General features: G+C 38.4%; 2 protein-coding genes across 3 annotated transcripts; one reads left to right on the forward strand and one right to left on the reverse strand.

Moving 5' to 3' along the window:
* Positions 1–1,883: 1,883 nt before the first annotated feature.
* Positions 1,884–8,988, reverse strand: LOC132860601 (tripartite motif-containing protein 16-like). The gene is made up of 7 exons (XM_060891838.1): positions 8,744–8,988; positions 7,238–7,821; positions 6,290–6,385; positions 3,964–4,197; positions 3,717–3,876; positions 3,172–3,237; positions 1,884–2,943 (listed from the first exon to the last, which is right to left on the reverse strand). The coding sequence occupies exons 1-7, from the start codon at positions 8,838–8,840 to the stop codon at positions 2,072–2,074; spliced, it is 2,109 nt and encodes a 702-aa protein (XP_060747821.1). The 5' UTR covers positions 8,841–8,988; the 3' UTR covers positions 1,884–2,071.
* On the forward strand, positions 8,881–52,265 carry rnf213a (ring finger protein 213a). Of its 2 annotated transcripts, none has more exons than XM_060891836.1 (67): positions 8,881–9,012; positions 12,842–12,960; positions 13,108–13,289; positions 13,386–14,378; positions 14,485–14,651; positions 14,766–14,936; positions 15,026–15,228; positions 15,466–15,755; positions 15,858–16,120; positions 16,886–17,101; positions 17,939–18,131; positions 18,292–18,347; positions 18,551–18,722; positions 21,309–21,476; positions 21,572–21,670; positions 21,748–21,870; positions 23,221–23,404; positions 23,498–23,671; positions 23,897–24,049; positions 24,135–24,751; positions 24,866–25,025; positions 26,174–26,391; positions 26,480–26,617; positions 28,005–28,169; positions 28,970–30,245; positions 30,335–30,513; positions 30,597–30,752; positions 30,842–34,444; positions 35,141–35,265; positions 35,353–35,448; positions 35,561–35,682; positions 36,269–36,391; positions 36,492–36,556; positions 36,667–36,820; positions 36,904–37,039; positions 37,441–37,632; positions 37,753–37,883; positions 38,650–38,807; positions 40,039–40,248; positions 40,388–40,569; positions 40,649–40,769; positions 40,871–40,971; positions 41,082–41,264; positions 41,393–41,559; positions 41,651–41,756; positions 41,845–41,959; positions 42,078–42,285; positions 42,502–42,698; positions 42,817–42,939; positions 43,041–43,151; positions 43,685–43,927; positions 44,027–44,102; positions 44,316–44,350; positions 44,449–44,549; positions 45,538–45,694; positions 45,901–46,075; positions 46,167–46,261; positions 46,530–46,781; positions 46,914–47,046; positions 47,146–47,229; positions 47,352–47,532; positions 50,187–50,388; positions 50,483–50,560; positions 50,906–51,103; positions 51,233–51,322; positions 51,499–51,677; positions 51,796–52,265. In XM_060891836.1, exons 2-67 carry the CDS (start codon positions 12,843–12,845, stop codon positions 51,947–51,949), a joined length of 15,996 nt encoding a protein of 5,331 aa, XP_060747819.1. In that variant the 5' UTR covers positions 8,881–9,012; position 12,842; the 3' UTR covers positions 51,950–52,265. The 2 variants fall into 2 exon arrangements, with proteins under 2 accessions (XP_060747819.1, XP_060747820.1); XM_060891837.1 differs by having other exon boundaries at positions 42,523–42,698.
* The last annotated feature ends 19,824 nt before the right edge of the window (positions 52,266–72,089 follow it).

Consider the following 72,089-nt stretch of genomic DNA (forward strand, 5'->3'; position numbering starts at 1 on the left):
GTACTTGTTCAGTCTCTTGTCATTTCTAGACTGGATTACTGCAACGCACTGCTGGCAGGTCTACCTATGAACGCAGTCCATCCTCTGCAAATGATCCAAAATGCAGCTGCCCGGCTTGTCTTCAACCTGCCAAAGTTCTCGCATACCACCCCGTTGCTGCGATCCCTCCACTGGCTTCCGGTAGCTGCACGCATCAGATTCAAAACACTGATGCTATCCTACAAAGCCAAAAATGGACCAGCTCCCTCTTACCTCAAAGCCCTCATCACTCCTCACACTGCACCCAGCACCCTCCGATCTACCACCACTGCTCGACTGGTTCCACCATCTCTCAGGGTAAGAGGTAAGCATAATACAAGACTCTTCTCACCAAGGTAGTGGAATGAACTTCCCCTAGAGGTCCGGACAGCTGAATCACTGGCTATTTTTAAGCGGCGGTTGAAGACCTACTTATTCAGGAAACACTTCAACTAGCGCTTCTTTCCTTATCTTTTGCATTAAAAAAAAAAAAAGAAAAACACAAACTTTGACACTTTTTCATTGTAACTCTGAACAAATGTTTTAAACTCATGGTATGTAACCTAGTGAGCCAGCATTAATGATTCACTGTTAGAGATTTAAGCACAATAGTATGTACGTCGCTCTGGATAAGGGAAATGCTCCCAAATGCTGTAAATGTAAATGAACTGTCCCAAATTATACCTGATGTCCCAGTATCCATGCATTTGCTCTACATCTCTTTCCACAGCTGGATAAAGCATCATATTCTACAATAGATACATGATTTGTTTAAGATCAAATATGGTACTGCTAACATGGTACCATAATACCATGGTACTGCTAACAAACGTTCTGTTTGTGAAAAGTGGTGTACTTTAATGCATTTCCTAATATTTAAAATTATAGGAAAAATGGCAAACTGATGTCAGGCCTAGTCAGAAGAAGAAGGAAGTGGGAAATCCTAAGCTAAATCACAAGTTCAAGCAGGCAAATACATATACACACATGCATGAACGGAGCAGATGTTGATGATGTACTTGCATGTAGTATGTCCAGCTGTTTGGGAAGATTCTGGATGTAAGAGTTCTTACTATTCAGTACCATCATCAAGGTCACTTAAAACTATTAATCCATAATAACCTGTGTCCACAGTTTTGCCTCATGATGTTTTACAGGTGATGAGCTTCAATTTGTCCTGTAGAGGCTTTGGGTTTATGTGCTTATTTTCTTCAGAGGAAGCCACGATGGAGACAAGAAATGGAGACAGTATTTACTTGTTAGTGGCACCTATACTGTATGAGGATGGGTTCCCTTCTGAGTCTGGTTCCTCTCAAGGTTTCTTCCTCATATCATCTCAGGGAGTTTTTCCTTGACACAGTTACCACAGGCTTGTGAAAGTGACAGAAAGTGACGTGACATACGGCTAAGTATGGTGACTCATACTCAGAATTCGTTCTCTGCATTTAACAAATCGAAAGTGCGTGCACGCACACACACACACACACACACACACACACACACACACACACACAGAGAGAGCAGTGGGTGCCCGGGGTTTATTAGGGATTATTGTTTATTAGGGATAAATGTTAGACATAAATAGTAATTTAACTTTAAACTTTACGATTTTTATTTTGTTTCTATGCTTCTGTAAAGCTGGCTTGAGACAATTTCACTTGTTAAAAGCACCATACAAAATAAATTGAATTGAACTCATGTTTTCATCATTATGTTTTGGTGAACATAACACCAATTAAAACCTGTTATCCATAAGAATGGATGTTTACCAGTTAATCGAATAGTAGATATGCATCTGAAAAGAATATCAGCACACTGTACAGTAGTGAGACATGTCATTCCAGCCAAAGAGGCAAAGTAAGGGCTTGTTTTAAATATTTTATTTGAGAACCAATTTTTGCATCATGTTATCAGTTTATTCTATTAACAATTACAGAAGTTTTTTCCTCCCACATCTGTTGAGCAGCTACCATATAAGTGAATGTGTACTATAGATATGTTGTCACTACAGAAATAATAATGCATAAGAAATATATTTTCCATGCAGCTCGCACTACTGTAATGTTTTGAGTCCTTTGATTATAGTCATTGTACTATCTGGATCTCTTAACCATATGGCAGGACAGACAGGAGCAGAAAATAGGGCCTGAAATCTGCAGCAGAACTGAACCTTAAAGTCAGAAACTGAGAAAAATGATAGCTGCCCTCGGTCACAGTCCAACAACACACCGATCTTCCCAGGAGGCTTCTCAGAAATCAGGTTCATCTCCTTGTTATAGGAGGCAAAAAATCCAGTGCCGAAATGTTTTGGGATATTTTTGTCCTCCTGCCCAGTTGTTGAAGTGCATTTGTTCTCTGTCAATTCTGAGACACACTCCTCTTTTTCTGTTACTTCTTCTGCCAGTGCTTGAGTTACTTCTGTTTTGTGCTTGTCCTGAAGATGAACGCCCTTGGCCATATCGTTTTTAAGATATGCTTCGAGTTTGCTTTTCTTTGATTCCGGATTGGGCATCTTGATCTTCACAGCACCTTCCTTAGTCAGTGACTTTGGTAGCATTAATTCCTCATCTTTTACTTCAGTATTGTTAGTCAACTTGTCAGTATCCTTGTTATCCCCTTTGTTCTGCCACCTGACACACCAGGAGCTGCTGTCTTGACCCAGACTCTGGTAACGGTCCTGACTGATCTTGTATGTCACACCCACAGCCCAGCTGCTGCCTTCGTCCTCTGGTGGCTGAACCTCCCAGTAATGCTGCCCCCTGCTGAACTCTTGAGAGCACAGAACCCTGAAGCCTATCTCTTTGTTGGCCAGGTAGTCTTTCCAGGTAAGTAGCCCACTGTGCTCCACAGTGACAGCCAGGCCATCCTCAGAGAGAAGCACTGAGGCACTAGCCGTGACTGGATCAAAGGTCACTCCACTGGAATCTATATGCCACGAAAGATGGAATAACAATCATTTAAATTATATGATAGATATTACCCACTGAAATGGGCAACATTTATTTACAAACATTTTAGTAACCCTCAGAATGAAACAAACAATCAATCTGGCACGTTTGGTGTTTACAATCGACAGTGTACAAAGTGAAAAGTTCACAAAAGTGTACAGTGAACTTTTCCAGTCACTAAAAATCAAACACAATCCACACGTACATTTCAAAAGGTTACCACGTCGTTTGCTGTGGCCGCTGACAATTCTGAAGTCACCTGATGTCAAATCTGTAATAATAAAAAAAGAATACAATCTGTGATCCCACTAAGCAATGTAAATAGTACAGTACTATCTAGACCGGGGGTGTCACTCTAATTAGAGGAATGGGTTTATATTCAATCACCAAGAATCTTTACATCTTTATATTTGTGCAATTATGTAATCAGCCAACAATGTGGCAGCAGTTCACTGTAAAAAAATCATGCAGTTACGGACCTTTGGGTAATGTTCACATAATACTGAAAAAATTTGAAAAAAGTGATTTTAACCATCCCTGTTTTTAGAGAATTACCTGTAATTAGCATATTTTGACAGTTATTTTATATTATGCATGTTTAATGGCCCATTTTTCCCCCTAGTGGTATAACAGAGACTTTTTTTATAACAAAGATTTTTTATCTCCAATGTTCAGAATTGCAAATTCCACCGTAAAAAGCTGCATGCTTAAACTAAGTTAGAATTGATCAGAACCCAACAGACGCCTTGCCTTTGTCTCGTGTTTCCTCTCTTCTTTGCAGCATGTCGCTGAGCTGAGATTCCAGATTACTGTTAAGTTTCTGAAGATCCAATATCATCTTCTCCACAGCTTGGCCATCCAGCTGAACATCCTGCAGTTGACCAGCCCCTGGAGGTAGTACTGGTAGAGGCTATAAGAAAGGCAAAACAGTCATTTGAAACAGATCTTTTGATTATTTTGAGCTTCTTTTTAACAAAAAATATAGTTACACACTAACCTGAAGAAAGTTGAAGTAGGAGTCATTGCATCTGCACTCATCAAGCTTATTCATTATCTGAGATATGGAAAGCATACGATTATCCATCTGTTCTTCCTGTTGTTTTATATTTTGGAGAGCTCTCGTCTTCTCTGCTTCTATAAAGGATATTGCTCTGTTCTGGGCAAGGTTAATAGTGTTCAGTAGTGCTTTAAAGCAGAGCTGCACATCTTCAATCATCTTTGCTGCAGCATCCTGTGGATACCAAACAAACTGTATTGAAAAAATGTAAATGAAATTAATCAAATAAGAGCAAGTTTTAAGTCAAGCTGCACAGTTACTAGGACAGATTAAGACCAGACCCACACCCTTTCGATATGGCTTCAGTGCCTTGCATAAGTATTCCCATTGACTTTATCCACATTTTGTAGTATTAGAACCTGGATTTAATGATGAACATTTGATTTAAACAATGTCTAACAATTGAAGGTGCAAAATACTTTATTTATTGTAATACAAATATCTGTACAAAATGTTCAAAAAAGTTCAAGGGGGTGAACAGTGTAAATAAAATCTCTCAATGCTGAGTAAAGCTGTTATCGCAAACAGACATGCTTTTCTGGTTTCTGACATTGTATCTCATAGAATAGAATTGCCATTAATACAGTACATTCTTACAATATACACTAATTCTTTAACCCTGAGTCCTAATAAGTATGTGTTGATAAAATGAGGACTATGATACATGTTTTTGTGTTTGCCCTGTAAAGTGTTTGCCCTGTAGTTAATCAACCCATTTCAATTGGTAGTTGAGTTTAATCAGAGTAAACACAACCAGGGGTGACTCTAAACATCACTTAAATAGTGCCTTTCCAGTAATACCATGACATAGGCTAAAAGGTCTTAACAAACAGCATGCTAACCTAAAATAAAAAAATTCTGGATGTGATGTGAAGGAAAGTTACTGAAATGTATTAGTCTTTATACAGTGAACTATAATAAAAGCCATTTTGTCTTAATAGAGAAAACTGGAAACTGTGGTAATTCCCAGAAGTTATCAGCCTACCAGAATTCCCCCCAAAATGCATCAACTGCTATTCTGAAAGTCTCAAGAACCCAGAAGGCCATCGGGGAACTGCAGGCCTTGCTTTTACATTTACAAGGACACAATTATTGATTCCTCCATTAGAAAGAGCCTGGGCAAAAATGGAAAAAATATAAAGCTGCAGGGAAAAATCTGGTGACCAAATGGAACAGCGTCTTGTATCATTAGATAATTAGCCAAGACTTTTGGGGTAATGCTCCTTGGAGTGGTGAGTCTCTTTCTGGAAGAGAAACATACTAATTGGAAGATGGGGTGAACATTACATCGAATATTCACCAGAGTGAGTAAGTGATTGAGTGAATTGCTAAAAAGAAAAAGTTAAAATGGGAAAAAATAAAGCATTTTTGTGTTGTTCGAAGCCTGCCTTCTTCTTTATTATTTTTGGTCATTAGTCTGTGATCTGAAGCTCAAGCTAACTTGATTAAGTAGAATGATTACAATCCAAAGCACATGAACAATTCTGAATCTCTGAAAGGTTAAAAAAAACAAAACATTTATGTAAGTGGCTTAGGCAAAGTTCTGAATCCCATTGAGATGTTGCGGCAGGACCATAGAAGTAATTTTGCAAAGATGAGTAGGCCAAGATTTCTTGAAGCTGTTTCTTCAATCAAATATAACACTACCAGTTAAGTTTCCAGTCAGGTCAATTCCTTTCATATGGGTGTATTTGCTTGCAATTAGTGAAATGATGTAATTTAAAGTATGATCTTTGTGTTTTCTCATGTTTTCATTCCTATATTACATTTTATATTTAGACCTGAAAGCAGAAATATGAAAAAATACAGTAAACCTGGAAAAAAAATTATTTCAAGCATTTAAAGCAGTTCTATAGGTTATATAATACCTGTGGCTCTTGTATGTCATTTTAAGACACCAGATGTGCTCAGACTACACTAAATAGAGAAATGATAATAACATCATTTTAAAGTGAATTATATTTTTCTATGTTGGACTTGTCTGTATGAACTATTGTTGGTTTTCCTTTCCACCACGTTTTGAGTTTTTTTCTAGTAGTATAAGCCTTTATCACATACCTTTAACACCACATTGTTATTATTGGCTTCATTGGCTGAATTTTGGTGTAATAAAAGAAAAAAAACAGAAAACTCTGTAGGGTTGTGGTCTGAATTCTGAATCTGAGAGCCCTGATTTATTAAATGGAAGACCTCTAAAATAAACTTTGCTTATTGTCTTAAATGTTGCAACTCTATGAAAAAGGGTCTGTTTACCCAGTAATCTTACCAGTACACCATCTGACATAATATCCAATGCTTCCAAGTGTTCATTAGTGGCATCCTTTCTGTCCTGAGCTTCTGTTGCAACTGGCTCGATTGCAGCCTAAGTGGATGAGTAATAACAGCAAGCATGTTATAATGAACACATAAATCATAGTTTTGAATGAAGCTGAAGTTTCATAGCAGCTATACAAAGTGACAAGTGCTGCATGCAAAGCAAAAGAATTCAAATGTATGAAATTATGAAAATTATTAAGCTTTTTAATGTGAATTCCCTTTCATTTCACTCTTAAATGCAATTTTCTCATAGTTTTTATTTTTGTTTGTACTTGACTAAAGAGATTTAGCTTAAAATATACACCTAGTAAATCATCCTAAAACATGTAAACATTGTAGTAACCTAAATTAATCCACTCTGATCCTGACAGGTAGTCAGTAAGGATTCTGTAAATGCATTGCACACACATATTTGTATAGAGAAGAATAACCTCTTAATACACAAAATAACATTCTACACATGCTGTATCTCCATCATTGAGCATTTGAAGGCTTTGGTACAGAGGAATCTATAATGAACTCAGATGCTGAGCTAATTTATAAGTTGCTAGGGAACTCCTGTTTACACAGCTCTAATTGACTGTATATGACTGTAGTAAGGACATTATTTATAATCCAACTCTCCAGTGTTTATAATTTATAATCACACTCTCAGATGTCACCCAAGTGAGGATGGGTTTTCTTTTGACTCCGGTTCCTCTCAGGGTTTCTTCCTCAGACCAAGGAAGGGAGTTTTTCCTTGCCACACTTGCCACAGGCTTGCTCATTACAGATACAGTAAATAGGGATAAATTCAAATAAATGTACATAAGCACTTTATGTTCACAAAGACAATGTCCATTGTTAAAAGTGCTATATAAATACAATTGAATTGAATGCTCCTGTTATTTCAGCTCACCTTCCAGTCTGTCCTCATTACTTCCACGGAGCGGGTGTTACACTTCCGATGCTTTGCTGTACACTGCCAACAGATGGCAGCCCCGTGGTTCAAGCAGAAAACCTCAAGCAATTTGCCATGCTTATTACACAGCAGATCTGTGATGTCTGAAACTGGTGAGCACAGGCAGTGTTTAGCTAGCACCTGACTATTCAAATGGGGTGTTACGTGCACACTGCAAAAGCTCGCCAGGCATGTCACACAGGTCTTGACTGCTGACAGCTGTCTTCCCTCCTCACAGATGTCACAGTTGACCATTTTTTCACTTGGACTCGAGACATCCTCAGACTGTGGCCACACCTTCTCAACATGCTCCATTATAGCACTAAGGATAGTGTTGGTCTTTAGAACTGGCTTTGAGGCGAACGAAATGCGGCAGTGGGGGCAAAAAAAGCGAATTTTAAAGTGTTTGCTAATGCAGTCCATACAAAAGTTGTGCCCACATGGTGTCGTCACAGGATTACTGAGGAGCGTCTGGCAGATGGAGCAAAGTAGCTCATCTTCTGGGAGAAGTAGTGGGATAAGGGACGACTTGGCGGCCATCTCTTGGCGGCCAAGAAAGATAGGTCATGTGGTCACTGGAGTTGAGATATAATAGTTGCGAAACATTTTCCAACAGTACAACTGATAAAGTCCCTTTGTAGTTCCAATGCATTTAAGAGATAAGACAACTCCTGCCACATAAATAACTAGGTACAGTTTAAACCTGGTAAATGAAATAGAAATAGAAATATGGAATCTAGTAATGAAACAGGGAATTAATAAACTTATGATTCTTCTCAGTAGACTAGAAACTCATTCAGCATGTGTCCCTGTCTCAGAAAAGGACAGATGACAAACTACATGTAAACAGAATAGGATTCATGACAAACTACATTTATTACACAGATTTCCTGGAGTCTGCTTGGGCAATGGGATGCGATTGTTCCTCTGTTCTCGATTGTCCTAAAAATTAAGACTATTTAATAACAACGACAACGAAAATAACTTCTTTGACTGTTACAACGACTATTTTTCTTCTTCTTTTGCTTTAACCTGATGAATAATACCAGCATTTCTCTTTGTGTTTATTCAAACCGCATATTGCATTTTAATTTGAAATTTAGGTAGAAAAATAGCACTTTTTTTTTCTTTACGTATAAAAGACTGAAGCAGGAACCAAATTGAATCCATAATAGATTTTCAGAGCCTGTAAATTTATTTATGACACTGAAATATGAAACATCTTTAATCTTTAACCAAACACAATTCTCCTTTCTTCACTTAAACCTAAAGATGTTATTTAGGGAAAAAAAACAAACCCTTGTATCTATCATGCTAATGAATTACTTGGTTTGTCCTTGATTTGAATGAACCTTCAATGTACTAAGTAAGCATCAGATATTAAACTCATCTAAATCTCCCTTGATCCCTTAAAAAAAAAAAAGACAGGAAGCAGGAGAGGAGAGAACAAGGGGATTTTACTACCTTGTGTACTTGTATATCTCCACGGTGCTGTATAAACTCCAGCGTGTTTATCATGAAGTCCACGTCCTGAACTCCTGACATCACGCCCATTTCCCATGAAACGAAACTTCAGCCGTGCTGTAATTTTATTTGCTCTAAAACGAAAGCTCTTTTTTTTCCCTTTGCGATGTGAATCAGCAGATCACGCAGCAAACGCTTGCACTGAACCGACTCAGCGTGACACTCTTTAACCTGGCTATGATACTAAATACAGTGATACACCTGTAGAGGTAAGGAACTGTTCTTTCTTATGAACATCTTACTGCGTGCTCGTGTTTATTTATTTATTTTATTTTATTTATTTATTTATTTATTTACGGGAAGTAGTTCGCTGATGTAGTTAGCACGATGATAGCTAACGTAAACATGGAAGGTAACATGGAAGCAAGTAGTTTTTTTTGTTGCGTTCTATTTACTTATTTTTAATCGTACGTTATCGTGAAATAGCGTTAGCTAGCAAGAAAGCTATACGTACTTACTAGCTAGCTAATAGGAGGAGTAAAAAGTGCTAGCTAGCTTGCTGGATGTCATGACATTTGTTTATATGTGCGCGCGCGAGTTAAACTCAGCAATACTACTGTAGTTTGGTCTAAATTGTTAACTAACTATACACTTTACACCGACAAGTGAAGGAAGACATGTTATTAAATTATAACACAATATGCATGTCCAGTTGTAGATGTGTTGCTTTGCACAACGTGTGTGAGGTAAACACATTGTTATATGATGCAATGGTAAGATGTTTTGTTCCAGGAAAAAAGCCCAGTGAGTGAAGGCATGACTGTTGTTATTGTACCTAAAACTAAAATGGCCACTCAGTGTTTGCTTATTAGTACCATTTGTTAGTTTCTTGTGAAGACCTTCTGAAGAAGCAAAACAATGAACTCATACAGAACAAACAAAGAATACAGCAAACATGATTACAAAGGAGTTTGAGATCAGTAGAAAGGGAGTCAATAGAAAGTACATACAGTGCTACTTGGGTTGTAAATAAAGCTTAGTAAGTAAATGAACCTACAGATCATGTTGAAATAAGTATTGGTTCTTGAATGTGATAATGTGTGAGGACATGGGTCACTGTTTGTTATGTATGTATGTGTATATAGTGCAATCCTGGTTTTGGGAAATGTGCAACTGTTTCAGATGTTAATTATATTAATATTTTAATATCTTATGCAGCTGATTAGTGCTGTCACATTTGTGTTAAAATGTCTTTGCTTTTCTCTGTGGTAAAAGATGTCGAACTGATGCAACCTCATTTATACCTTAGTATGTAGTTTAAGTCAATAAAAAAGATGCTAGAAACAAATATTACTACTACTTATTATTATTATTATTATTATTTCTTGAATCTAGCCACAGGGTTGCAAGGCAGTGACTTCTGTGCTGGTCCCAAGATGGGATAAATAGGGTAGGAAGGGCATCTGGCATAAAATGTGCCAAATTTAAACATGCGAATGGTCACCGGGAATTTTGCCCTGAGAATGTTAATAAAGAAGCACAGAGATGGTAGGAAGGAGCTGCACTGCATCTTTGTGGATTTATAGAAAGTTTTTGACAGGGTGCTGAGAGAAGAGCTATGGTCCTGTGTGAGGATGCCAGCTGTGAGTAGCTGAGAAGTACTGAGAAGGTGGAGGTGGGGCTACATCAAGGATCAGCTTTGAGTCCCGTCTTGTTTGCTAAGGTGATGGGCAAGTTGATAGATGAAGTCAGACAGGAATCGCTGTGGACAATGGTGTTTCCTCTGGAAATCTGAATCAGAATGAGAATCAGAAAGAGATTTATTGCCAAGTATGTTTTCACATGCGAGAAAGCTGGTGATCCACTGTAGGTCTGTAGTCATTAAGTCCGGTAATTTTGGGTTTTGGGTTTCTTTTGGGTTTCTTCGCTGATTCTACGTCGCGATCCGCTCTAAAGAGCTGAAAGCCCGGGAGACTTAACGCGCTGTCCGGAATGGTGTTGTTCAGCCAGGTTTCCGTGAAGCAGAGAGCAGCAGAGTTCGAAAAATCCTTATTTGTCTGGGTGATCAGAAGGAGTTTGTCCGTTTTGTTGGATAGAGAGCGGAGATTCGCCAGATGGATGCTAGGCAGCGGTGTTCTTAAACCGCACTGTCTGAGTTTCACGAGTGCGCCGGCGCGCTTCCCCCATCTGTGCGTCCTGAAGCGTTTAAACAGCGCAGCCGCTCCGCCAACTACAATATTCAGCAAAACGTCGGAATACTCAAAAACCGGTAAAAGATCTTGTGGTGTGTACTGCCGAATGTTCAGCAGTTCATCCCTGGTGAAACTGATCGGATTTCCTTGACACAGAACAGGAAAAATTAACAAAAACAGAGCAAACACTGAGGAGCTAAGCACTGAGGCCACATATCTTGAAAGAAGAGGAATGAAAGTCAGTCGTAGTCAGTCGCAGTCGAAAGTCAGTCGAAAGTCTTTTCACGTTCATACACGTGAAAGACGTGTATGAACGAGAGGGAGGGAAGTAGAACAATGAGGATACAGGATGTTGGAGATGGAGCTGCCAGGTAAGAGGTCAAGAGAAAGGCCAAAGAGGAAGTATATGGATGTGTAAAAAGAGGATATAAAGCTAATAGGTGCGAGAGTAGAGGATGCCTAGGATACAGTTTGGTGGAAACATATGATTCGCTATGGCAACCCTTAACGGGAAAAGCCGAAAGTAGAAGAAGATTAATAATATTTCTTGGCACAAATGAATACTTTTGGCCTATATATAATTAATGTATAGTAATGTAATGTAAATTAATGAATATATATATATACTGTATATATCTCTATATATCTAATATTTTAAGACAAAATGCTAGCTTAGAATTTTTCTGTAAAGAGCCAGTAATTCTGGAAGGCACTATTAAAGGTAGGGTCTCCGATGTTTGAAAGCCAATGTTGACATAAAATCACCAAAACAAATACGCCCCTAACCCAAATGGGTCCCACCCCTGTATTGATAGCTCTGCCCACACATACATACGCAACCCAGGCAACTAATGGAAAGAAATGTGTCTATCATAGCTGAAGGGAAGAACAATACGATTGCAGATAAACAAACAAGCAAAAATGACATAAGCATAATCATGCAAAGGTCGGCATATATTAGTTCTGTGAAACAAAGCAAAACCAACGTTACTCACCTATCGAGAAGGAAAAAAGCGACCTTGGCGTCTTAAGTAAAGTTGGCCGCATATTCTCAGATTCGAGTTTCCCGAGTCAATAACTCCTGAGCTAAACGCTGTTACTAGCAATATGCGGTTGTAGCTGCCTCTCTACATTACTATGACAGAAAAGAGGTGTTATTTGTGTAGGAACAGCGTTTAGTTCAGGAGTTATTGACTCGGGAAACTCAAATCTGTGAATATGCGCCAACTTCCTGCTTCCAGTTCTCTCCAGCGCTGGAAAGCTGATCCTATATTAACACGGGTCCTACTTCTTGCCTTATCATTAGCCTTTCTTCGCTTTCTTTCTTTGTTTTTATCCTCCACGTCAATGTTAAAACCGCTTTCTGCCAATGTCACACATGCGCACTGAACACTCTCCGCCCATATTGACAAGACCCGCCTCTTTCTGCTCATTGGCAACACATTTGTTTTGATTTTTGTTTAGTTTGTCATCCCGACTCAGTTTTCTGAAGCATTTCTCAAACATCGGAGACCCCACCTTTAATATTGTTATACTTTTTATCATGGTGATCTTTGCCTGATGTGCCAAGGTATGATGGCCTGAAAATGCTGTTTAAAAAAGATTTCATAATCTATAGATTTTTTCAAAAGAAAAAACCAAAAACAAACAAACCTCTGCTGAAACCTCTGTATTCTTTTGACCAAAGACCAATTCTGTGCTTAACAGTATGATGCAACCATAATCTTTAGATGGTTGACACTTAAAAGTAAAAAAAAGGCAGTAACTTTAATATGCTATAAGAGACATTTTGCTGGCATGTTTATCTTAATGTTATTAATTCTACCAATATACACCATTAATGTATGAATAATGCATGGAATGTAACCCTGATAATTAAATTTGAGACATTTTTTTTTGTTTTCAGGATGAAGTGTTCAAAGTGTAATCATGTTGCTGTGGAGGAGACTGCAAAGTTCTGCAGTCAGTGTGCGAACCCACTTACAGCAAAATCAGAGACAAATCTAACCGAGGAATCCCAAAGAGGTTATACAAATACATCTGTTTCTCTTTTGACAAATAGTACTTGTGAAATTGTGTATTTCTTGCAATGGAGTGAGCAAAAGTGTTATAGAAATGCTGCAGTTAAATCTGGGCAGTTGTTTTATAAGGCTTTCTTTATCCTTTTATCAGGTATTTTATCAAACAAAATGCCAGAAGAGTCTACACGGTCTGAAGTCATTCCACAGGCAGCTGATGCAGAAATGACAACAGAAGCAAAATCAGACTCCTTAGTCTTGCCTCAGCCTCAGTCTCCTCTAACAGCTGGGTCTCCTAAAAGGCCAAACGACAACAGCCCAAAGGTCAAAAAAAAGGTACTTCTCTACCTCATAGTTTTAGGTATTTGATGTTAGACCAAATATATTCGGAGCAGCTGTCTCAAATGCAATCTCATCATATGTTGTTTACAGAAAAAAAAGAAGAAGAAGAAAAGGAGAGTTGTGGAGAAAGTTGGAGGTCCTTTGTCTTTGACCTCTGATCTCTCTGACATCTCCCTGACCGATAAAGACATGGCAAAGACACAGGAGGAAGCTATGTCTTCCGACAGCGAGGAATCAGTGTGTCCTATGGATGAGACTCCTGACATGGCTGAAAGTCAGACTAGCGTGTCTCCTGGATCATCTCTCATCAACCCAGCAGAAGAAATGACTGGCGATCCCATGATGCTTAAGGGGCCTGCTTTACCTGAGGCAAATGCTAATAAAACCCTGGCATCAGGACAACAAGGCGATAAAGCTTGTCTTGAACCAGGAGAATTGCAAGACCAAAAATCACAGTGTGACCAAGAGTCCACTCAGCTGGGCAGTGATAGCTCAATTCCAGCAGAACCTGAAGCACTGAAACAAGAACAGCAGGGTGACCAAACGAAACCCAAGCATGAAGTTCAGAAGGATGCATTTAAGGCACAAAATCAGAAAGATGAACCTAGCAGCATGACAAGCAAGACAATCGAATCTACGAAGTCACAGAGCCAGAAAGATGAATCTAAGAAATCACAGAGCCAGAAAGATGAATCTAAGAAATCACAGAGCCAGAAAGATGAATCTAAGAAATCACAGAGCCAGAAAGATGAATCTAAGAAATCACAGAGCCAGAAAGATGAATCTAAGAAATCACAAAGCCAGAAAGATGAATCTAAGAAATCACAAAGCCAGAAAGATGAATCTAAGAAATCACAAAGCCAGAAAGATGAATCTAAGAAATCACAAAGCCAGAAAGACACATCTAATAAGACACAAAGCCAGAAAGATGTTTCTAGCATGACACAGTCCATGCTGGATCAGAATGCCAATGTTGATCAATCTGCAAATCCCGATGCTGAGCCAGGCACACAGAAAACAAGGAGTGTAAACCAGGAAGAAAAGAAATCTGCAATGGTGTTTGGACCACAGAGCAAACCTGAGGTAAAGCTCAGAGACACCGTAGAATATGCTAGTACATTTAACGTAATGAATTGTTTAAAATGTACTGTGATAAATCACATTGAAAAACTGTTCTTTTCATGCTCAGGTAAAAATTCAAAGCTCCAGTGTTGATCCCCAGTCAACGGAAGATCATCAGTCTCAGCAGTCTGCTCATGGGAAAGGAGATGCTTTGAGTGACCAGAAAAGTCTGCAGTCTAAGAAAAAAAACAAAAGAGACGGAAGTGATACAAGGAAAGAGATTCCACCAGAGAGGTATTTGGAATGTTATGGTCTTATGAAAGGCTTATTGTTTTCATGTAGGCAGAGTAGATTGTAATCTGTATTCTTTTTGCTAATTTACTAATACTCACTTCTGATGAATTCCAGAATTCCCACTTCAACTCAGCAGCTTTCCTCAAAGGAGAGACTCACCATTTACTTTCATGCTGTCTTGTCAAAGGATTTTAAATTTGACCCCAATGAAGATCGCATATTTATAAGGGCTGGCCCTCAGATTAGTGACTGGAACAAAGACCTATTGGAGCTGACTGTGACACAGTAAGACTGATCTGTTTGCTAATGTCTTGGTTTTGTGTTCATAACTTCCATAATTTATTTCTATGGAAATAACTCCTGTATGGTTTCAGGGATCTGGGTGAACATGGATTTCTTGTAGATGGGAGTCTGGTGTCTACAAAGGCCAAAGCAGAAGCTGTGTCAATACCCTACAAGTATGTGGTATACAGGAGCAAAAAGGAAAAATATGAGTACGAGTACATCTACAAATTGGATTCGAGTGAAACCACAAACCGATGTCTTTTTGTTAAAAGACAACTACTTAATGCAGAGGGTGAGGAGAATCTTTCATAATCCGTTGCTGAAACTAGGCTACGTTGCTTAGTCTAGTTAATCGTTTATATTGTGTGGTTTTAGTGAATTTTAAATGTGTTCGGCTGAGACAAAATGTTATATAACAGTCAAATTTATATTCAGTAGATTAAGTAGATATATTCAGCATATTTAAAAGGTGCAGATTAAAATCAGATTAAAAAGTTTGTGGAGATGATCTGATCCGTTTGTGTTACAGGAGAATGGCATCAGTATGATGACATCATCTGCGCAGAACCTTCTAAGGGAGTGCTTAAACGATTTAAGGAGAACTTTTGGCCTGAACAGAGGAGAAGTGTGATTGAAGGACGAGATATTGCGGGGCGAGTTATGCTTAAGACAATCTTTGATTTTCTCACAAGCTGGACTGACATCAATCTCAGAAACTTTATCACACAGCTCAAGCAGTTCCATCAGGTCTACGGAAACCCCTTTGTGTATGAAGAGAAGGGGAAAAAGTGGTCAAACTTGAATTACAATGAAAAAGATGTGAGTGTTACTGATGTCAATTGGATGCCACATCTACCATATTTTCCTTGCGTAAATAATAAGAATGCATACAATTGTTCTTCCTTTTTTTTTCCACGTTAGGTCAGTAAACTCCTAAAGAACTTTGTGATTGAACATGTTGCTCCAGAACTGCAAAAAGATGGCGCTTCAAAAAAAAGTGATTACATTAAGGAGCCTCTGAAGCCTGCGATCATTATGTTGTACTTGTGGAAGCAGTACAACCTTCAGCTAGATTACGGGGAACTTAACCGTCTTTGTTCTGCCCTTTGTCTGCCAAATCTGCCTAAAGAGGAGTTTATACCTTTTTGGACCAACATCCAGGAGTCATTTTCATGCTTGAAAGAGTGGGTGCACATTCATTCTTTACAGATTAAATGCCATTTGCCCCAGATTCCATAAATGCCCCAAACGCCATATGCCTCAGATTGTCAGATACAATATAATATCTTGTTGTATTAAAACTTGGCTGTACTTGTGCATTTGTCCAAAATGTGAAATTCTAAACGTATACTTTGAAATATCTATTAAGCTATACTTTGTTATATGAATCAGTCCCTCCGGGATATCACAATTTTGCGATTGCATAAATTAATGCAAAATTAAGCAAGCGAGATTGCAGTTTGTTTTTTAAAAATTACCTCAGATTTTTCACACATTTGGACAGAGATGCATCATGTGCCGCATCGTACAATTCAAAATCAATCATTTTGGCCACAACAATCACAAAAAAGAAATCCATGAAATCCCAGAAGAATTTTTTTTTAATTTTTATATATGGCTGATTATTAATTCACATTAGATGAAGAAATGAAAGAGTGAAATATAGACCAGAAAGTATTGTAGTTATGGAAACAACCATATTTATTTATTTATTTATTTACTAGGCCAGGGATTTTCAACTAATGAACTGTCTGGATTTGGACCAAGGAGTATTTCAGAAAAAAACTAATAAAATGCTTATAAACACTTTTTTGTATTCTATGTAGGATCTTTACAATGTACAAATTCCGAACCAGAATAAATACTTAAATTCGTTATAAATAGATTCTTCATATAAGAATACTCTGTACTAGAACGTTAACATTTAACTTGACCTTTTAACTTTCTAGTTTGCCCGACACATTGGTGGATCTGATTAACACAGTGAGGGGAGAAGGGATGCCGCGATGGATTGTTACGATCCCACTTCTGCATCTGCTCAAGGGAACTTCAAAACCCTTTGAACCTGTTTCACTCACTGTGAACACAAAAAATGAGCAGGCATGGGCTGGATTACAAGGACTGAAAGCAGCCTCTACAAAGTCATTAACTTCACAAGATCTAAGGTACTTTTTCTGTTACTCGTTTTATATGTTTTTGTGTCACATACTATTTAGTCACCACTCATTCAATGAATGCATTATATTTAACCCCAACCATATACCATAACCTGGCAGAACAGCAGAAGACAATAGTAGGGTCAGAATTTGACACAAATAGCATGAATCCATGGTTTCCATCCAGTGTGACAAAAGAGGAGCGTGTAGAAAAGAGGTGAAGTGCAGGTGGGTTGGAGAGGGTGGACAAGTGTGTCCGGTGTGTCGTGTGACAAAAGGGTGTCAGCAAGAATAAAAGTAAAGTTGTACAAGACAAGTAGTAAGAGCAGCTATGCTGTATGTGTTCGAGACTGTAGCAGAGAGGAAAAGACATGAGGCAAAGATGGATAAACGAGCTGGAGGAACGAGCACATCAGATCGGATAGAGTTAGGAGGAAACAGATGATTCGCTGTGTGACCTTCAACGGGAAAAGCCAAAAAAGCATAAGCATGGATCCATGGACCCATCTGTTTTGCATCAGCAGTCTAGGCTGGTGGAGATGGTGTAATGTTGAGGGCAATGTTTTCTTGACTAACTTTGGTCCTATTACTACAACTCAATCATTCCTTGAATGGCACAGCTTATTTGTATATTGTTGCTGTCCATGTGCATCTATTCATGACCACAATCTCCCATCTTCAAAGGGCTTATTCCAGCATCATGATGCACCAGCGTCCAGCGTCATGATGCATTATTACGATACCGTTCCTATTAAAATGTTTAATAGAATTGAGTGCTTGCATCTGTTCGTATTTTTTTTATTTTTTTTTTGGCATTAACCTGCTACACCTGGTATATCTTTTCAGATCCATGCTGAATCTGATGAAAGCAAACAGTCACCTTGTGGAAGTGGATACGCTGCTGGCTCGATCCTGGATGTTCCTGCTGTCTGTTGATCAGTTGGCGGAATGCAGCACTACCATCCACGTGGAGCTTTTAGACTTGTTGCACCTTTTCTTTTTCAAAGCTCCATCTGATATTTCCTACACCACTTCCTCAGTTAGTGTTAAAATCAAAATAAATTATTATTAATTAAGGAATAAAATATGTCGATATTTTCCAAGTGCTCCTATTGGTGTAGTTCATGCTGACAAGATTCATTTTATTTATTATGTCTCAGTTGCATTTTCTGATAGTAGAATTGTATGTTTCTCCACAGCATGTATCTGATACTCTGACCTTCATTCAAAGCCAGCTTCTTGAACAGAAATACAGGTAAGTCAAGCCCAGATTACTAACTAATGAACAGAATAACATTAATACAGTCGCCTTAATGAGACATTGGAATGAGTTCTGGTACTGATAAGGTCACATATTGGAATGCTAGATACTGCCAGATTGACTCATTATTGATAAGACATTGTATTCAACTGGGATAAACTGATCTCAGCTATGGATTTGTTTATCGTCTTTTATAGATGCTTCTCTGAAGACTATGGGAGGGACTGCTTAGCTGCAGCTGTGAAGCTTCTGGAGAAGATATGCAAAGGAACAAAGTCTTCCTACACGCATAGTTTTACAGACATTCCAATTGCTTGCTTGAACCTTGTGGTTTCAGTTTCAGAATTTTCCCAGTCTCATCTCAAACAGGTATGTCAAAGTGAATCTATTAGATATATATGAAGCTAAATCACCTTTTAAATTTTGCTTTGAATTTGGTAATACAGAAAAGGCTTTTCAAGCTTGAAGTAGTTAACCCTGGGTTATAATAAACCCCAAGTAAACAGAATCCTGGGTTATCTTGTGTCACATAATTGAAAAAAACAAAAAACAACACAGGTCTGCTGCAGCTTTGTAGTTGATTAGTTTTGTTTGTCGATTTCTGACTTTATCATATATAAATTATGTCCTGAACTAGTTTTAATTTCGTCAGACGAGACGAGACGAAATATGCTCAACAACCTTTTTTTTCATGACTAAGACGAGACGATGACAAGACTGCACCACTGTCCAAAAACGCTGACTAAGACTAAATTAACATGCATTATTGTTGACGAAAAAAGACGACATGAAAATGTTTTGTATAAAATAAAAACTAAGATAAAATCTCTCTTGATTTTCGTCTACAAGTGTATCAGCCGTTACGCCTTTAAAATATTCACAATGAGTTCGCGGCTTCGCGCTGTTTAGTGTGTGCCGCTCAAAAAAAACCTCCTGAGCTTGGCAAGTCCACCCCTGGTCTAGGCAGCTTTTTGTGTTAAATTATATTTCCTGTCGCTGCGCAGGCTCTTTTATTGTACAGGACAGCTTATGTCCCGATGACCGGTCTTTGCATTACGATTAAAAGCAGTATCAATAAAGTAAAAAATGTGATGTGCAGTCAAGTCCGAGTGTATGCACTGTTTAAACGAGTGTTCTCAACTTCTCACTGATACTTTTGTGATTCGCGGACTGTAAATAGGTTGCATTTTAGGCCCACAGTAAAGTAGGCCTATTCTTTTCAGTTTTTCTGAGTATATTTATTTTATTTCTGATTTGAACAGAAACATGAGACACAAGGCATCCAAAACAGTTTTAAAAACCTTTGTAACTTAAGTTGTCAGTCGGAGTCTGTTGAGCCCCAGATTCTGAATTGTGTTGATTAAAATAAAATACTCTTCAGAACAGGTGAATCATTTGTGAATGTGTCTCCTAAATCAGAAATTGAAAACCAGACACGTTTAACATTTGCATTCAACAAAAATCATTCAACAAGCGTATTTGTCAGGTAATTATGACATTTAACCAATGTTTGAGATGTGAAACACCTTTTTTACTGAAATGTTTATCAGTAATAATCTCAGTAATAATGTGTTATTTTAAAAAAGACTACAATTTTTTGACTAAAACTAGACTAAAATTAAAAGACTTTTAGTCGACTAAAACTTGACTAAGATACCTTGAGTTTTCTTTTGACTAAAACTAGACTAAAATGACGAGACTTTTAGTCGACTAAAACTTGACTAACAAAAAGGGATATGTGAATGACTAAATATGACTAAAACTAACAAGGACATTTGGCACAAGACTAAGACTAAATTAAAAATAGGTGACGAAATTAACACTATCCTGAACAGACTTTTCTGACCATAACTTAAAAATAAAACCGTTTCCTCTTCACTGTGATTTACATGTTTCCCTGTACTTGTTTGGCACGGCAATGCCGGGTTACCACTTTTAATAACCAAGGGTAAAAAAGCAGTGCTAACACCACTTCTAAATTAAGTGTGAAAGGGTTAAAAGCAGGGTTTATAACAACACCATCACAGGGTTAATGCAGTATGAAAGCCCTAGAGGAACAATGATGTTCATTTTTGCATCTCTTGGTCTACTTGTCTTTGGTGCACCAGAATTTCTGAATATTTTCTGAGCTTCTGATTATTCTTTTTGTTAAATGGCTCAATTATCAGTGATGAACTTGTTGATGAAGGTGAAGGTTTTTTGTTTAACTGATTTTTTCTGATTTAATGTCTTGGCGCGTTACCATGCAAACAGAAAACCCAACTTTAAAAAAAAAAGAATTGACAAATCATCTTCTCTTTACATGGCAATGGTAGAAAACATTATGCTGTTACTGTATTGTGCATTTTTGGATGGAAAAGCCCTGACTTGCATAGTAGAGAAGTGTTGTTTTGTTATATGATCGATGCAATCATTTCTAGACTATGTACAGCCCCTCTAGGAGTTTGTGGACTTTTGTTTGCTGTCAAAAAAAAAAAGCTTAAATTTTTACATTTTTTTGGTGATTTTTAAACTATTTATTTATTTATTTATTTATTTATTTATTTATTTATTTATTTTTGTGGAAAACGACTTGAACTGTCAAAATTGCAAGCACTTGATATTTCTACTAAACTCCTATTAGTGAAGACACATACCTTATTACTTTCTATGGTGGCTTTACTCATGTGCGACACACTGAATTTAGAGGGTTTTGGGTGAATGTGGTTGTGATGATGTCACACGAGGAGTCTTGGCCAAATCTTGTGGAAAGTCTGTGGTAATTTAGAAAAGTTGCAAGCTCTACTGAATATTGCAGAATTTGCTTGATTTCAGAATCTGGAAAATCTGCAGTGGCTGACTGCTAGTGATTTAATTTTACATTGATTTTGTGGATGGTTTTTCCACGTTAGTAAATCATAGCTTTCATTACTATCTTTCATTACTATCTTTAATTGTGTGGGTTTCTTTTTTAAGGAGAATCAAGGGGAAGACTTGAGTCAACAGGCCATAGAGAATACCTCAAAGATCATTGAGATTTTGTCAGTGGCACTGAAAACTATCAGAACGTGGATAAGCCAGACGTTTAAGGGAAAACTGCTTCAGTCCTACACTATAAGTGCCAGCCTCACATCAGAGATTGAGGTGAGAAAAGAACTCCTTGTAAAGTTATTAGCACAGTTTTTCAGTTTAATAGTGAACAACACACGTCATTATCTCTACTCTCTACTTCATCATAGATGTGGAACAACATTATCTCCATAAGCTTTACAAGTGAAGAATTTACCAAGGAATGGAGGGACACATTTACTAGAGATTTTGAAGGAAAATTTCAACAGGTATGGAACGTCTATATCTGAGAATGAGATCAGTTCAGTAAAACAACGTATTGCTTATATAACACATTTCGTTTCAGGAATCTTCAATCAATCAAATCGAAGTGTACTGCGGTAGATTTGAGGAGCTTAATAACTCCCATCCTTACGTGGCAAGAAGTATTGAGAATTGTGCCCTACAAGCTGTCACCTCAATGTGTCAGGTATTACACATTTCTCTTGTAAGATTAATTAAACTTTAATGCAGCACCAAGACAGCTGTTTTTACCTTCTTCCCTTAACATCGTAACACATCAGCTTCACAACAGCTTTATCAATGTATAGTTTATTCCCTGCTAAAGTAAGTAAAATCTTAAATAAAAAATTCAATGATGAAACTGACATGAAATATCTTATGATTACATGATCAATAGAAAAGGAAATACAATGCAAATGTGGCTGTACTACACACTATGCACACTGTGTACTCTACCGTCTAGTGTATCGTTTAGTGTTATAATCTCGAATGGAAAATCTTTTTATTTTTTTTAATTATCCAATTATCCCTTTCTTCTTAACGCAATGCTACTAGCATTAGCAGAAAATCTAAATCGCATAACTTGGGCTAATTTAAAAGACATTTGTCCACCGGAGTGTTGTAGCATCAATGCCTGGTAGCCCTACACCTGTTCTGCTATGTAAGTAAAGCTACGTCCATGCATGGTGTCCAACATTCCACACTTTTTTTTTTTTTTTTTTTTTTTGTTAAATAATTGCATCGTCCAGGTTCTTGAATTACTGCTTTTCTTGTTGGGATTTTCAGCATGGAGACTTTCATTACACTATTTAGATTATAATCTGATGCAGAATAGTTCATGAGTATGCCATTTGGGACTCGTTAACTTTAAGAGCTACATCATCTCAATCTGGGCTCACAGGCTTATTCTATTCATCATACTTCACAAGACATGACTTCAGCATAACATTAGCTGTCCTAAATCAGTCCAGAGGGAGTAGTTAGGCATCTCCCACCGTGCCATAAATCAAGCTCTCGAGGACATCTTCCTGCATATCTCGTCTTATATGTTGTCTTATCTCACATACAAGCCTAGATACCTAGATAACAGAAAGAATGCCGAAGACAAACTCGCACAAAATTGTAATCACAATGTGTAAAGAAATTTAAAAAAAAACAAATGATTAACTCCTTAATAAGTCATTGATAAGTCATTTTAGACATCTGTTATTTGTAGGCCAGCAAATGTAGAAATTCTGCCTTAAATGTGGTAACTGCAACAGAAAAAACAGTTGGCAATGGAAATGGTGTATAAACGATCGTTCAAATTTATACTGAGTATTTGATAATTATTTCATCATGTTTTTATTAACCAGTGCACATTAGCATAGTTATTTGCAATTATTTTTAAATGCTCGCCCTCTCACATCTTGGATAACTCGTAAATGCCTGAAGAAAAGAGTTTGATCTAGCCATTTCTCAGGTCCAGCTATTGCACTTTAGCTTCCCATCCAGTGTTACTTATTTTTTTATCTATGATTTTTTTCCCCCTCCTTAGGCTAAGACTGAGGCAAAACTATTTGAGAGATGCAAAATAAACTGGAAGTTCGGAAAGCTCATCTCTGCAATTATTCAAAAATCGTGGCCAAAAACTGAGACTGGGTCTGACCATGAGAGTGATGAGGTGATTCTCAGGCACCTTCTCAACTGGACAGCAGCCAAGAATATTTTCCAACTTCATGGTAGCAAAGTTTTCTTTTTTCTCCACATGACATGATTTGTCCTGCACGTTCTCCTGAAATGTGTTCACACTATTTATATACCTCTCACTGTAGGTGCCGATGAAAAACTGATCGATCAGCTTTCTATAGACGCTAAAGAAAGCCTTGCCATGGCAACATCATTGTTTACCAATATTTCCAATCAGCTCATCAGAGGAAGCATAAGAATTAAAGTTCTCAATCACATCTTGGCAAAGAAGAATACTTTCACCGAGTTACTAAAAATAGGTAATCATGTCGTTTAGCTGTCTTTATCTAACTTCTCACTGTAAGGTTGTTGGGATGCACACTGAATTTTTCTGTTGAATTACGCACGTTATTGCTTGAATTTTAATTCATTCAAATTATTTATTTTGCCCACTAAAATGCACATAAAAAAAAAAATAAAAAAATTTCTAAGAAACAATATCAGAAATGTTTATGCATTATGTGGTGTATTTTTTTCCACACCAGACTGCCTCTGTGAAAATAACAAATGCAAAGATTCCAATGCCATGAGGAGGCTTCTTCAGTCGCGTCAGGATGAGGTGAATGCTGTATATCATGACAGTGAGCTTGTTAAAGGGCTCATTGCAATGTGCCGGAATATTCAGGAGCATGTAACAGGTATATAAGATAGTTTTTAGACTTTTGCAGGTTATGTACGTATATAAGGGATTGTTACACTGCTTCACATTTTCTCTTATTTCAGTTGATTTTGACAGTCTAGAAGCAAAGCACCAGGTCGACATTGATGAGATGGAACTGAATAAGTTCATGGAAGTTCATACATTTGACCAGATCCCATCCAAAATGGCTGGTGTCGTCACATACTTTGACCTTGATGACGATGTTCGCGACATGGCTGAGACTCTACACACATATAAAGACAGCTATATTTTTAAGATCTGCTGGGAGAGTCAAGCTAAAGACTTTGCTTGGAAGTCTAATAGCGATTGCGAGTCAGATGATGATGAGGAAAATTTGAGGGCAACACTCGATTTGATTTACGAAGACATCTTTCAACCATGCTACAGTAAATATCGGAAGATCTATGAGAGCTTAAAAAATGGCAGCATGACCTTTAACGAAGTCGATCTGATCTTTAAAGCCTTCATTGGAAAATATGAAGAATTAGCAGAAGACGCTACAATTATGTCCAAACTAGATCCTGCAGATGACAAGCGGTGGATTCAGAGAAGGATTCAACAGATAGAACAGTATCACGAACTTCACTTGGCAGTGGAGTCAGCTCAAGTAGTCATGAAGGTGAAGCAGACTCTTGGCCTTCAAGGAGACTTCCAAGTATTGGAGAAGCTGCTTATAGTAGTAAGTCAGAAAATTTCAGTAATCTATATCCCAGTTAAGGTTAACTTGCTTTTTACCATTTTGGTTGTCAATTAAAACATTATTTACGTTTGTTTTGGATTTGCCTTATTCCAGACGGACTTGAAATTCAAGAAGGAGCCTCTAGATAGTATTGACAATGAGCTAATGCAGGCCAAATCTGTACTTGTGGACATCACAGAGCCTCGTAGGTTCTGTCTCCAGGAGCTGGCCCTAAGGAAAAACTTTGTTATGTGGGTCAAGGAAGCGCTTGAAGGTAAATACTTAACAATTAATATGGAATAAAACAAAACTGAGTTACTTATCTGTAACATGTATCGTATTTTTACATGATCACTGTACATTTAGTAATGTTTTTTCCATAGAGTTGATGTTCAGTGTTACGTTTCGAGTTTGTCATGTGCATGAAGAGTGCTTTAAGCCTTAAATTCGTCTCCTGCAGTTCTACACTTCTCCAGACACAGTGCAAAATTGTGAACGCCAATGTCATTCAAACATGGCAAGCTGTAAACGTTTAACATAGTCAAAAGACTATGCATGATAATTACTGTGCTAAGTAAAAATAATTGGAACTGTACACAGTGTATGCAGTCCAAAAGTGGCATAGTAGGAGATTGTTGCAATTACTGGGGGCTCATTGAGCAACACTGGTTTGTAGACCGACTTTGCTGTTCTCTACAGTAGTTGGAGGAGCAGAGACAAACTGGTAAAGTATCACAAGTTTGACTGGTTCTATGGCACCGCATCCCTCAGCCAACAACCATCTTCGGTAGGTGTCCCATAGCCTATAAGTGAATGCAAAGAGGGGGGCTGAGCTTATGGAGGGTCAGCTCATGGACGTGCTGACGGTGCAGCTAAGGGGTCGACCTTTTGCAAAATTGTCCTTTTAAATCTGGGTACTCCAGCCTGTTGGTGACGGGCAGTTTCTGGGCCAGACAGGAGCGGAAAAAGGTGGGGTATTGGCAGCTCCAGGAATGCTTTAGGGTTGTCCTGCCATCCCATTTTCACCTGAGCTAAGTGTGGTGTTGCCATGGCAGTTGCTGAGGCCATTGCTGGAATACACTTCAGTCTCTTTTGTGTTAAACATTCATTAGTGTTGGTTCTTTGGATTTATGACAAGGCTAATTTACATATACTGTATGTAAGATTTTTGTAACTGCCCACTTCAGGGTCCTGGAAGAGTACAGGTCCTGAAGAGGTGGCAAATTGCAGCCAATCACCTTTTCAGCAGAGCGAATGATACTGACAATTTGCCTCCTCTTTAGGCACAAAACATTGAACATGTTTGTAATATATTTCAGATGTGTTTTTATGTTGAATTCTGTCCACATTCTCTGGCTCTCTGCAAATGTGGATGATTTATTTATTTACATATATTTAAGATATTTTTTTTCTACCTTACAGATATCAATGAGCTGAAGGTGTTTGTGGACCTGGCCTCTATCTCTGCCGGTGAAAACGATCTGGATGTAGACAGAGTGGCCTGTTTTCATGATGCTGTTCTTGGCTACTCCTCAATGGTGTATGAGTTAAAGTCAGATACTAGTTTCATGGTCTTTAAGGAGGTACTGAAGAAGCTTTGGAAAGCGCTTGATAATGATTCCAATCTTCCAAAGAAACTGGTAAGGGCTGCTTTTGTTTTTTTGCACTTTTATCCTTTATATGAGATGGATAGTGGATTAATTTTCCTGAATGTGTTTTTGGTTTCAGCGTGACACTGCAAGACACCTTGAATGGTTGAAGACCGTTAAGGATAGCCATGGATCTGTAGAACTGTCATCTTTGTCATTAGCTTCAGCTATCAATACAAAAGGAATCTACATAATCAATGCAGAGAACCAAAAGAAGGTTTGTTAAACGCAAAAGGGTTTTATTCTACAAATGTGCCATTGGAAATTTTGTCAACCCTTTACAATTTTTTTGTACTCCTGAATAAATTTGACCTGAAATGTAATCAGATCTTCAAATATGTCCTAAAACTAGATAAAGAGAATCCAGTTAAAGAAATGATATAAAATGAACGTTATTACATTTCTTAATTATCAATTATCCAAAATGATTTATCAAGAAAATATCTAGATCTTTGATTTTAGTAACTGATGTGACACCCCGGTGGCTTAGTGGTTAGCATGTTCGCCTCACACCTCCAGGGTCGGGGTTCGATTCCCACCTCCGCCTTGTGTGTGTGGAGTTTGCATGTTCTCCCCGTGCCTCGGGGGTTTCCTCCGGGTACTCCGGTTTCCTCCCCTGGTCCAAAGACATGCATGGTAGGTTGATTGGCATCTCTGGAAAATTGTCCGTAGTGTGTGATTGTGTGAGTGAATGAGAGTGTGTGTGTGCCCTGTGATGGGTTGGCACTCCGTCCAGGGTGTATCCTGCCTTGATGCCCGATGACGCCTGAAATAGGTACTACCTCGTAGTTCGGATAAGCGGTAGAAGATGAATGAATGAATGTGACACCCTTGGGCAGAATTAATGTCAACCATTATCCTCCATGGTATTGGTAGGAATCCATGGTATTGGTAGGTTAATCCTTGCATTAACTGCTCTTTTAAGGTCCTTTTACACCATTCATTTTGGGTTAAGGTCTTGTCCATACCGTCCATCCCTTTTCTGTATTGCTCATCCTACACAGGGTCATGGCTAGCCTAAAGCCTATTCCAGGAGACTTGTGGCACAAGGCGAGTGCCAACCCATGGCAGGGCATAACTGCACACACATCCTCACTCACATTTATACACTACTGACAATTTTGGGATACCAAACCAGAAACTAATAATCGGAGATGTTAAGCAAATCTTCTAACCCTTAAGCCACTTGGCCTTTCCAAAATTTTACATTTCTTCTGCTTTAATTATTTATTTTGTAAACTTGTTTTGTCTTAATCCATGACTCACTTAAAAGTTAAGCTTCAGTTCACAGAGGGATACACTGGTATTCGCCTGTAGAATTTTATGGTATAATTTAATACTTAATATAACTTAATATCTTTAAGAAAACCAATGAAACAAATGATGGAAAAACATTAGTCTAGTAGGATTTCATTTCAGTTTAAATTTATTCGAAAATACAGAAAATTGTATATGGTTAACAATCTTGATAATAAAATAGCAAATAGCATATTTCAAATAAAAAAATATTTATTTTTTTTAAATTAATTTATTATTCTTTTTGTTCTTTTTTATAAACCCCCCCCCCCCCCCTTTATTTATTTATTTATTTATTTATTTAAAAGTTGAGTCTGGATAAAGTCTTAAAGCTACGGATTCCAGAGGAGCATGATGATTGCCATGAGATGCGATGTTACTCCCTTGATGATCTTAAGGAACTTCAAAATAAACTGATGCTTATGTCTGGCAAAGGAGAGCAGGGCCAGAATGAAGTAGATCGATTTGCAGAGGTTAGTCCCTTCAGAACAGAGTCACAAACAGAAACTATAAAAGCAACAGTTTGTGGACCTATGATCATCACACCCATATTGTATGTGGTGTTCTCTAAAAAGTTGCTCCCATAAAAGGTTGCTTTCAAAACCTAAAAAAAAAAGACAATTACCCACCCCTCTGTAAAACGTGGTGAGGGGTGGATGAGGATGAGGGGTGGGTAATTGTCTTTTTTTAGGTTTTGCAGAAAATAGAGACTGGGCTATATTGGTGATTGAGTTGGTCTCAGGGGACCAGGTGAGGTTCGCCGCCAGGTGAGCACAGAGAAATTTAGTGCTCTTCATTCTCCATTAAGCATCGACGAATCCTCCATGGAGATTGTGGTCGCTCTGCTCTCCTGAGGTCAACAGCCATCTCTTTTGTTTTGTCCAAATATAGATACAGGCTTTACATCAGGCTGTTAGCTGCACCGCCTTTCTGTATGCTGACTCATCGATCTTGTTGATTAGACCCACCATGTTCGAACTGTAATGCTGACTGAGCATAAGGCCTCTCTTAATGCTCTTGTGGCTGAAAGGGCAAACCCCATAGCCATGTAGTCAAACTAGTGAATAGAAGATTTTATTTTAAAAGCACTGGGGGACTACATTTTGAATGGGATGTTCAAAAAGCACTATGGTTGTGATGGTCAGGTGTCCACCATTGTTGGGCCAAATAGTTTGACTTGTTTTACATATAATTCATGAACAGTACACTGATTTTCTAAATTTGACTGCATTATATTATAGGGTTATATAATATTGTCTTTTTGCTTTTACAGGTTTTTGCCAGTGTACAGAGATTAGGTTCTGCATTTATTGATTTATTTGTAGCTGGAAATCCATTGTTCAGACTTTGGGAGGCAATTATTTACTGTAATAGTCAAGAAGCATGCATTGTTATGAACTTCAACTTGGAAAATGTTGCCAGCGTTATCATGCTGAAGGGTGATGTCGCAGAGCAACTCCTAGATGTCTGTAAGAAAATGGAGCGTTGCCTCAGTTTTTGGAAAGATTTCATGGACAAGCAAAGATCTCAAAATTACTACCTCAACTATTTTACAGCAGAGCAGATAGTTTATCTGTGCAGTCAGTTGAAAAACTTGGCAAAGCTGGAGGACCAAGCACTCATGATGCTCTCTTTCATCAAACCGTATTGCACTGCCTTCAACTTGAGGCAAAGCTTGCACAAACTTCAGTATGAGATGCTTACAAAACCTTCAGAGCAAAATGAAGACATTGATTTTCAAACTTTTACTGATGTTTCAAATCAAATCGAATACGAGATGGATATTGAAGGTGTCTCCTCTTCTGATTTTGGTCCAGAAAATGATACTAGAAGGTTTGACGTTATTTGGAATATGTACATGAGAAATATGAAAACTTTTCTTCCCAAATCTCTTGATGTCAGAAGTCTGGGAAGACTTTTGGACATTTTGTCTGACATCCCCAGTAAAACTGATGAGGATACATATGATGTAGTTGAGGATGAGAGTGCTCTTAAAAAGCTTCGGAGAACTGTACAAAGAGAGCTACCTAGGGGGCTGTTCATTGGAAAACCAAATCTTGTCATCTGCCCTTTCACAGAGATTCCGACTTCTTGTATCTCCATTTACATGAACAGTGAAGATGAGCCACTACCCACATATGATGAAGTACTCCTCTGTGATTCTTCCACCCCATACGAGCAAGTAGAGCTGTTCCTTAGGCGCTGTCTCACTGCCGGTTACAAGGGACAGAAGATATACACCATGCTATATGTAGATCAGCTAACGTATGAAGTGAGCTACAAAGTGGAACAATTTTTCCAACGCCACAAGGCTCAGAGCCGGAATGACTACAGGCTGGTGTTGATCTGTAGACAAGATCGAGAACATGCCTACCTTCCCTCAGTCTTCAGTCAGTTTCGGCTGCACATGGTACCCCAAGAACCCCTTAGCAGAATTCAAGAATATCTTGCCAAGCACTACACAGTCCCGAAAGACTATTCCAGTGCTGCTGCTGTTTTCAAAAACAAAAAGTATGTAGGAGTTGTATCCTCGAGAAGAGCAGGTGTTGGTGGGTATAAAGTTACAATTGTTTTAAAAACTCCAGTTTTATTGTTGAATGTGATGTGATGAATTTACACCTAACTTTTGTTTTCCTAGGCAAATCGCTTTATATACGTCGGCTGTATGAAAAATTAAAGTTGATTACCAGGAAACCCTCACAGCTCAAGTGTATTCGGTTGATAGAGCCAAGAGTGGATGAAAATGCTGTTCTTCAATCGATGATTAACGGCCCCAAGAAGGAACTAACCATCTTTCATTTTGATATTACTTCTTCGGTAATAGTTTTTTTTTTTGTAGAATCATTTGTTTAAAAAAAGAAATGTATGTTGTGTGTTGTTGACCGTATGCCTTATCGTAGGTGCAAAAAGGTCTCCATGAGTTTCTCTTTCGGCTTCTGGTTTTGGGTTACCTCTTGGATTCAGAAGGAAGAATGTGGAAATGCAGCAGTAGGCACCTATACATTATTGAGCTCCTCCAGCCTAGAGCAAATGTGCCTAGAAATGGACCAAGACCTGTAAGTCAATTCATATAATTTATTACTGAACATAAGAAATTCCAACTGTCTCAATCACAGCATTTATGCTGTTTTCCATTTTATGGCAGGTTGTCCAGACAGCCTTTCAGAACGTGTTTCCAGTCGTCTACTGCCGAACTCCAAAAGAGGTCCTTGAGCTGGAAATGAGGATGTCTGAAAACCCAACCACAACTGTGCATGATGACCCCCTTATGGATGATAAAGAATTCAGAAGTGAGGCTTACCAGCGCCCATACCAGTATCTAAAACAGTTCCACCATGGAAACAACTTAGATGGATTTATGTACAGAGGAATTGAAGGAACCCATGTGGAATGCCTACAGTTACTGTTTCTGTACTGTGGTGTCATGGACCCTTCCTGGGCCGAGTTGAGAAACTTCACGTGGTTCTTGAACCTGCAGTTACGAGACTGTGAGACTTCTGTTTTCTGTGACGCATCATTCACAGGAGACACTTTAAAGGGGTTTAAAAACTTTGTGGTTGATTTCATGATACTCATGGCTAAGGACTTTGCTACACCCTCTCTAAGTATCTCTGATCAGAGCCCAGGGAGGCAACAGATTGATATTTCAGGTGTTAATGAAGAAGACCTTGCTCCTTTCAAGGTCAGGAAGAGATGGGAATCAGAGCCACATCCATACATTTTTTTCAATGATGACCATGTATCCATGACATTTATTGGCTTTCATCTACAGCCAAATGATCAGAATTCGGTAGATGCCATTGCTCCATCAACAAAGCGAGTGATCAAAAAGAACATCATGACTAATGATCTGTATGAGGGTCTCAGGCTCCAGAGGGTTCCTTTTAACATTGACTTTGATAGTCTCCCAAGAGGAGAGAAAATTGAGCGACTCTGCAATGTTCTGGGAATACAGTGGCCCCTTGACCCAGATGAAACTTATGAGTTGACTACTGACAACATACTGAAGATTTTGGCTATCCACATGCGCTTCAGGTGTGGCATTCCAGTCATCATCATGGGTGAGACTGGGTGCGGAAAGACCAGGTTAATTAAATTCTTGTGTGAGCTACGAAGGAGTGGAGTTGCCACAGAGAATATGAAACTGGTCAAAGTCCATGGAGGAACAAGCTCTGATATGATTTATACCAAAGTGAGAGAGGCAGAGTCCATTGCATGCAGCAATAAAGCAGATTATGGTTTTGACTCTGTATTGTTCTTTGATGAGGCAAACACAACAGAGGCCATCAGCAGCATTAAAGAAGTACTATGTGATAAGACAGTAGAGGGAGAAGCCATGATGCCAAACACTGGCTTGCAGATTATTGCTGCATGTAACCCATACAGGAAACACACAGATGTTATGATTAAGAGATTGGAGTCAGCTGGTTTGGGATATAGAGTGCGAGCTGAACAAACGGATGAAAAGCTCGGATCCATTCCCCTCCGGCAACTTGTGTACAGGGTGCAGGCCTTGCCTCCTAGCATGATTCCATTAGTTTGGGATTTTGGACAACTTAATGACGGTACTGAGAAAATGTACATTCAGCAAATAGTCGAGAGGGTGGTTGAAAACCACTCTTTGCATGAGGGCTACATCAAGATCATCACAGATGTCTTGTCAGCGTCACAAAAGTATATGAGGACAAGAAATGATGAATGTAGTTTTGTAAGCCTGAGGGATGTTGAACGTTGCATGCAAGTTTTTGCATGGTTCTACCAAAATAATGAAATGTTGCTGTCAGAACTTTCCAGGTATGAAAATAAGCAAAGAGCACAAAAAAATGAGCAGAGTCAACGAGACACTGATGAAAGAGACATTATTATCTGGTGTTTAGTTATGGCTATTGGTGTGTGCTACCATGCTTGCTTGGAGGACAAAGAGAAGTACAGGAACAAAATCTGTAAATACTTCCCAGGGACATTCACCCCGGTCAAGTTAATGCAAGAAATTTCAGTCATGCAAGATCTTCTTCTCAGTGGAGTTCCACTAGGGGAAACCATTGCAAGAAATAATGCTTTGAAGGAAAATGTTTTCATGATGGTGATTTGCATTGAGCTACGAATTCCTCTCTTTTTGGTTGGGAAGCCTGGTAGCTCCAAATCTCTGTCTAAAACCCTGGTTGCAGATGCTATGCAAGGTCAAGCAGCTCACTCAGACTTGTTTAGAAAACTAAAACAGATTCATCTGGTGTCATTCCAGTGCAGTCCTCATTCCACACCAGAAGGCATCATCAACACCTTCAAGCAGTGTGCACGTTTTCAAGATGGAAAGAATCTAAAGGAGTATATCTCTGTGGTGGTACTGGATGAGATCGGGCTAGCTGAGGATTCTCCGAAAATGCCTCTGAAAACCCTCCATCCTCTTCTTGAGGAAGGGTGCATAGATGATCAACCCCTGCCTCACAAGAAGGTTGGATTCATTGGTATATCTAATTGGGCTTTAGACCCAGCAAAGATGAACAGAGGAATATTTGTTTCCCGTGGTGATCCTGATGAGAAGGAGTTGATTGAGAGTGCCAAAGGCATTTGTTCTTCTGATGCAATGATCCTTGAGAAGGTTAGGGATTTCTTTCAGCCTTTTGCTAAAGCTTACCTCAGAATCTGCAAGGAAGAAGGGAAAGGATTTTTTGGCCTGCGTGACTATTACAGTTTGATTAAGATGCTGTTTGCTATTGCCAAAGCATCAGATCAAAAGCCAAATGCAGATCAGATTGTGGAGGCAGTGTTGAGAAACTTCAGTGGTAAAGACACTGTGAAGTGTGTCACTGTTTTCACCAACAGGCTTCGATGTAAACCTAACCTTGAAAGCATTGATACAATTGAGCTCGTGAGACAAAATATCACAGCAATTGCTCAAGACGAGGAGTGCCGCTACCTGCTCATTCTAACGAAAAATTATGCGGCTCTACAGATTCTTCAGCAGACATTCTTTTCTGAACAGTACCAACCTGAAATCATCTTTGGCTCAAGCTTCCCTAAAGACCAACAGTACACCCAGATTTGCCGCAATATTAACCGTGTCAAGATTTGCATGGAGACTGGTCAAACCATTGTACTTCTGAATTTGCAAAACCTCTACGAAAGCTTATATGATGCACTCAATCAATACTATGTTTGCCTTGGAGGTCAGAAGTATGTGGATTTGGGCCTTGGAACCCACCGGGTCAAGTGTAGAGTGCACAAGGACTTCAGGCTCATAGTGATTGAAGAGAAGGAAGTTGTCTACAAACAATTTCCCATTCCTCTGATTAACCGATTGGAGAAACACTATCTGGACATTAACACTGTGCTGAAAAACGAACAAAAGCAGCTTGTAAAAGTGCTTGAAAAATGGGTTGGCGATTTTATTACAACTAACAGTCAACACTCACTTGCTCCCCAGGCAGTACAGTACTGCCCAGCTGATGTTTTCATTGGATATCACTCTGACACCTGTGCTTCAGTCATCTTGCAAGTTATGGAAAGACCGAAAGGAGAGATGGAGTTTTCAGACCCTGAGCGACAGCTGTTGGATGAAGCCAAACTAATCCTACTGAATTGTGCTACACCAGATGCAGTGGTGCGACTAGATAGTTCAGCTCTGTCCAGAGTGGAAGGTGAACACCTAGCAAGGGTGTACTTTGAAGAGCAGAAGCACAACTGTATGGCTGAATTTATCTTCTCTCACATCCAGCAGGAAGAGTGGAACCATGCATCTTTCACTGAGGTAAAACTATTTTACTGATTATCTGATGTGGGTTAATTCTGTGTTTAAACGCTGCCATTTGGCTGCAGCTTTTTTCTAAATTTGTGATACAACTTTTTGTGATACAAATTTGTGCTTTTTTAAAACTATGTGAATTGGTGAAATTGCAAGCACACGATGCTTCTTAAATCATCTTCTTAAACTACCACCAGTGAAGTGACCTATGTAATTACTTTCTGTGAAAGCTGTACACGTGTATGACACATGAATTGAAGTGGGCATTGGCTGATTGCTTGTTATGATTGCAAGCCACTCTGAATATTTGCTGACTCATCTTGAATTGTGGGAATATGATGTAGCTAAAAGGGAAGCTCAGGGTAGAAAAATAGAAACTCTACAGCGATATTGATCTATGCTTTCTCTGTCATCTGGTATCCAGCAACTCATAATTTAATTCAGGCTGCCAATATTTTTTATTGTAAGTGAATTATTTTGTAAATAAATCTCTGGTATGTTTAAGGGTTTCTTAATGTTATAATTGATAAAACAATGACATAATGTTCACTCTGTCTGTTAATAGAAATAGGCTAATATTTCCAAAACCGTTTGACACTCTTAAGTAATTAAAATGAATGAGAGAATTACAGTATATGTATATACATTATACTAAACCTTAGCTTTTGCGGATAATTCTCGATTTGTTTTGAAACCCTGCAGGTGACTACCTTCTCCAGACTTCTAACAGCATCAGACATTACGCAGCTACAGGAAGTGGTTCCAAATATCGAGCTACTTGCACTGCAACAGTTTGATACAGAGCATTCTTTCCTAAAGAAAATCAGGTACGTACGAATAGTTGCCCATTACATCATCTAGAAATATAGCTGTTTCCTCCATGCTAATAATCCGTACCATTTCTGCCATCCCAGAAACTTTTTAGACAGTACCTCTGGGAACAAGATATTAATTATTCAGACTGAATTTGATGAAGCTTTACAAAGCTCCAACCTCATTGCATCTGCAAAGTAAGTCTTTCATCTGTCTTACTCTCTTTCTTACTATCAGACTTATTATTTCACTTGCCAAAGTGAGACTTTGATGACGTATAATCAGTCGTGATCTTTAATGTTTTTTTAGATACTCCTCCATTGGTGAAATCAACAAATTCCGGAAGGAGAAGGACAGTAAGGTCTTTGTGTACTTCATTACCAAACTACCAAGGGTGGAAGGTGGAACATCCTATGTCGGATTTCATGGAGGTGAGACAAAGGTTTTGATCATATGCCGAATTTCATGCGAGATAAACTTTATGATCAGAGGTTTTTGGACAACTGGCACAAAGTTTGAAGCCCCCAGCTATCTAGAATACCTTATTTGCTTTGACATTAGGATTTCCTTAATTTCCACAACTTTTTGGTCCAAACCTGTTGCAGCCTGGCTGTGCCCCTGTGCACAAAGTGAGGTCCACAATGACAAGGTTGGTTAGGAAGAATCTGAGGCTTTTGTACCAAGCTCTGCCCTCAACCCGACTGAACTGAATCTTTGGGATGTATATTGGGAAGAACACTGACTGCATGCAAGGCCTTCTTGTCCAAGATCAGTTTAAACCTAATTAATGCTCTTATACCTGAATGAGCACTAATCCCCAAAACGAAAGCTGTCCTAGCAGCAAACGGGTGGCTAAATCTGGAATGGGATATTCAACAAATGTCTGTGACATAGTGTATATTAAAACTGACCACCTTTGTGTTTCATTGTGTTTGTGTTTAATTTAATATTAATGCCCATGGTTTTAATGGCATATTCAGTGATTTCTGATGTGTTTTTTTTTCTTCTTCTGTTAAGACCCCTGGAAATCAGTCCACATTGATGACCTTAGAAAATCTAAAGATATTATCTCAGATATTAAAGCCTTGCAGGGTCTTACCATCAGTCAGCTGTTTGAGGAAACGGAAGATAGGCCCGAAGGTAACAAAAAAAACTCCTCCTAAATGTACTCTTTTTGATTGCAGCTAGACCTTCAGCAGATGTTTGTCTAATGGTACAAATTCTGTCTTGTCTGTAACAGCTATGGAGACAGAGGATATGTATAGAGAAGAAGAAGCTGAAAAAAAGGAACACGATGACAATATAGTAAATTTTCACATTAAAATCAACATCATGTTCATATTATTATGCGTATTATAATGGCATGTGGACTGAAGCTGAAATTTAAGCTTATTTTTTCTTTGCGGTCTCTCAAGAGCTGGGAAAATGTTCTTGATACCACAGCCCTGGTTCGTAGCTGTGTTCAGAGTGCAGTGGGAATGCTGCAAGACCAGGGGGATGCAGGTTGTCGCAGCACGAGGAGAGTAGAGATTTTGCTGACTCTCCTGTCTGATAATGAGGAACTTCAAGGTCTGAACATTATTTATATATATGTATCTAACTTTTTTTAAGATTTATTTAACCACTAAACATTTTGCTTTTACAATCAACAGCAACCTTTTTGAAAACCATAAAGCGCCGTCTCCATGCTCTGTTGATGAACCATGATGAATGCACTCTCTCTGCAAAGAACTGGGTTTTCAAAGAAGCATCCAATATTGATTCCCTACAAGAGGGTGGGACATTCAGGTAGGTTAAAAACAAGAAAACAAATGCTTAATTACACTCACTCTCTCTCACTCATTTTCTACCGCTTATCTGAACTACCTCGGGTCACGGGGGGCCTGTGCCTATCTCAGGCGTCATCGGGCATCAAGGCAGGATACACCCTGGACGGAGTGCTGCTTAATTACAATCAAATTAAATGTACTTTGATAAAGGAAGATCTAGTCTTTTTACAACAAACAATTACGTTACCAACATTAATTATGTTGGATCTAATTTTGCAGCAGTTTTTTTTATTTATTTTTATTTACAGTCAGTAGACCATCAGTAAAACAGTGGCAAGCAGATATTTCTTCCTGTCATTGCATTAATAATATATTTTTTTAACAGGAATTTGTTTATATTGTTTTTAATTTTATTTCCAGAAATACCTTATGGAAGCGGGTCCAAGCTGCAGTTATTCCCTTCCTGGCACAGCTGGTCTCAATTATTGACCGTGACCGCAATCTCGACATCTTGCTAGATGAAAACTCAGGTGAATCAGTGAAAAAACTGTGGCTGGACATCTTTGGAAATGTCAAGTTTTTAAATGTTCCATATACAAGAGTGGATTCTAAGTAAGTATCTCATATGTACATTACTGTATTGATTTGCCTCAGCAGAAATATATGTATGAATAATGAATAATATTATACTATATGTATGAATATATTTTCTGCTGTCTGTGTCTTTTCTAGCTCAGTGACAAAGACAATTGTTGTCCAGAACAACATTGTGGTTCATAGGAATACAGGCTGCTTAATGCCGTTTAGCTGGATAATCAAGGATCATTTAGAGGAACTCTGGGTACATGCTTTGCACAGAGAAGGTAACAGTGAGCCTACACACACAAAATGTACACAGCTGTTAAAATGACAGGCTTTTGTGATGACAGATGAAAAGGACAAATGAAAACGTTAGAACAATCTGGTGGCATAAGTGTAAATAAGTGTTCAAAATGATTCATGATTATCATACAGATGTCATCATTGAAATTATTCAGATTAAAGGTGGAGTGCACGATGTTTGAGAAATGCTTCAGAAAGCTGAGTCGGGCCGACAAACAAAACAAATGTGTAGCCATTGAGCAGAAAGGGGCGTGTCTTGCAGCAGAGACAGTGTTCAGTGCGCATGTCTGACGTTAGCCGAAAGCGAAAAAAGGCTTACGATAAGGCAAGAAGCAGGACCCGTGTTAATACTTTCCAGCGCTGGAGAGAACTGAACGTCTTCTGCGTGAAACGGAGCTAAACCTTTCACGGCGCAACACACAGTACTACAAAAAGACATTTGTATTACCATAGTATTACTCATTGAGTTCATTTATTGATAAAAATAGCCCCTCGGCCACCTGCCCCAGCAGGTTCCGCCATAATAGATACCTGGGTTACGTATGTACAGTATGTGTGGGGCGGAGCTATCAAAACAGGGGTGACACCCATTTGGGTTAGGGGCGTGTTTGTTTTGGTGATTTCAAATGTCAACATTGGCTTTCAAACAATGTACACCCCACATTAAATGCCGGATCAAGATCAGCTGTTCTGTAGGATTGTCTTCTTGGTTTCATTCGACTGCTCTGTTTTTTTTTTCTTTTTCAGGCCACAGCCTGAAACAGTTTGAGGAATTCTTTTGGAAGACTCAGCTGGGCCGCTGTATCGCAGAAGCTGAACAAGAAATGCAAGAGGAGTTTTTCTTCAGATATCTTCAGGATTTCATCTCTTTGACAACAACAATAAATACAGAGGTTGAACTAAAGGTCAGCATCTAAAAGGGGGTTTGACACATACAGATGCATTCCAATAAATTAGAATGGCATGGAAAAGTTCATTTGTTTCAGTAATTCAACTCAAATAGTTAAACTCGTGTATTATGTAAATTCAGTACACACAGACTGAAGTAGTTTAAGTCGTTGGTACTTTTAATTGTGATGATTTGTGGTTCACATTTAACAAAAACCCGCCAATTCACTATCTCAAAAAAATTAGAATACTTCATAAGACTCCTTTTGCATTAATTACTGCCTGAATTCGGCATGGCGTGGAGGTGATCAGTCTGTGGCACTGCTGAGGTGGTACGGAAGCCCAGGTTTCTTTGACAGTGGCCTTCAGCTCATTTGTATTTTTTGGTCTCATGTTCCTCTTGACAATAGCCCATAGATTCTCTATGGATTTCAGGTCTAGTGAGTTTGCTGACCAGTCAATCACACCAACATCATGGTCATTTAACCAACTTTTGGTGCTTTTGGCAGTGTGGGCAGGTGCCACATCCTGCTGGAAAATTAAATCAGCATCTTTAAAAAGATGGTCAGCAGATGGAAGCATGAAGTGCTTTATATCTTCTTGGAAAACGGGTGCAGTGACTTTGGTTTTCAAAAAACACAGTGAACCAACACCAGCCTTGTGAATTCACCCAAATTCTTGAATCGATTTTGCTTGACAAGCCTCTCAAGGTCTCTTGGTTGGTTGTGCATCTTTTTCTTCCACACTTTTTCCTTCCACTCAACTTCCTGTTAACATGCTTGGATACAGCACTCTGAAGAGCTAGCTTCTTTGGCAATAAATGTTTGAGGCTTACCTTCATTGTGAAGGGTGTCAATGGTTGTCTTCTGGACAACTGTCAGATCAGCAGTCTTCCCCATGATTGTGTAGCCTAGTGAACCAAATTGAGAGCCCATTTTTAAGGCTCAGGAAACCTTTGCAGGTGTTTTGAGTTTATTAGCTGATTAGCATGTCACCATATTCAAATTTTTTTAGATTGATTGGGTTTTTGTTAAATGTGAGCCAAAATCATCACAATTAATAGCACCAAAGACTTAAACTACTTCAGTCTGTGTGTACTGAATTTATATAAAACACAAGACTTGAATTGCTGAAATTAATGAACTTTTCCTTGACATTCTAATTTATTAAGATTGTATACACCTGTATATTCCATTCAACTTTTAATAGAATACATTTCCAAAAAATGTTCGTATGTGTACTCCTCAGCTCCTAGTGGGAGCTCTCACGTGCTGTGTGGATGAATTGAGAAGACGTCACGAGGAAGTGCAAAACGATGTGACGTCTTTTACCTGGATCCATGCTGCCTACCACGAGTTTAAGAACCGCCTGCAGAACTTCTACCGAATGATCACCATCGAGCCCCAGATTGCTCAGGTGCTCCTGGACAAAGCAGAGTCCAGAGAGGAGATGGAAATGGTAAGCTGTTATTGATTTGTAGGATGTTTTGTTTGATATTTTTTACATGGGCTAGTTCCCATTGGTTTTTCCCAAGGTTGTAAAAATCATTTCATACTTTTCAATCTGTCCTGTATTTTTCAATCTGTATCTTCCTTAGGTACTTGATGTGTATGCTGCCATGGCCTGTGTCGAGTATCTGGAACCCCAAGGCTTATTCACAAATTGTGAAGCTTGGCTAAGACAGGTGAAGAAATTGCAAGTGCCAATTGAGTTGGTCTGCTCAGAGGAGAGCATCCGACACTATGGGGAAAGGAGCAAAACCATTATATCTCGTGTCCAGTAAGCAAATAACATTTTCACATTCATATAAGTGGATATGCTCTAAACACATTTAAATGCTCATATGCTGTTTGTTTAGACATGGGTGGCGACGTATCCATGCCCTTTCGCTATTTGTTGAGCACATACTTCTAGGTATAGAGGATGTGGAGAAGGATCTCAAGCCATTGGTCCTGGAGCACACACGACAGCTGGCTCAAGTAAGTCCATTTTTAAACCCTCGCCTACTAACTCTCTTTTTTTTTTTTTTTTTTTTTTTCTGGTAGACGTCTCTTTAACAGTTTTTGACAATTTATTTTAGGTTTTGCACAAGAACTCTGACCTCAAAATGAAACAGCCATTTGAGGCAGTTATTACCGTCCTCAAAACCTGCAAAGATGGAGCAAATGATCGAATTTTTAGGTACAAATATTCCTTCATTTGTTATTATGATATCTGATTGATGGCAGCAATTAATGAGTAAAAACTGGTAATGGCTGAGAAGCTAAGTCTGTCTCTACCTATGCATCCAGGTTTGGTTTCCAGCCATGTCCAGTGTGTATGGGAGACCCTCATGATCCTCTGAGTCTTCCTTGTCAGCATATCTACTGTCTAGCCTGCATCAAGCAGTGGCTGATTCCAGGACAGATGTACTGCCCCCTTTGCATGCATGTAATAGATGATGACTTTGACCTAAAGCCATCTGAGATGATTCGGTAAGCAGAACGCACCAAAATGAAACATTTCCCACTTCTAGACTATCATGAAATTTTGTCATGTCAGTCTTACAGAGCTCAAAATTACACCAACTAGTTTAAATGAATTGTGTGTTTTTGCCTTTTAGGACCCAAATAAAAAAAAATGGCCACTTCAGAAAGCAGTGCAATGCCTTCTTCATTGACCTTGTCTCCACAATCTGCTTCAGAGACAACACACCACCCAATAAAGACATCATCATTCACCTGCTGTCATTCCTCATGGTGGCGGCAGGCTCTGTACCCATTATCCGAGGTTGGAGGAAGGGTTGAAATGGATTGTTGTTGTTTGGTCTAGGACGAGCTTGCCCAAATATTTACTTGAATATTATTTTCTCGTTCATAAGGCTGTGATCGGCGGTTTTTGACCAAGGCTCTGTCTCCGTTTGATGACTCTGTGGACAAAAACCCTGTAGTACGGTCTGTTGTGCTCAAACTGCTGCTCAAGTACAGGTGAGAGTGAGGTCATCGAGCTGTTTATGGAGTCATGACTGCATTTCAATTTTGTTTCTGGATTCATTTTCTTTTCTTTACCTCTTAGCTTTGCTGATGTGAAAGATTACCTTCAGCAACACCTCACAGAAGTGGAGCAGAGTAACATCCTGGAAAAAGCTGACAAAGCTGAGCTTTATTGTCTGTATATAAACTGCCTTGAGGTGGGCTTTTTTTAGGAACTTGAGACGTTTTCCAGTTCTCGTGTCTCTCGTTTTCATGTTTTCTAGAATTCTAGTTATGTAATTCTTATATAGTCAGTTTGTTATTTTATATGTGTAGGACTCTATGTTTGAGCGAACCCGGTGGCATTCGGTGGCTGAGCAGCAGGCTTGTCTGCTAGAGGAGAAGAATTTTCTGTTGGAATTCTTGCATACTGGAGCTGTAGTTACTGAAACCGTGACCATAGAGCACCTACAACAGGTGGCCAGAACTCGCCTGTGCCTAGATATGGCAGCAGATTTACTAGTCAGCGGAAGCTCCACTGCAGGTAACTATTAGCTATTAGAATTGCACGATTAATTGATCGTTTTTTTGCAGTCAGCTGTATGTTTTGTGTGTCAGTAAAATACATCGGCTCTATAAATATGACTCGCAGTTGGGATATCTGGCTTCTTATTCTTTTTCTTATTCTTTGAAGTTTCCAACTTCATAGTTTCTGAGAACATTCCTGACTTTATATAATTTATTCATGTTTAATTTTCAGATGCTCAAAAGCAGAGCTCAGCTGGAGTGGCGGCATTCTTGGATTCAGTGCAGGATCTATGCAAATACAGTAGGAATGACTGGTACAGGGTGTACCTCGTCAGAAAAATATGTAGTCTAAATGGAGTAGAATACATCCAGAAGCTTCTACATGAAGATCAGCTTAGTTGGCTGTTTCCTCAAGAGGTTCTCCAGATGGTATGTTTTGAAAAGTCCCTCAAACAAATTCAGATCTAAACCAGTTAGGTGTTTTTTTCCCCCATATCCTTGCATTATAAAAGTTTCCATCTAATATTTATAGTGTTTTATCTTTTAGAGAAAAGAAACTAGCCAAATTGACCAATATCTGGTATGTGGTGTGGAGTACAAAGCTATCCGAGATGCAGTAGCCAAGGCCGTGTTAGAAGGGAAAATGGAAAGATTGGAGGAAGCTTGTAAGGTAACATATGATCAGTTATTTTGAAAATATATTTTAAATCGTGCAGAATTGGTCTTGATTAATCAGATACTCAATAACTTGAGTTGGGATTTTAAATACAGATTTCCAGAAGTTCACCTGTGAGGAAGAACGTATACATTTTATTAGCTCTGTATAGAGAGGTCACCACTTTGTACAGAGCTAAGAATTCCACCATGCATCCTACAGCTGAGGTGAGTACATTGACTCTTCTACATGTACACTGCTTTCTTTTCATAGCCACATTTCTTAATACGATATGGCCAAAAGTATGTGGACATCTGACCATAACTCCCATATCTAGGCTTATACACACAATTGTAAAGACTATTAAATACCTATGCTGTAACATTGATGTTTTCCTTCACTGGTACTAAAAGGACCAAACCTGTTCCAGCATTACAGTACCCTTATGTGCAAAGTGAGCTCCCTAAATATATGGCTTGCTATGTTTAGTGTGGGAAAACCTGCACAGAGCCCTGAGCTCAACCCCACTGAACCCCACGCTTTTGGGATGAACTGGAACCGCTGACTCATTTCCTGACATCAGTGCCTGATCTCACTAGTGCTATTATAACAGCAAAAGTGGAGCTAAATCTGGAATGGAACAAACAAATTTGTAATTGATCAAGTGTCCACATACCTTTGGCCATACAGTGTATATTGAAACTGAAAGCCTCATTAACTTTTCGTTTCCTTTTTATTTTCTTTTTTTTTTTTTTTTTAGCAATTGGCAGCACTTGAAGACTTCATCAAGAACTCTAAATTCTTTGTTGTGCCAGAAACCAGGGACTTTGCTCATGCTCTGGTACATAACCGGTTACCTGCCCTGCATTTACATCCCAATTTATCGGGTGTTGACTTTGTGGTCCTGGAGCTCACTGTTCACCTGGCAGCAGTGCTTCTCTGTGCAAAACAAGCAGTGTTGCAGCCCCTCTTACAGCTCGCTTTCTTTCCCTCCAACATGCAGGTTCGGTTGATGGATGTTCTTACTGTAGTAAAGCAAGGTTGTATTGTGAAGGTTTTTCAAAATATACAATGATGTCTGTCTTATTTTTTGTCTGTACAGAGAGCCTTCTTACCCACCATGCCAGATGACATGCTTGCTGTTGCCCAGCAGGCCATGGGGCAATTGCAGTGGTATTGTAAGTACAAATTTGTAGGTTTTTGCAAGACCTGCTAATTGTGAAACATTCATTGAGAAACAGTCATTTCCAAATGTTCATATTATTGTTGCATTCATTATTATCATTAATATTACTTGCTTCATATTTGAATATGATAACTGTTCATTACATGTCCACATTTTACTGCAATTGTTATATTTAATATAGTTTACTTTTTTCTTTTCTCTTCAGTTTGTCCAAATGGGCACCCATGCACTGTTGGGGAGGTGGGTCAATTTAACAAATGTTTTTCCTTATTTGCCCTTGGGTTGGTTTTGTGTTAATTTATCTGAAAGTACTGTTTTCCTTTTTTATGTCGCATTAGTGTGGCCAGCCAATGGAGAAGAGTCGCTGTCCAGACTGCAAGGTAGAGATAGGAGGTCTTCAACACAGACCTGTTCAAGGCTTCCACGCATTTGCAGTACAGTAAGTAATTCTTATTTAGTTTCACTAAGGATTTAAGTGCATAGGAAATGCATTGAATGGTTACAGTAATTATAGAAATAGTCAAATATCGACTTGATAATTAAGCTAAGCATTTTTACGTATGATTATATGTTTGTTGTGGCGTAGTGGACACAGTAGGCTTCAAGTAGGTACCAACAACCAAGCTAGACTTGCATTTGCTGCCATTTTAGTCACTTAACTTGTCAATTTCACTGATTTGTACATTAAAATGATCTTGCTGTACCACTGAAAGCAATGCAGTACTGCATTTTTACGTCATTTCCTTTGGAGTGGAAATTGTTCATGTTTAACAGACTTTGCAGAAATAAACCCATTTACCAGTATGTACTCATATTAGTATAGTAGTAATTAGTGTAAATATTTGTAAATATTAGGCCATGGTATAGTATTTGGCACTCAGCTTGTGTAGAGTATATGTTCTTTTTCACCTCAGTGCAGTCGCCTGAGTACACGCCCTCTAGTGGACGTCTATAGATTTGCTTTATATATTTGCAAATAGTGAAACTGACGTGACATACGGCTAATTTGTTCTCTGCATTTAACCCATCCAAAGTGCACACACAGCAGTGAACACACACACACCGTGAACACACACCCGGAGCAGTGGGCAGCCATTTATGCTGCGGCGCCTGAGACTCGAACCCACAACCTTAGGATTAGGAGTCAGACTCTCTAACCATTAGGCCACGACTCCCCCTATAGTGATTTATGGCTATAAATTTGTATGTGTGTATACTGCTGTGTGTATACAGATCAAAGGCAGGAGCTACAACTGTTGTCTAAAAGAGAAATATGTTCTGTACATATTTGCAAATAGTGACTTACTGTTCATTGTTGAAATGTGTCCCTGGACACGTAATTAATATTTGGTGTCAATTTAATCATTTTAATATTTATTTGTGCCATGTGGGTGGTCTAGAAGACTGATCTTTGTTTCTTATTGCAGAGGGGACCGCACACAGACAGGGCACATCCTGGGGGATCCACAGCGCAGAGATCAGCCAGATATGCAGGACACAAAGAACATGTCTCCTGCTCCATTCACCCTGCTTAGGATACTTACACATATGGCCATGCTACTGGGAGCCTCTAAGCAGCCCCAGGTATTGCATATATACTTGCACGTTCTGCTATTCCCTTTTCGGTATACTTAATTGTAATTCCATTCGGGACTTTATGATGCTATTGGTCTAGAGGGATTGCTTGGTGATATTGCATGTGTAATATCTAGAAATATTCATTGCTTTATACTTCGTTCGTTCTTTCATGCCTCTGTTGTAATTGTCCCATCTTTTGCTGTATTTTCTAGGATCTGACCGCAATCATTAAACCCACTGTGGCACAACCTGGGACGTTTCTTATGGCCCACCTGCAGAAGGATATTGAGCAGCTAATGAGAACTCTAGGGAAGGGGGCAGATGACACGGTTTGCACCATTCACCTGACCATCTGCAGGCTTCTAGAACCCCATCAGCCGAGTCAGTGTAAGAAGTTTATACCACAGTCACCTAGTACTCATCAATACACGCTGATATTGTTCTTGCGTTCTTATGTGCTTATGTTATTTTTTTGCAGGGCCTGTACTTTATGATAATGTGCTCTCCACTAAAGATGCCAGAAATAACTGGGAGATGACGGTGACCACTGATATTATCACATGCCAGCTGAAGGTAGATGGCTGCGTCTTAGCAAACTTTTCTCCTTGATGTGACTTCCTGTGTAAAATCTGGGCTTTGAATAATGACTAGTCTGTTTACACTCAAATAATGGAGTTCGGCATGTATGACTGAATTCTGTAGAATTTTATTATGGAAATGTAATCTGATTGTGTTCATAAGAAGTAAAGGAAGAAGGAAAAATTTCTTCCTGCAATATATCTTGTGATTGTACTCGGTGTGATATTTACTTTGCTATGTGTTTATTTTGTTACCACCACAGGTTTTGGAGAATCAACTGGCAAAAGTAAACCCCTACATCAGAGACGATGAGAGGGTCTCATCGAACCCGGTGATGAAGCTGACATACGGAGAGCCGCGTCTGTTTCTGCGCACTTTACCTCAAGGTTCTTTGATTCATGGCTCATCTGTGTGGAGCTGCAGGCAACGTGTCTCTCTTTTGAGCCTGGGCCACATTTTGGAGCAGAATGGAGGCAGGGACACACTTCCCATCCTCTGGAAGTTCTTACAGAAAGTAATCCAGATTCAAGCATTAACTTACAAGGAGTGAAAAGATTCTGATTATTTCGCATTGTTTTATGCGTTGTTAATTATTGTTAATGTTAGCACTTATGAGCCTTATGTGTTAATGTATGCTGTTGTTTAGGAGGCAGAGTTGAGGTTGGTCACCTTCCTCCCAGACATCCTTGCTCTCCAGAGGGATCTGGTGAAGAAGTTCCAGAATGTGATGGAGCTTCAATGTGGCACTATAGCACAGTTCCTTCAGAACCTGAAAGCAGGTAATGTCTGTACTTTGGAATCCATGCATGCTAATGAGCTTAAAAAAAAAGTCTACTTCTGGACATTAGAATTTTATAATTTTCTTGTTTTTCCTCCAGAATCTCTAATAACGTCATATAAAAAGCGCATCAATATCTTCCTGTCCACATGGAACCAACTGAGAGGATCTCTGGCTACAAACGGTAAGCCTCTTCCAATAAAATCTGTTGAAATAAAAGCTATATTAAATTGTTTCAAAAATAAGAACACTTTTGCATTTTCTTTTGTTCCTGTAATAAAATCTGGACTCTGTTTTATCTGTCAGGAGAGATCAAGCTTCCAGCTGAGTACTGTCAAGAAGACCTAGACCTTAATTCTGACCTGCAAGTGCTGCTGCCACGAAGACAGGGTCTGGGTCTGTGTTCCACTGCTCTGGTCAGCTACTTAATTGCTCTGCATAATGATTTAATTTATGCAGTAGACAAGCATACCGGAGAAGAAACAAGGTAAAGACTTCACATTATGGTGTCTTATTCAAACAGCATTAAATGAATTGGTGCTTTCTGTAAGCAGAACTGAAGAACATGTTCCTCTGTCAGTAACAGACAAGTCTAATGTTATAATGTCAGGAGCACAGCATTAATCACTATATATTCAGTATATACAGTATAGTAAGAATTATTGGAAATCTTGTTAAAGATGGTGAGTGGAAAAAAATCCTGTTATTTTGCAGAAATTTTGTAATGCTCTTAAATAATTTGTATGGGTCTTGCATCCAAATTGGTGAATAGTGCAGGAATTACAGCACCTTTCTACATAGCCCACCCTTTTTAAGTCTGAGTTGAGTAACATAATCAGAACTGAAATTGCTGTTTGTAATTGTGAATTGTGAATCATTTACAGTCAGTGACCTTTATGCAGTCCTCTGTTCAGAGTTTTTATTGTGGTGTTTTACCTCCAATTTTCGTTTCATTAATTGAAATGCTCAATTTAATTCAGGTCTGGTGAATGCTATGGAGACGTCATTGTTCGTCGAGCTATGAAGCCCTTGGCTGGATCGGCAGCAGATAATATAGCATTCATCCATAGGCTTTAGTTAGTATCGGTAAATACAACAGAACTGGGTTCCACTGGAAGCCATGCATGCTATAAGATGAGATTAAATGATTCATAACATGAGCAGTTCCTTATCAATACTCATCCCATCCTATCACTTTGATTAATATGTTTGTCTGTCCATACAGAATAGTGCAAGCTTTTGTAGATGTTTGTAGAAGTACACAGTCTGTGCAATTTGGTTGGAAATACCCTTAAATTATAGCTTCTCAAATGTATTTTCTACTCTCCATACTGTTAGACCATCTCATCTTTGCTGTATGAGAATATCCAGCCACAATCTATTTGTTGCTTCTAGGCAGACAGACAAATTTTCATTTAAGATCTCCCGGTACTTCATGCAGTCTGATGCCATGCATCCTAAGAAGGGGTCCATGAACCCCATGAAAAAGCAGGCACACAACATCACAGCTCCTCTAGCACACTTCATAGTGGCATCTTGAGTACCTAACAGATTTGTTTGGCTCATCTGACCATACAACATAGTTCAGCTCTAATTGTTTTAATAATTCAGGTATGTAGGTATTTGTATTGACCTTGTCTGATTTATGAAGGCCAATAAATGACTAAGACTCATATGTATACCCATGTGAAACAGGAAACCATGGAGGAGAGATCCTAAACTCATAGATAGATTATATATGGGAACATGCTACAGTTTTTATTCATAAGAACTTGTAGAGAGTCTAGTTCATTGTAATGTGGTGTTTTATTTTGTTATTTTTGTCATGCCTTCTTTTGAACCAATGTTGTGTCAGTCAGCTGTATGGTCTGGTCTTTACAGGGTTCCCACGCGTCCTGGAAAACCTGGAAATCCTGGAAAATTAATGACCAATGTTCCAGTCCTGGAAAACACATGGAAAATGAGAGAAAACATAAATTGTCCTGGAAAAAATCTTGTTGTCCTGGAAAATTATTATTTTTAAATGTTCTTGATCATTTAAAGAACAGTTTACAACTGGTCGAAACAATTAACGTTAGTAACAGAAAGCGCTCTGTTCAGGGATGCTGAGTTTTGACAGGTTTTTTGTTATGCTGTATAATCTCGCTGTGAAGGATGACGCTGTCTCGTGTTGGCGGTTTCAGGTGCTAGGAATGGTTTAAGTGCTCGAATGTTTTCAGCAAATGGTGACGGGTAAGCAGGTTATATTAACCTTGTTAATCTGAATATCATGTGCAAGGGGAATGCACAGCAAACTAAAGCGTGCATGACGGGATTGGCCTGAGAAAGGAAAGGGTATTAATATGTGTGGTCTTTTTATTTTATAAATGTTGAAATTTCATCCACATGACAAATTGTCTTTAAAAGTATAGTTAAGTAATAGCCATAAAGTGTACGCTGTTTTTAAGACTTCTGGAGAGAAGAACATATTACTTTAGGCCGTGAATCTGTGATCCTTGTCTTTTTTTTTTGCTAAATTTGAAATGTCCTGGAAAAGTCCTGGAAAATGATCTCTGAAAAAGAGTGGGAACCCTGCTTTATCAGCAATCAGGTCTGCACTGAACTCAGAGTTTACGATGACCCATTAGTTCCTCAGGAGCTCTCGGCTGCACTATTATATGAGGATGGGTTTCCTTCTGAGTCTGGTTCCTCTCAAGGTTTCTTCCTCATATCAACACAGGGAGTTTTTCCTTGCCGCCGTTGCCTCCGGCTTGATCATTATGGATAGTAATAGATATATAGTATTTGAAATTTTAAGTTAATCTTTTTGAAATTCATTTTAAACTTTAATTGGGTAGTTTCGTTTATTTATTTTTATCCTTGTTTTTTCTTCTTCTTCTTATATATTTATTTCTTTTTTTGCTCTTATGTTTCCATACTTCTGTAAAGCTGCTTTGAGAAAATGGGGATTGTTAAAAGTCCTATACAAATAAATTGAATTGAATTGAGATTTTCTGAAAATAAATGTACATTCTTATTTGTATTTTTTTGTGTGTGTTTAAGCTAATTTACCACAAAACAAAGACATTTTATGTTTTTAAACATAATGGCGGACAAATTCTGACCTTATCTTGTCCCTTGTTTTCTTTTTCTTTCACACAGCTACACAGTGTCTCCAGCAGACCTGACAGAGCTCCATGTGATCAGATACGAGGTAGAACGAGATCTGATACCACTGGTGCTTTCCAACTGCCAGTACAGCATGGAGTGTGGCCGTGAGACACTGTCCGAATATGACCTGCCCAAAATCCAGCAGCAGCTCCTCACACGCTTCCTGCAGGGCAAGCCAGTAATCAGCCTTAATGTGGGTCTGCAGAACATGCAAGAGACACTTAAAACTACATTATATTTCTATGAATTCAGCCCATGAAAATAATATTTATCTTCACGTCTTTTAGGGAATTCCAACCCTTATAAACAGACATGACCGGAATTATGAAAATATCTTCCAGGACGTGAAAGGCAAAGTTCATCAAGTAAGTTTTAGGAAATTTTCAAAACATCTTCGATTTTTATTGTGACTCACTGATCAGTCACTTTAAAATGAATAACTGTATACCTGCTTATTCATGAAATTATCCAGACATTCACTGAGATCACTTTCCCCTCTTTCTGATATCTGACCGTAAACTTAACCAATGCTCTTGTGCTGTTGTCATATAACTGGCTGAACTGCAAGTGTACAGGTTTCTTTTAAAGTGGCTGGTGAATGTATATGCATAATGATCGCTGTATTTTCTGGGTTATGCTTATTGTCTTTACTCTTTATGTATATTATGATAAGAAATTGACTTTCATCCCTGGCTGTATGTCTGCTACAGGAGTCTTTGTCCTCGCTAAGCCAGTCCACACTGTCCGTAGAGCTGCAGTCATACAGTGACGTATGTGAGGCGTTGTCAACTGTGGAAGTGGCCCTGGGCTTCCTGGCCATGACTGGAGGAGAACCCAATATGCAGCTGGGTGATTACCTGAAGAACGTACTCCAAATGGCTGACCACATGGCCTCGCATGTATTTAAGGTAACTAAGACTTTTGAAGATTTTCATTTTGATTTTCTCTCACACATGTAAAAGAAGTAAACTTGGATAAATTGTCACTTTGTGTAAATAGATATGTGAATAATTATGAACATTGTGCTTAATCTACAGGTTCTGAGTAGGTGCTGTCTGAAACACTGTGTGGCTCTGTGGCAGCTCCTCACTTCTCTCAAATCTGAGACAATGCTACGCCTTAAGAGGGTACAGGAATTAGTGTTGTGAATTCTAGTGCCATAAACAGAATGTATTGTGCCACTTATTGTACAGTACAGTATAGTTAACCTATATGTAATGTTTCATTGTTGAAAGCATTTTCAAATTGTTCAAGTTGCTGGTCTCAGCCGTTTTTTATTTAAGCTGATTTGTGTATTTCTTAGGACCCATTTGTAGGGATAAGTAACGATTACAAGAAAACTCTGGGAGAGGAGGAAAAAATACTGTTGACCGTCTTCTACACAAAGACCAGTGCAGATTCATTTTTGCTGGAAATGCACGAGTTTCTGCTGCTGGTCTTGAAGAACCCAAATGCCACCGACACCTACAAACCCAACTGGAGGTGAGACTGCAACATTGTGCTGGGGTTGGAAGAAAACATTTTACTCCAAGTCATTACAAGTAGTCTGTATACTATATTTACTGTGTAATTCATTTCACATGTGGTTTTCTTTTACCAGCGTGAAAGACACCATGGTGTCCTACATGGAGCGAAAAGACATGGATGTCCCTCCAGATGTGGAGGAGCTGTTCCCTAATGAGATACTTTTAGCACAGTACATTGAGGCCTGGAAGTTCTCCATCCTACTTAAGCAAGCGCGAATGCAAAGATAAAGCCCACTTCAGAGTTTCCCATCATCCACTCCATATATCAGTTTACTATCTCAGAGTTGAATTTCTTTACAATCATCATATTTATGCATCATTTTCATCTTACAGTAGGTGCCTGTGGGATAAAAAGTGCCACTTGGTTGCACATTAAAGTGCAATATAATAATTGACTGTTTTGAATGTTTGAATTTGCTGCTGCTTTATTAGCATAAAGTTAAAATGACTGGATATATGAACAAGCTATAGTTTGCACAACAACAACAATGCATCGTCCTGTTTCGGCAGGCAAAAAAATAAAAATGCATACAATCTGTGATGATTCCTTTTGTAAGCATGCTGGATCATTCCATTATCCTTTCACGTCTTACTTGTTACTGATTTGTTTGCACTTATTTTTTAGGGATTTGTTCTGCAGATTCCTTTCCCATATATGTACTGATCAGTGTACAAGTAAATTACAGTAGTCAAAATTTATACTCAGGGACTTTTTGAAACTCAATTAAGATCTGGGATAAAATTGGGATGGAAAAAAAAAACAAACACTGTTGATCTGATGGTACTAGACTCAGACTTAATCGTGGGTTTTAGTAGCAAAGATCTGATTTTCTGCTTAGTAATCTGTCAGAAATTGTTAGGAAAATCTTACACTTTATTATTAAGAAAACAATAATAATAATTGCCTTACCTATATTATTGTGTGTTCTGTTGCATTTTCAACTGTAAAACTGTTAAAATCAAAATATTTCCCAAATAAAGTTTATCATATGTTTCTTTAATAGAATTAGCAACTGTTGCATTATTTTAAACTTGTAATAAAGTTGTTGTGTAAAAAAAATCTGAACACACCACATTTGTGAATGATAAAAACAGGACCAGAAAAGACCAGTGACTCAGTTTAGAATGTTGTAGAAAAGGAATCACTCATTTGTTGTATAAGTCACTTTTTTATGATGTCTGTCACATAATTTAAGCCAATACTAAGTGACATTCAGTTCATTCATTCATTCATTTTCTACCGCTTATCCGAACTACCTCGGGTCACGGGGTCTCAGGCGTCATCGGGCATCAAGGCAGGATACACCCTGGACGGAGTGCCAACCCATCGCAGGGCACACACACACTCTCATTCACTCACACAATCACACACTAGGGACAATTTTCCAGAGATGCCAATCAACCTACCATGCATGTCTTTGGACCGGGGGGGGAAACCGGAGTACCCGGAGGAAACCCCAGAGAACAGAGAACATGCAAACACACAAGGCGGAGGCGGGAATCGAACCCCGACCCTGGAGGTGTGAGGCGAACGTGTTAACCACTAAGCCACCGTGCCCCCCACATTCAGTTCAGTTCAGTTCAGTTCAGTTCAGTTCAGTATTATTTGTATAGTGCTTTAAACAAACATTGTTTCACTACTTTACAGGAATATAAATTAGTGTGTGTGTGTGTGTGTGTGTGTGTGTGTGTGTTTGTGCTATTTACACTGCTTATTTCTTAACCCTTATCTGAAACTTAATGCTGTTGCGAGATGCTAGCCATATCTCAGAGTTACTGCCTTTGGCCTGTTGTCTTCTAGCATTTTCATTGTAGAATTATGTAGTGTAACTTGCAGTTGTTAAAGTACAAGTGCACTGTGGCAATCTACACCTGTTTGGCTTTGCTGCTTGCACAAGGGCTTCTGCTATTGATCCGGTGTGTACTGTTGGTGAATGCTCTGCCATGCTTTGCTGTGCCAAAGCTGTTCACAACAGCCAGATCAGAGACATGTACAATCATTCTAATGGTTTACTTTCTAATGGTCTATTTTCCTTTAATGCACTAAAGGCAGGATTGACCACTCTAAATAAATGAAGGTAATGTTTGGTGTTCTGCAAGGTTCTGTTTTAGGCCCATTGCTTTTCTCTTATATATGCTACCCCTTGGTGAAATTATTCGTAAATATGGTATTGGTTTCCACTGTTATACTGATGACATGCAGCTATATGTTTCGAACTAAGTCAGATGTGAGACATCAGCTTAATAAGATTGAAGATTGAGTGAAGGACATAAGACAGTGGATGCTTACTAACTTCCTCCTGCTTAACTCTGACAAGACAGAAGTGCTTTTACTAGGTCCACAGTAAAAGGAGAGTTAACCTGGATGGTCTTTCTATTACATCATGTGCAGCAGTAAAAGGCCTTGGTGTGATTATTGATACCGGTGTCTCAAATAAATATCACAAGGGTAGCCTTCTTTCAGCTCAGAAATATTGCTAAGGTAAGACATATGATGTCATTGCATGATGCAGAAACACTAGTTCATGCATTTGTTACCTCTAGGTTGGATTATTGTAATGCTTTACTGTCTGGATGTTCCAGTAGGCCTACTTTGATCAAAAGGTGCAGGCTAATTGGTAGTTCCTCAAGTACAAAAGGCTACAGCGGGGGGCAGAGCTTTTTCTCACAGAGCCCCACAGTTATCAAACAGACTTCCAATTAGTGTTCGGGACTCAGACACAGTTTCAGTGTTTAAGTCCAGGCTAAAAACACATTTGTTTAGTTTAGCTTTTTATGAATAGCTTTTCTTAGGTGAAGGAGTAGATCTGGATGGTTCATGGGCATAGAGTGTTTGGTGAACTAAGATGCCTGGATGCTGTCGGCTTACCACCCTCTCAAGTCGCTCAGGTTTGCAGACTGTGGAATGGTGGGACGCTTTACATCCCAGGAAGCCCCCATGTCTGTGTCACCTTCTGGCTCTAGCCTTTTAGTTATGCTGTTATTTTTCTCTCTCTCTGTCACTATGTATATGTAGCTCGTCTTGTCGCCTACTTTGCCAGGGATTGATCTGCATGGTCATCCAGTGTCTCATGGGATTGTTGTGTGTGAAGCTGCCCGGAGACTGTCATGCCTTCTTTGAACCAATGTTGTGTCAGTCAGCTGTATGGTCTGGTCTTTATCAGCAATCAGGTCTGCACTGAACTCAGAGTTTACGATGACCCATTAGTTCCTTAGGAGCTCTCGGCTGCACTATTATAAACTGGACATTATTTACCTTTACACTATTTACTGTAGAGTTTGACCCAAATGAGGATGGGTTCCCTTCTGAGTCTGGTTCCTCTCAAGGTTTCTTCCTCATATCATCTCAGGGAGTTTTTCCTTGCTCATTAGGGATAGGGATAGATATATAATATTTTACAGTTTAAGTTAATATTTTTTAAATAAATTTTAAACTTTAATTGTATATATTCATTTATTTTTTATCCTAATTTTATCATTATTATTATTATTATTATTATTATTATTATTATTATTATTATTATTATTATTATTATATATTTATTTCTTTTTTCTCTCTCTTCTGTTTCCATACTTCTGTAAAGCTGCTTTGAGACAATGGGAATTGTTAAAAGCGCTATACAAATAAAATGAATTGAATTGAAAGTTTTCTTTTGAACACGGGTTTCTTTTCCATGCAGTGCTTTACTGTATGTACAACATAGTATAGAGGTCAGTTCATAACACACACTTTTATAAACCTTTATAACCTACAGTCTGTGGAACTTCAGGACTCCAGCTGCCATTTGTAAGTCTATAAGGGCTTCGATTTTATGCACTGATGCATGTTTATACCCTCTCACAGCATGTTGTTCAGCAAAGACAATAGTCCATGAGTTCATGACAGGTTTTCTCCTTGGGAACATACTGTTTGATTTAGACATAGAGTTAAAGGTTCAGTGATGTTTGCGATAGGATCTTATCAAGTAGGCATGATTGGAGAATGAGTAGTTAGACAATGTCACTGGATGTCTGTTTTTCTTTTTCCCTTTGTCAGCTTAGCATAAGGGTCATCTTTAAAAATGAGGATCTTTCTTTCAAATTTCAAATTTTTGACCTTCACGTCTGTCTGATCAACAGCTCTTTGCCATCATCCCTGACATCTTCTGGAATCAGTAACAAAGACTAGCTATAATGTATGTCTATATATTTTTATGGAGTTTTTTTTACTATACTATAATTTAACATTTGCAGATTGTTAAACTCACCTTCCCACAGGTCTAACACTCTCTACATCTTTTTATTTGTCATCACTATTCTTGCTTTCAACTTCTGAGATTTTCCACAGAACAATTCAGTATACATCACTGTCTTCTGAAATGAACAGTAATACTGTTTATATATTTTTCTTGCTGTATAACATTCTCAGCAGTGTTTTTAGCCTGATGGGGTTAGACGGTGTACCAATATCGAGATCTCTCTATCAGGTCCTGGGTGGACCTTGGTGCCTCAGCTCAGGCATCTACAGTATGCCTGGTACACCTCTAAAGGGAGGGCACCCTTATCAGATACCCAAGTCACATCAACTGGTTCCTCTCAATGTGGAGTCCTACATTGAGCTTGTCAGACATTCACTTCTCACCCGATCTCAGAGAGTAAGGCCACCCTGCAGAGAAACCTTGTTTCTACCGCATGTATCACCCATATTTCATGACAGTGGATGAGGGTGGGGATGCGGATTGACTGATAAATTCAAAATACTATGTGAGCTCATAATGGTGCAAAATAATATGCTGTAAGATTTGGGAAGAAATAAGAACTGGTGCATTTTGCATGGAAAATGTTTCTTATTATTCTGCATTAATTTTTCACTTGCTAAAAAAATTGCATTAACAATTGCATTTTAACAGTAGCTAGGTTTATGGCCCTGGGATTATTGCTCTATTTTGCCCCCTTGTGGGAATAACAGTGACTGTCTCAAACTTTTATCCAGTTATACAGTTAAGGACAATATTTAAATACCATATACATTTATGTATATGTATATTTACTGTATGCATATGTATATACATTATTTCTTCATCTATATTTTCATATTTTTATATAGTTTTCTTATATAGTTTATACTTTTTATAGTTTTCTTATTCTTCTTCTTATTTTATTTCTTGCTTTTTTATACTTTTTATATTTTTTTATTCTTATATCCCAGACAGTTGCATAAAGCATTTCACTGCATATCGTACCCTGTATGTATGTGTATGTGACAAATAAAATTTGATTTGATTTTATTTGATTTGACAGTTGTAGAAAGGACATTATTTAAAATCACACTCCCTGGTGTCACCCAGATGAGAATGAGTTCCTTTTCGAGTCTGCTTCCTCTTCTGGTTACTTCCTCATATCATCTCGGGGAGTTTTTCCCTTGCTGCCATTACCTCTGGCTTTCTCATTAAATATAAATAGAAATTTTTAACTTTGTCATTTTAATGCAATTTTTTACATTTCTCTAAACCTGGTTTGAGCCAATGTCCATTGTAAAAAGTACTATACAAATAAAATTGAATTGAATTGAACTTATAGTCACCAAGACTATTATATTTTATAACATTCATTTTAAAGTTAATTGGTTTACCCAGATTAGAACCATTAATACTCCAGTCCTCGCTCATTATTCAAATGTTTGCATGTTACCCTTGCATTGGAAAATAAAAAGAAGTGGTGTTAAGTTTGGACAATGCGTATTAAATATGATTTCACACCAGCATGGCTACAGAAGTGCTTTGATTCTCTGGAAACTGAGCACTAGCTCTTACTCCAACCCTTCAGTGTTGTTCCTGAGTGTGAGTGTTCTTGTTTTTAGTTATGCCTCTTTTCTACAGCTACCTTGCACTTGTTTTGGTCATGTGGCGGAATATATGTAGATATGAGTCATTAGGAAATCCATAATGAATTCAGTTTTGATTAACTTTGCAGGAAATAAATTAAAATTTGCAAACTGATGGTTTAACCAGAATATGCAGTACTCCGTACCGTATAAGTAGAAAGTGGTGGTTCAAGTGGTTAAAGCTCTGGATTGTTGATCAGAGGATTGGGGTTCCTCCAATCTGCCACCGTTCTACACTGTGTTCCAAATTATTATGCAAGTAACATATCAGTAGGATTTCATTCAAATAAATATTCAGGTTTTCTTTGTTTTTTCAAAGAAAAGTGTTTGTGTTTTCTTTCTCATGTTTTAAGACAACTGGTATCAATCTTAAACAGGTTAGTTATTTAGTTTGCCAGGTGATCTTAGTTAAAGGGAAACCAACTTAAAGAGGTTGTTCCACATTATTAAGCATGTCACAGTTCTCATGCAATATGAGGAGGAAGAAAGATCTTTCTGAAAAGATGAAAAGCGTGAAATTGTGCAATGACTTGAAGGCATGAAAACAACTGATATATCGCGAAAAATTTAAAAGAAATCATTGAACTCTCAAAGGATTTGTCAGTGAATCACAGCTGAGAAGAATTAGACCAGATAAAGGTTTATTAAGAAAGGATTCTGTCAGACAGATTAATGTTATTAAAAGGGCAGCAATAAATGTCAACGAAAGTCATCGTTAGAAAAACCAAACCAAGAACCTCTCGATGGAGGATCCTTCAGGCTGGCAGTTGTGCGTAAAGCTGCATTTCAACCTTCACTAACCAAAACTCACAAAGAGGAATGTTTGCAATGGGCTCAGAATGACATGAAGACTAATTTTCAAACAGTTTTAATCGCTGACTAATGCCGTGCTACACTTGATGGTCCAGATGGATGGAGTTCTGGATGGATGCTGCGTGGCCACCCTGTTCCAACAAGACTGAGACGTCAGCAAGGAGGTGGTGGAGTGATGATTTGGGCTGGAATATTGGGAAGTGAGATGGTAGGTCCCTTTAGGTGTCAATATGACCTCTGCGAGATATGTGGAGGTCCTAACAAACCATTTTCTACTATGGTATAGAAAGAAGAATCACGCCTTCAGAAATAAAATGAGTGTCATGCAGGATAACGCACCATCCCAAGCCATAAAAAACACCATTGATCCCTTGATTGATATGGGCATGAAAAGAGACAAAATGACGGTGTGGCCACCATCAGCCCCTGTCCTTATTCCTTTTGAGAACCAATGTAGCATCCTTAAAATCTACAGTATGAGGGTGGGCTGCAGTATACCTCCAAACAACAACTCTGGGAGGCTCAAATGAAACACTGCAAGAAACTATACATGGACTTACAAGTTTAATGGATGAGAGAATTGTTAAGGTTATCTCATAGAAGGGTGCATCTATTAATATGTAGCTTGAACTGTAAATAGTTTTTTGTTTTAAATTGTGTTTATATTTGGAAAAATGATCTGTCCATGCATCACATATGAGTTTTGTTTTGAGTTCATTATAACCCACTGAATGCTTTCAAACTGCATTCTACATAATTATTTGAAACATATTTTGGTTTTTTTTTTTCAAAATGTTCTTTCACATGTAATAACATTCTCATTGTAAAATAATATTTAAAGATAAAATTAATCCTTAATCATACTGACTGATTTGAAAAACAATCGAAAAATGGCATGGGCATAATCATTTGGTACATGGTGTAGTAGTAAATGTTCATTTTGTGATGGTGGCAACTGCAGCAGACTTCCCAGAATGCATGAAGAGATTCGTATTTCAGGAATGTTATTATGCATTTATGACACCCCAGTCCAAAGTGCAGTGATGTGACATTAGTAAAACACTGATATTGTGCATTTGGCCTTAGCCAATCTGCTTGTAAACGCTCATGTTCGTAAAGTCATTACACTTTGCCTGTCTGAATGAAAAAATCCCAAGAGCCATGTTTCAAAATCTGATGAAAATGTGTTCACAAACATTCAGCTGCTCCTCAACACACTAGTTACCTTCAGTATGTTCCTGCTAATAACTTTTTAGAATGACATATCAGTCAGTGTTAAGTAAAAATGTCTATGAATTCACACCACACACATTCCATGTGTAAGGCGTTACAGTATATTAATCACGATGTTGCAGTAAAATGATAGGGATTTTGGAAAAGCACCATCAATTTTTTCAGTGTGTCTGAGAATATAATAAGGAACAGTGCTGTATGAGGCTGAAATGTCTAGTAATGGATTACATTTATTTATTTACAATCAAATTTTTCTGCTTTTTCATGAGTGTCAATGGCATCCGATGTGAGTCAATACTTCACCATTCCTCCCAAGTTTTAGCTGTCAATCAGGATTAGATTTTCATTGAGTTTGACCAGAGGAAAAGATGTTTTTATGAAGTGCTGATGTACTAGTGGTCCTTGTATAACACCTTGTCAATCCATGCGACCCTGTAAATGCGTACATCGTGTCCTGAATCGCTCTTTGTAACCAGGACAGTTTTATTTGGTTAAGATTTTTTCAAAACAAGGAATTCTTTCCCCATACTTTAATTGCTTGTTTTTTTTTTCCTTTTAAACCATTTTGAACCTCTATGCCCTGCTGAGTAGCTACTCACAACAACCTTCCATAGCATCAGCTGCTGCGAATTCACCGACTTAGTTGTTGTTGCTTTTCAATTAGGTACAGAGGTGTGACGTGCAGAATTCTGGATCAAATGGCACAGAGGAGGCTAAACAGAAGATATGCGTTTGATCATCTGGAACATCTGGAGTGAGCGAGCGAATATCATTTATCAGAAACGACATATTAGAGTTGGCTCCACCATTCGTATCCTATGCATGCTTCCAATCTTTTACTTCATATTCATATGTTTGATATTTGTATTAGTATTGCAACTGGCAGAGAATCCATTCTATATGAGAAAACTTAAATACTGTTGCTTGTGATAATATTTCAAGTATATAAGTAAAATGTTAAGAGTGATTTTAAATCACTGGCAAATAAAAGACAGAATGTCTTGATTTTTACATTTAGAGCACTTTGTACTGTTTACAATTACAGCTATACTCCTGATATTGTGCCAAAAAACACTGATTTAACTGGTTCAGATTCATCTGACAAAACTGACAGCAAAATGATATAATGTATATATATATATATATATATATATATATATATATATATATATATATATATATATATATATATATATATATATATACTGACAGCAAAAAGATGTATAATCCAATTGCCTACATCAAATGCTGGATCTAGATATCTTACCTCTGGTTTGCCACTGGAAGATATTAGTCCTGACTAAATAACTGTTTTATAAAAGTCTCTAGGAAGAAGTCATTGGACAGTCAGAGAGAAAAGCTGAACGGTTTGTCTCAGTTTTGTTTCAAACACATAGAAGGTTGCAACTTACCGTGTCTGTCAGAGAAAGCTAATATTTATATGGTTCGATTTTTCTCCCCATAGTTATATGCTATGGTGTGACAGTATGGATCCAGATGCCACTTTATACCTGTCTGTGAAGTTGGCCATAAATATTTAAGATTTTTGGAAATAATAGAGAGAAATGAGTGAGCATAGCTTGTCCAAGTGGCATGTACACCCATAGTACCCTATTAGTACACTGTATTCTTTTCCCGTTTCTATCTGAGACCATTTTTCACTTTCTGTCAAACATGAACATGAGATATTCTCAGAGCAGTGAGCTAAATCTTTGAAGTATATTTCATATTTTTGCAAGTGTTGAATCCAATACAGGGTTGAATGTGAATCTGATTGAATGCAGTCCACTTTCCTGCTGTATATTTACTGCACTTGGCTTTGACCTGAAATGAAAATGATTCAGTAATACTTAAATCAGTGGATGTAGGGAAAACCTTTGGAAGCAATGGAAAGGGTTTATTGAACACATCTTTTAGACCATTAGGCATGTAAAAACGGAATATTTTAGAAATTCAGGATTAATGGAAAATAATACGGCAAAGTGTTTGTAACGGTCTCTTAACTTGTAATTTGCAATGACATATTTATACCTGACTGTTGTTTCTGGCAGAGAACTCATTCATCAGCACTGGCTCACAATGCCCAAGCATGACAATGCGTGTCATTTCCTGCCAGGGGAAATTATAATGTGATTACGCTCGTCTCAGACAGAGCCCTCATGTCCAGTCTCTAATTTTCCTAAATGAAACTTGTATGTTTTACTTTTGTCAGCTGATGCAATCTTTCCAGGCAAATCAAGAGAAACCATGGTTTATAATGAACTGTACAAAAAAACTGTACTACATCACTTCATGTAATCCTCAAAATTTTGAGTTTTTTTTTCACTTTTTTGGAAAAAAATAGTATGTTTATATAGTACTAATGCCCCGATATGATGGATTTTGCCTCATGTTGTGGAACCTAAGATGTTCTGCTTATGCAAGCAATAGTAGCTAATTGCAAAGTATCTTAAATTTCATACCACAAGGCATGTTTATGAAATGGTCGATAACAGCAAGGTCTCAAGTAATTATATTAAAACATCCGGCCATATTTTAAAAGCCACTGCTTTTAAAAGGAATCATTTTGATCCATTTATAAAATCCATAAAAGCCTGTATTATTAACTCATTTAATCCCTGGAACATTATTTGCAGGCAGTATTAAACCCAGATGGATGCAATATACAGTGAAACCAAAAAAAATAATTTAGCAGTTTTTAGGAATGGAATCCTCATGAGAGACATATGTTTCCGTCTTGGACCTTCAGAGGGCACTGCTCCCTCACTGATCTAAAACATTTGCTGAATAGTTTATCTGCATTAGTACACTCACTCACTCACTCACTCACTCACTCACTCACACTCATTTTCTACCGCTTATCTGAACTACCTCGGGTCACTGTGAGCCTGTGGCAGGATACACCCTGGACGGAGTGCCAACCCGTGGCAGGGCACACACACACACACTCATTCACTCACACAATCACACACTACGGACAATTTTCCAGAGATGCCAATCAACCTACCATGCATGTCTTTGGACCAGGGAAGGAAACCGGAGTACCCGGAGGAAACCCCCGAGGCACGGGGAGAACATGCGAACTCCACACACACAAGGCGGAGGCGGGAATCAAACCCCCGACCCTGGAGGTGTGAGGCGAACGTGCTAACCACTAAGACACCGTGCCCCCCTGCATTAGCACAAACCTTGTTTAATACTCTACTGTACATCTTCTATATGTGTTACAATGAAAAAACTTACCTGTGCTGATTATGAGGAGGATATCTAGAAATTATCACCAAATGCAACTGCTGCTCTTTATCCTTTATGAATTTTGAGTTGAAAGGGAGATCATAATTTGCCGGTTGAGCTAAAAACCGAATTGCCATCTCTACAGCTGAGCAGTTGAGGATTAAGGGCTTTTCTCAGCAGCAGCAGCTTGATGGACGTGGGATTTGAGCTCACAACCTTCTGCTCAGTGGTCCAACGTATAGTGCTTTGAACACTGACACAAAGCAGCTTTAAATAAATATATCAGTTCAAAATAGAAATGTTTTAATGAATATAAATTTCTCCCTAATGAGCAAGCCGGATGTCATTCTAAATTTTTCTTATATAGCTTACAGGAGTACAATTTAGTCTAAAAGTGCAATTGTGTAACCAGGAGCTTAATTATGTTTGCTTTGTAGAAGCCAACATTCTGTTTTCCTATTTAAGCTTAGACAAAAATATATCAAGAGTAACTCCTCCTAGGGCTTTCGAGCCACATTAGCCAAATTGGGATATGTTGTAGACCCTGGTCTGAAGTTTGTTGCTATTACTTTCCTAAGCAATTCCGGTACCAGGTCTCAAATTGGCCATAGACTCCCATTATAAACTTTGGAGGTTTATAACTCGGCAAGCTTTCGAACTATCTACACCAAACTCGACCAGCTCCTTTAGTGTGATACTCTGAACAAACTTTTAAATTGGTGCACCGACTGGCCTTTCGGTTGTCCCGCAGCCCTGCCCCCAATATATGCAAAATCAAAATACTTTTTACAACATGGACATATCAAAACACTCAGAACAATGAGGGGAACTTCCTCACGGGTATTCTGATGACGTCACATGCTCATCTCCACTTACCTCCAAATGTTTTGGCACCCTAGCTTTCTGTTTACTTGCTTCCAAAAGTAACACTGACCCTTGTGTCCACTCGCTTTCAAAAAGCACCGGCCTTTGCGAATACTTGCATTGTCAAAGCCAATATCAAAGTTTGTCGCGACGAACTTTAGAAATCTAGTTTTAACATAAAGTTCATCTTGTTGATAACTGCAGTCCATATTCATTTTTGAGAGAGAGAGAGAGAGAGAGAGAGAGAGAGAGAGAGAGAGAATATATACACTTGTCTGACACTTTTGACACTTAAAACACCTTTGACACTTACAATTTCATTGTAACTTTGAACAAATGTTTTAAACTCATGGTATCTTAAGTACGTAACTTAGTGAGCCAGCATTAATGTATTTATGTTGAGAATGTTAGAGATTTAAGCACTTATGTACGTCGCTCTGGATAAGGGCGTCTGCCAAATGCTGTAAATGTAAATGTAAATGTAAATGTACTTGTACTAAGGTGTAATGGACCCTTACTCTCAAGTAGAAACACTTGTAAAGACACAATCAAAACAGGCTTTATGTTTAGCTCATTTGGGTGGCCACAAATAAAAGACAAAGGAAGACCAGCAGATTTTTGAGTGAGTGACCACTGTATAGCTGAGCATTAGTCTTCCAGGCCTCTAGTAGATGAATACAGTGCTTAGACAGGTGCTGTGAACTCTCTGAGGGCCGGTTTGTTCTCTGATAAGCAGAGGAAGGGAGGATGGAGATGAGAAAAGGGGGTGTTCATGTGTATCAGATTTGTAATGCAAAAGCCTTGAGAAAAGGTGCACAGTGCTGAGTGTTCAGGTTTGTCAGAAGGGTATCGTAGGTAAGGTCTTGACCCTAAAGTGCATTCGCTTCTTATGGGAGTTTACACACACACGCACACAGGCGCATACACACACACACACACACACACACACACACACACACACACACACAGAGCAGACATGATAACAAGGATGAAGTCATACATCATGGTGCAAATAGAGCTGGAAAGCCTCATGCAACTCTTTACTCTGCATTATTTGAGTCTGAGCTCAGTATAAATAACAGTGTAAACTTGAGCAGTAAATTTGCACTTTAGCTCTTACTCCGTTGTACCACTAGATAATCTTACTACAACTGACCACGTGGTTATGGGATACTATGGTGTAGTGGTGGGCTAAGCGGTCAAGGCCCTGGGTTGTTAATCAGAGGATCAGGGTTCAAGCCTCTGTACTGCCAGGCTTCCACTGTTGTGCCCATGATCAAGGCTCTTAACCCTCTCTACTCCAGGGGTGCTGTATTATGGCTGACCCTATACTCTGACCTCAATCTCCAAAGTTAGGATATGTAAAGAAAGAATTTCACTGTGCTGCAGTTTATATGTGACAAAATAAAGTCTATTCTATCTGTTTAAACACTCCACAGTTCACAGCTGTGACAGAGTGCACACAGTCTCCAAACTCCCATATTAATACCACTCACTCTTATCTACAAGCCACCGGAAGGGCTGCGATACACTTGTGTGTTTCCCCTCAGGCCTCAACTAATTTGCTATCAGACAGCAACCTCCTCAGAAATCTCTTGAGCTGTTGTTCTGGATCATAAGCAGAGGATGTACTGGATAAGGGCTTCAGATGGCCTTTAACCACACAATATGATAACACTTGTGGATGTGCAGTGAAACATTACCCAGGATTTAGCAAACAAAGCAGTATACTCTGTGCAGATCATCAATTCAAAGTCAGTAAGCATCTTCCCTTCTGAAAGTCTGATATAAAATGAGTCAGGACATTGCTGGCTTTCAGTGTGAGATATTTTTTACACCTCTGTTTTGATAAGCTTACACTGAATTTTAGTGGTTGAAGGTAACACCTTCAGGATTTTTAGATGTTTATGAGTAAGCACTTGGGGCATCTCAGAGAGCAGAAATGGGTTTGATATCATCATTTACTTTGTAGATAGAATAATTTGTATAAAAGTAATCAATATCAAAATTTGGACCCTAGTATGTTTAGGGAAAAACAGGAATACTTCTGAGAAAACTACAAATTCTTAAAACTCTGACATACAGTACGAAATCTGTTGACCCTTTAATTCATTCATGCGTTTTAAGGAGAAATAATAATCTGATAAATAAATGCGTTACACTTTAATTTAATCCCTTTATCCTGTATGCTCTACCGATGTTTTGTGAAAAATTCATTAAAATATGTCTTCTCTACATTTTCTACAGTCCTCCGTTGCTATTTTAAATACTATGCCATTGATCTGACTGGTTTTATTTCCCAGCATGGAGTCTGTGGGGTTTTGAGAATTCACCACTGTGTTTATTTACTTCCAGCAGGACTTGTTCTGTTTGACTGAACACACTCTGAAAATACTGTCAGGCAGATGTAGGAAGAGATTCATGAAATCCTGGATCATGTTACTCACCAAAGATGCACACACAAAAGTAGGTGCAGAGTAAGAAGTTTATTTCTAGTCATAAAACCAAACATAGATATCCACCAGATCCACATGCATACATACACTTCTAACACTCCCACACACTCCTGTGTACACACTCATATACTTGAACTACAGTGTTTATGAGGTATTTCCATTGACCTGTGTATTACTGCAGCTACGCCTTTTTCATTTTTCCATGGAAACCTGAATGAGCTGTAAAACCCCCCCAAAAAACACAATTCTTCATCAAAGCCAGCCAGATGAGCTCATAAGATATTCCTTGGGAGGTATGGGAGTGTGACTGGAACACTCCATCACTTATTTTACTGAGCTCAGTGTGGCTCACAACTTCCTTAAAACCGGTTGGTTCTTGAGGACACTGACGGAGAGTTTATTTGGAGAGTGACCCTGGGAGTAAGACATATGTGATGGAGCTAAAGAAAACATGCCAGGCTGTGGTGTTGCTACAATGAGCTAACAGGTGTGGACGTTTTTTCCTTCCTCCAAAGGAATGAGCTTCACAGCTGGACCAACCTCTGTGTTTCTGAGTGAGGTTGAGCTTCTAAAGGACGTTCCTGGTCTCATGTTATATTACCCTGTGCCTGTCATCGTGGTAGCACTTAAAGAATCCTAACGGTTGTGGTGTCACTTTTCAAATGTCCTAGTAGGTTGGGCGCAGATTGCCCAGCCTTAAAGCTTTCTGACTCTTCTAAATCTGGCTATTTTTTATATTAAACTCCTGTTCTTCACCACATTCTTGGTGTAAAAACACAATACTAGAACTACAACTTGTGATCAGGGCCCCATGACATGAAATTACAGATCAGTTCCAGTGTCAGGTGCTTATAGGGATAAGTTTCTGTTTATATACCAGAGACCCAACGCAGTAATGAACTCTATGCATGGGCGCCTCCGTGTTTACTTCCAACTTCCACCGAAATTTTCCACAGATAACTGTGAATGATGTCGATCGCATTATAAGCTTAGAGTCTGTCACTTCCTCGCGTAAGAATTAGAAGAGCTTTAAATTGTATGTTATATTGTTATATTGACAACTTGGAATTACATTTCATACACTTTTTTAATAGATATTATGTTTTTAAAGTTTCACCAAAGATACGTTAATACAATATGTATGATTGTTTAGGATGTCTTATTTTGTGTATTTTTTAATACATATAAGGATCAGGTGATAGGAAAAAACTAGAGAGCTGAAAGAGGACCTTGAAGCTAAATTGGGATAGTTACCTCAGTAGTCAGCATCCTGTGGGAGTCGATGGCTAAATAAAATCATCACACTTGTGGTGAAGTATTCTTCTTCTTCTTCTTCTTCTTCTTCTTCTTCTTGTTATTATTATTATTATTATTATTATTATTATTATTACTAGTATTTTGAGTCACGTTGTGTTCTCCATATGAATTTGGGGTAACATAAGTGTAAATGCACCAGGGTTCAATAGACTCAAGTGAGTCTAAAACCAGGCCAATGCCATGGTGGCACAGAGAACAATGACACTCAGATTTGGAGCACTACAAACCTTTACAATGTGAAAATGACCTCACTATCTAGTTATTCAATTTAATTGAATTCAATTCAATTCAATTTATTTGTATAGTGCAATTATTTATATATAAAATAAAAAATATAACAATTTATGACAACCTGAAAATAAAGTGTGTTGACGCAACATTAGTTCAAAGAAGGGGTGATAGTCTCCAGGCGGCCCCATCCACAGCAATCCCAGTCACTGGCTGTACATGCAGATCAACCTCCAGCAGAGTGCACACCATGCAACGAGGGGTAGGGCACAAGGATACCAGGGGTAGGATGCCAGGATACCAGGGGTAGGGCACCAGGATACCAGCAATCGGGCACCACGATACCGGGGTAGGGCACCAGGATAATAGTTTGACTTTAAACAAGAAAAATGCAGGCCATGCCCTAAAGCCATCATATGTTCATGTAATGAAAAATCAAAACCATGTCATAGTTTTGTTTTGTGTTAGCGTAAAACCGTATTGCACATGCAGCCTCAAATTACATGTAAGTAATTTGTGCTGACATATTGTGAAAATGTAGCACTAGCACTCGGTTGTCAATGAGGCTTAAAGAAAATGGTGGTGTTGTTGAGACCCAAATGGTTCTGTGTCCAATCTGAAATGTTCCATGTGATGAAGTTAGCCACAGCTCATGTACTACATTAAGTCTTTTGGGATATATATATATACAGATTATGTGACAATCCTTTTGGCCAAATACAACTCAAAGCAATCATTAATTCTCCCTGAATTATTTTCTCAGCTGTTGCAGCCCTCAAATTAATATTACCATTAATATTAATATGTGTTAAGATCTGTCTAGCCAAATGGTTTCTAATATCTGCAGAGTCAACCTAGTCCTGTTTCAGCTCCTAAAAGAAAATTGCTGTGAAATACTCAAGTATTTTGGCAGACACAACCAAGCCTTCGTTCAACATCTGTTCCATTTGACCTTGGCAAGCACACTGGCTGGACAGACTGTAATGGTAATTTCTTGCCTTCTCTTAGTTATTGTAAAGTGGAATAAGTGACCTGAACAAGCAAACATGGCCAGAGATTTTCGGTGGAAGCTTGTGCACATTAAACACCTTGTACGAATGATAATCACACAGCACAATTCATTACGATCTGGCACAGGGTCTAGAGTAACTCTCACAAGACTCTCACATTCAGCCTTCTTCACCGGGACAGTTCTATTTGTGGCTAAAGTGTTGAAGCGATGAAGATTACATCATTATCTGCATGCATTAAATTTCACTCACTCATTTTCTACCACTTATCCGAACTACCTCGGGTCACAGGGAGCCTGTGCCTATCTCAGGCGTCATCGGGCATCAAGGCAGGATACACCCTGGACGGAGTGCCAACCCATCGCAGGGCACACACACACTCTCATTCACTCACACAATCGCACACTACGGACAATTTTTCCAGAGATGCCAATCAACCTACCATGTATGTTTGGACCGGGGAGGAAACCGGAGTACCCGGAGGAAACCCCCGAGGCACGGGGAGAACATGCAAACTCCACACACACGAGGCGGAGGTGGGAATCGAACCCCCAACCCTGGAGGTGTGAGGCGAACGTGCTAACCACTGAGCCACCGTGACCCCACATTAAATTTCAGTAAAACACAATGATAGTACAGTAATAATTAATGTTTTCATAAGTAATGAAACATAACATTAGCTATTCAAGCTACTCCTAAGATACCAGTGATCCTGACTGCTTCTGCTCTCCACAGCTGCCTGATCCATCCTGATGCCCTATTTATGTTTGGTATCTCATCACTCGAGCACGAACAGCCTGGAGATACATGGGATTGCTGTAGATGGTACAGTACCACAAGCAAACCATGAAGATCTTTAAGCACTGCAACTGATATGAACAGTTTAGCACTCAAGTCTTCTATGTTAACAAGATAAACTTTATGTTGTTAAAAATAAAATTAATTTTATTCATTTTATTCACTTTTTGACCATATAGTACACAGGGAATTATTTATAATCACACACTCTAGTGTCACCCAGAGGAGAATGGGTTCCCTTTTACGGTAAGTCTGTTTCCTCTGAAGTTTCTTTCCTCATATCATCTCAAAGAGTTTTCCTTGCCACCGTCAGCTCTAGCATTCTCAGTAGGGATAAATCTACAATTTTTACATGAATTTATATATTTCTGTAAAGCTACTTTTTAACAAGGTCTATTGTTAAAAACAATATTCAAATCAAATTGAAGTAAATTATTACAGTTACAATAAACAGCCAACAACTTCTTTTTCATTTCTACTGAATTATTGGACTTGGAAAAACAAATGGAAATGTACATGGAAAAATAAAAATAAAAATAAAAAGTTTTCAAGAAACTTCGAAGCAGTCTGTCCTGTCAGTTAGAATTTGATGACTGTGAAAATTAGAGAAAGTTTCCTTACAGAAAGCCACCATATCTATTTCTATACATGCATTTAAAATCTGTTTATATTAGGTATGAATCAAGACTCTTCTCTGTTCTGGCACCTAGTTGGTGGAATAAACTCTGAACAGCTGAATATTCAGCTCTTACTGAAGTACTTAAAAAATATATTGTGGAAGGAAAAAACATTTTCCGTGTCATTTTCTTCAAACACCAGTATCGATGTATTCATTGCAAGACATTTCTGTAAGTCGCTCTGGATAAAGACATCTGACAAGTACCATAATGAATGTGAATATCAATGTGTGTATGTACTGTATAAAAAGTGCATTACTATAACTTTGCCAGAGCTGCTGTTAGAGAAAGTTCAATTTAATCAGATGTGAAAAATTCAACACTGCTGTAATATACAGTAATAATAAATTAATACATGACTCATAAATGTATGAATAGCTTTTAATTACATACTTGTTCACATCTTGTTAACTCATTCTGCTAATTCACGCCAAGACTTTTGTAATTAAAATTTGTAAATAGAACTTTTGTAAATAGAATTTGTAAATAATTATCTTTAACATAATGTGGTATTAAAAAAAACTGAAATTATATTTGCATTATTAAGAGCCGTTTTGTACAAAGTGAAGATCAAGTCAAAATATAAAGTATGTGGTCTGTAATGTTATTTTAGGAAATTCGAGACCTTTCGTTTTTTTTGTACCAGCACCTCCAAACCTGATCTAAACCCTGTTTAGTGTAATTGTTTTGAACGGCTCAGTGGGGCATACGCTACAGGTCCCAAAGTCTATTTCTGAACCATCCAGAGTCTAGCACAGTTTGCACTACACATGGTGAGTTAAAACAGATGTCTTTCAGGAGTGAAATCACAGAGTGAAACTGTGCTGGACTCTGCCTGCAAGATCTTTATATACAATCTGGACAACACATTTTAAACGCATGTCATTAAAATATTCTTTTTTCTGCACATTTTTAAATACTGGACTTATGCATTTGGTCATTATTTTACTTTACTGTCTTATGTTTATTACACTATAAATGTTATGCATTAATAATAATATTTTTTTTAAAATATCCATTTTCTGATTAATTCTGAACTAGGTAATAGGTAATACTGACAGATTCATGACAGCCATTAATGATTATTTCTTTGACTATTTAATATTTTATGTATAAAAAGCAGATTTTTGACTCGAAATGAAAATGCTCAAAAATGTTCTATATACATTTGATTTCAATTTATTTTATATAAATCTAACAACTGACATTGTCTGAAAGCAGCTTTAGAGAATAAACAGAATAAAAGCTGTAAAGTTTACAATTAAATTAATATTTATCTTTATTCTTAATGATCAAGCCTTAGGTGATGGTTGAGGTAATGGCTAAAGCTTGAGAGGAACCAGACTCCGAAGGAAAGCCATAATCATTTGGGTGACATTGGACAGTATATAATGTAAATGTATATTATGTCCTATCTACAACTACAACAGTTTACAGTCAAGGAAAACAAAATTATTATTAAATCTAATGGTACAATAGCTCATCTAAAGGTCTAGTGCATAGTTATTGTAATCAGATACTTGTTCTAATATCATGAGAGTATGTTTTGAACAATACAGTGCAACTAGCAAAAGCGGTTACCAAAATGCACCTGTAATTCCACATCAGGACTAATGGGAGCACTGTAGCACCACTGGTGTGAGTATCTGTCCAAACTGCTGAGAGCATAGAAGGGACATGAGAAGAATTCTGGAGCTGCATGATTAAAGTGCACTGATTGCAATTTATTTTAACTGGAAGATGTTAGAAGTCCATCCACTGGTATGACTGGAAAAAAGCACTAATCACTTGACCGCTTCAGTCTGCCTGGTGTATTAAGACTTAAATACGACAATCTGTATATTTACACATTTCATTTATGGACTAGAGTCTAAT

Source organism: Tachysurus vachellii, chromosome 18, assembly GCF_030014155.1.
Source record: "Tachysurus vachellii isolate PV-2020 chromosome 18, HZAU_Pvac_v1, whole genome shotgun sequence".
Classification (NCBI taxonomy): Eukaryota; Metazoa; Chordata; class Actinopteri; order Siluriformes; family Bagridae; genus Tachysurus; species Tachysurus vachellii.

Bases quoted from the DNA above. Each gene is read 5' to 3' on its own strand.
- LOC132860601 (XM_060891838.1), bottom strand. From the start codon at position 8,840: ATGGGAAATGGGCGTGATGTCAGGAGTTCAGGACGTGGACTTCATGAT. The intron at 3,238-3,716 runs GCAAGGCGTCTG...TTATTATTACAG, and splicing joins AGAGGAAACACGAGACAAAG to ATTTGACATCAGGTGACTTC. The intron at 2,944-3,171 runs GTACGTGTGGAT...CGTGGCATATAG, and splicing joins ACGTGGTAACCTTTTGAAAT to ATTCCAGTGGAGTGACCTTT.
- rnf213a (XM_060891836.1), top strand. From the start codon at position 12,843: ATGAAGTGTTCAAAGTGTAATCATGTTGCTGTGGAGGAGACTGCAAAG. The intron at 43,152-43,684 runs GTGAGTACATTG...TTTTTTTTTTAG, and splicing joins CCATGCATCCTACAGCTGAG to CAATTGGCAGCACTTGAAGA. The intron at 44,550-45,537 runs GTAAGTAATTCT...TTCTTATTGCAG, and splicing joins TTCCACGCATTTGCAGTACA to AGGGGACCGCACACAGACAG.